At 39.5% G+C, this 60,948-nt stretch overlaps 2 protein-coding genes and 1 long non-coding RNA gene across 6 annotated transcripts; all 3 read left to right on the top strand.

The window, feature by feature from the left end:
* Positions 1-21,947: 21,947 nt before the first annotated feature.
* LOC115981320 (uncharacterized protein At4g02000-like) lies at positions 21,948-22,964 on the top strand. Its single transcript, XM_031103474.1, has one exon. It carries the CDS (start codon positions 21,948-21,950, stop codon positions 22,962-22,964), a length of 1,017 nt encoding a protein of 338 aa, XP_030959334.1.
* Positions 22,965-31,290: 8,326 nt separating this feature from the next.
* On the top strand, positions 31,291-34,519 carry LOC115982166. Of its 4 annotated transcripts, none has more exons than XR_004089525.1 (4): positions 31,291-31,446; positions 32,525-32,641; positions 34,029-34,130; positions 34,237-34,519. It is a non-coding gene; the product is annotated as an uncharacterized LOC115982166 (long non-coding RNA). The 4 variants fall into 4 exon arrangements; XR_004089527.1 differs by having other exon boundaries at positions 34,047-34,130; XR_004089526.1 differs by having other exon boundaries at positions 34,062-34,130.
* A 15,546-nt stretch (positions 34,520-50,065) lies between these two features.
* Positions 50,066-54,463, top strand: LOC115978902. Its single transcript, XM_031100796.1, has 4 exons — positions 50,066-50,283; positions 50,419-50,557; positions 53,108-53,428; positions 54,107-54,463. Exons 1-4 carry the CDS (start codon positions 50,207-50,209, stop codon positions 54,221-54,223), a joined length of 654 nt encoding a protein of 217 aa, XP_030956656.1. The 5' UTR covers positions 50,066-50,206; the 3' UTR covers positions 54,224-54,463.
* The last annotated feature ends 6,485 nt before the right edge of the window (positions 54,464-60,948 follow it).

Consider the following 60,948-nt stretch of genomic DNA (forward strand, 5'->3'; position numbering starts at 1 on the left):
GCTAGGATGGGGATGAAGGGACCACACCCTCTCCAGAAGTATTGGGTTTCCCCGAGACTTAAGATGGCCCGATCAGGGCAAGGGAGACAAAGACTCAAGACATTTCTTCCCCTTGATAAGGCAGGAAAGGAGCCTCTTCTTCCTTCAACCAAAATCCGAAGTAGGTGGAGGTCACATCAGATTTTTGGTGCGACAGCACTGAGGTTTCTCATCGTCAGTACCATCCGCTTTCTCTCGAGTGCTGCTAATATGACACTTGCTTGATGGGAGTCAAAGCTAGTACGGGGATTAGGCATCCCCGCTTCTTCCTCTCTTCCATCACTGGTGCCACCCAGGTGCCTCTGCTTCTTCTTCTCTTCCATCACTGGGGCCATCCTGACATGCTTGGTCGCTTCTAGAGCAGAATTTGAAGGATTTATTGTTCCCCTATATCTTTTTCTTTTTGCTTCTATAGTTAGCTTCTGGTATAGGCTTGTTTAAGCCCCTTATTGTACGCTGTACTATTTCTTTGCCTGATAAAAGATGACTTTATCCCATGTTACGTGTTCCTTCTTTTCTGTAATAATTATTTTGTGAGTGGATATGCCGGTGTCTTTTTCTTTTGAATAATACTTAGGGCCAAAACCCTTGTTAACAAAGAGCTATCACATTGAACTTATTTAAAACTAACGGGCACAATAATGCCGACTTGAAATAGGTTAACCATATAAGATTATCCAAGACAACAGCTGAATGCTCTGTATTGCATATAGGGTGATCATCCGAGGATGAGTAACCTAAAATGAACTATCCGAGAGGTTCGCTGAGCACTAGGGTGCCTCGCCATGTTCCTGACAACATTCATAGCCTTAACCTTTTTTGGCATTCGGTCTGAGGACAGAGGTATGACTGTATCGGGTCTAAACACTCGGTTGCGTTAGTTTCCTTAGAACTGGGGATCCGAGGACAGCGCAGGATTTCCACTCTGTCTAGGACTTAAGCCATTTTCTAGTGACTAGTTTCCTCATAGGTTTGAGTCCGAGGACCATGCAAGACCTTGGTTCCATCCAAAACTTAGATTTTCTTTAAGTAGTTGGTTTCCCCATAGGTTTAAGTCCGAGGACCATGCAAGACCCTGGTTCTGTCCAAAACTTAGATTTTCTTTAAGTAGTTGGTTTCCCCATTGGTTTGAGTTTGAGGACCATGCAAGACCCTGGTTCTGTCCAAAACTTAGATTTTCTTTAAGTAGTTGGTTTCCCCATAGGTTTGAGTCCGAGGACCATGCAAGACCCTGGTTCTGTCCAAAACTTAGATTTTCTTTAAGTAGTTGGTTTCCCCATAGGTTTGAGTCCGAGGACCATGCAAGATCCTGGTTCTGTCCAAACTTATATTTTTTTGATGGTCCGTCGGGGATTAGCCCCTTGACAAAGGTGTGGGGCATTGACTTGATGTTAGAAGCCCCTAGAACTGCTCGTGTCACTGGCACTTCGAAGGGTAGCCTTGAGTGGGAGCTGAGTTAGGACGACAACCCCGTGCTACCGGAAATGATGGAGGAGCTTCCGCAAACCCTTGTTTGACAGAAGTTTGATCCTACCACGACTAACCGCCACTTGTGCCAACGCACAAGCCTTTCCCACAGACGGCGCCAATTGTAAGGACTCAATTTGTAACGACCCCAAATTGGTTTATTTGGTTCGAATGTTTAAGGTCCAAACAATAAATTTGTAGAGAGTGGGCTAAAAGGCTAGGCCTTGGTCACCGGATGGTGATTAATCATGGTGTTCATAGTAATTGCACAAGGGTGAACCTTGCTTGCCCAAGAAGACTTTCTCCTCGATACGGCCTGGGAGGCTCTAGTTCTTTGCCCTCCTCCTAGTCCCCTCTTTTGGATTGCTTCCTTCTCCTTTTTATACTAACATTTACCCTCCCTTCAACGTCCACGTGTAGGTTCAAATTTCTAGGGCTGATACTTGTCCTATCAGCCCATACCCAAAGTAGTTGGAAGTGGTTGTAAAAGCTGAAAAGCATTGCTCTGTCAGGCGCAGAGTACTTAATTGTAGTAATGGTAGCCTTTCCCTTGTCCTTTGTCACCACACTGTTCAGGGGTCCTTTTCCCATCAATGCAGAGGTATTTTAGCTTTTCCATGCACCGCTCTTATATCCTACTCACCCTTTCTTTTAGGAGCGCTTTGGGATGCCGAGGACAAAATCGTCATCGGCTGTATCTTTAGGCCATTTGGACTTTCGTTGTATGTCCTCGGCAATGTCTCTCCTCGGCTCGGGCCTTGGGCCCTAATGTAGAGTGGGCCGGGGTCACAAATTCTCTGACCCCACACATAATATTTAACTAAAGTATACATGAATTTCAATTAATATAACTTTCATGAAAAATATAAAAAATTTGCTAGAGAGCATAGTTATTTATTTATTTAAGTTTCCTATTATGAATTTTAATTAATACAACTTTCATGAAAAATATAAAAAGTTTCCCAGAGAGAACTTTTTGAATGGGTTGCTTTTGGTTTTAAATTTTTTTTTTTTATTTTTTAATTTGTTTGATGTGTATTGTGTAGTAGTAAGGTGTATTTATCAAAAGGATAATCTCAGCTTCATTTCTTGATGGAGGGGAATTGAGTTTTAATTTTCTTAATAAGGAAGAGTATGTCTTTAAGCTAGCAAATTAACCAAGCTTATGATCCCTCACATCTCAAATAAAAATTTCTTTATATCTTCAAATAAAGCTATTTTAAAAAAATTGTTTTTAGTGATTTTTTTTCTCAAATGAGCCTCTAGTAATGAATAAGTATACAAAATAGATCAAGAGCTTTGTAACTTAGTAATATTGACTAGTTTTCCTTAGGTTATAAATGCAAATTGCACTCTCTAAGATTTTTTTATATATATTTCAGTTTTCTAATTTTACTTTCGTTCAATTGAGTCCTCTAAGTTTCAAATTTATTTGATTCACACCTTTTGTCCAATTTGGTTACATATGCAATTAACTAATTAAAAAAGATTTTTTTGAAAAAAGAAATCTCACATATAAGATCTATAAAATATTTTTACTAATTTTTTTTTTTTTGTGTGAGAAAATTATTATTTTTTAATTGAAATTTTTTAACAAAATTGGATGAAGACCTAAATTGAATAAATTTGAAATTTAGAATACTCAATTAAATTAAAGTAAATTTAGAGGACTGAAATGAATTTTAGTCAAACTTAGAGGGTGCGATTTGCATCTTAACTTTTTCATTATGAAGAACTAAAACATATGCTTTGATACTTTGTGACAATGCAATAATAAAGTAGTTGTGTTCGAGTCTATTAATAGTGATGGGGTTGTCATCCACCGCATCACTGGCAAATCTACAACACTACATGTTCTTTTTTCTTTTCTTTTTTCTACTGGGGGTTATTAACTTTTATTTGGGTGGTAATGCACAATTGCATAGGATAACTCTTCACGTGTAGAGAGTTAGGAATTTTTTTTTTTTTTTTTTTTTGAGAGAGTTAGGAAGTTAATCATGAAAGGTACAATAGTTTTTAAAAAAATTATTTTATAGTGCCCCTTTGAGAATTACTTATTCGGATAGTTTATTTGCATATGCAAGACAAAAAAAATAAAATAAAATAAAAACTGACTTATTTCAAAAAAAATTGAAACTTAAATGATTTGAAATAAAGTTGAGATAGAGTAATGTGAGACTCACTAAAAGTACATAAAATAAGTGAAAAGGTCATCCATATATATTATTTAAACAAATCACACAATTCATTAAAATAGTTATATAACTAAAATTATACATGGATAATTTTTTCAATTGCCACATAGTGAGTTTGAGAAAAATTCTTCCAAATCGATTTGGAACAAAACCATTTCCTAAAATAATATCTGCATTAAGGACTAGATTGATTAAGGAAAAGTAACTTATTTGAAAACTATCAATTTAATTTTTAAAGTAATATTTCAAGTGAATTATTTTTTGGAAAAATATCAATGTTATGTATGGGAGGAGATTATTTCAATAGTTAAGTCAAGAGATGTGATAGTATTTTGCAATGCTTTGATTAACGACATTGTATTGAATACAAATTTTATCAATGAAATACTGAAATTTATCCAGCACAATATATGCAAAGAAAATATTGATAATGAATTGTATCAAGATTGCATAGGTTAAAGACTTAAAGGTACATATTAATTTTAGTAATGCACCAAAAAAATGCATTGATTCAAGTTAATTAAGAAAACAAGCCTCTGAGCATGTGCCTGCTCAGAAGTTCTTTTATTTATTTATTTTTTTTGTAAAGGTTAATAATTTGCTTAAATTATAATTTGAAATTACTACATTTTTTAATCATAAAAATACCTAAGGGTGTGATAAGTGTTACACAGCCTTTTAGAAAAATTTTAGGGTTTTAACTTCAAATTGACCCAAAAAAAAAAACCCTACACGTTACTTAAAAAAAAAAAAAAAAATTCCCACACGTTAGTCTTGATTTTGTTCAAAATTCAAAAATTTTCTTTTGGCAAAATTTACAGGAACAAAACACCTCACGGTTACTTTTGTTAAGTCTGTTTTCTTTAAAAAAAAAAAAAAATTATGTAAGCCTGTGTTCTATTTGAACTCAAATTACTTTTTTGTTTATTACTCATCCTTATCTGATCACATACAGTTTTAAAAACTCAGTAAAATAACTGATTATTCTTATCCAAATCAACTTTGAAACCCACTATCAAACTCAAACTTATCTATTAAAGCAACAGTTACAACAATATATATATATATATATATATATATATTTATAGAAAGAATTACACCAACGTGACTCTCTACTCATTTCTTCGGAAGTATTCATTATAAAATTTAAAAAAAAAAAAAAAAAAGTGCTGCCACGTATAAAAAAAAATGGTGCTCCCACTTAAATGAAGATGATTTCCCATGGTTGGCTCCTAAATCCTAAGGAGTTTTGGTAATTTTTTTTTTTTTTTTTTCATTATAACCTTTTTCTTTTCACTTCTTTAATTGTTTTATTAGTTTCATGCAGTATTAGTAATTTAGTATTCACCAAATTTGATGATTTTAGTTTTATAGTTAGCTGATGAGTTTGTTGAAAGATGGCTCTCTTAGCTTGCACCATCAACAAGAATGAAAAAAAAAGTGGAAAGATACTTAGCAATATCTAGAAATGAGGATTGAGAAATGTAGTAGCAGCATGTAAATGGGAAACAAGTTTTGGATCATGGCACATTGATAGTGTGAACTTTTTTTTGTAAATGCAACTTTAGCAAATTTGACTGCTTTTGACTTTTGGGTCCTCTGTCCGGAAATAGAGTCTCCACCTAGTTATATGGTCTAAGAACCATGAATATAGCGTTCTTACGAGGAAGGAACTTTGATTTTACTACCAGAGTTTGGGTTTGGAGTTTAGGTACGTTCTTGAGAAGGTGTTCGGCATCATTGTGTCCTCTGCCTTAACCCTATTAAAAACTATCTAAATACTTGTATTCTAGACTCACACACAAACTAACATGCATCTAACAAACAACATAACATCTTTAACCCTAAACAAACATACTTATCCATCTATCCAAACAAAGGAAACCCAAATCATACATTTAACATATGAAAAACCCTATCTAAAACAAAACATGGCAGCCAACATGTCATCAAACAAAACATATCAAACACGAAATGTTAACATGTTAGAAACCCTAATCATACATCTAAGACCTAACACAAATGCATGAATATTGCTAATACATAACTTACCCTTTACTTACCTCTCAACAACACAACACCTATGGCATCAATGCATAAACATGTGATTGAACGGCATTAAAATGAAGAAACCCTAGACTAAACCCTAATCTAGACATGCGATAACAAATAAGCATTTTAAAAAGGTGAGCAAACATTTTATGAGGCTAAAAAACATGAAAAAGGGGCTGTGTAGACAAATATGTGAAGACAAAATCAAAACAAACAAAAATTAAGGTTTCCAAGATAATGGCATCACGCACGCTAGAACAAGTCTGCATATGCATGAGTTCAGCCTGCATGTGCGGGCTAGATCATGCGTATGCAAATCCTTACCTAGAAACCCTAATCAACACAAAAACAGAGCAGTAATCAAAAACATAAAATCTAGCAACCTAACATGCTTAAAGACATAAAGAAAACCTAAAACTAACCTAGACAAACATATATAAATGTAAACTAAACACAATAAGCAGATTAAAACAAAGATTAAGGCAAAAAAGAAAAATAAAGGTTTTAAAGCATACCTTAAAGCAAAAGCACCTAGGCTTGATTCTTGACCGTTCCCCTCAGTCAAATCTATTACAATTCAATGAAAGAGTGACTAGTAATCTTAAACTCAAAGGATTGGGGCTAGAAAAGGTCCTAATCAAATAAAACAAGACTTGAGGGTGTTTTGTAAAAAACTCCCTTTTGATTCACTATTTTCTAGTGAATCTTAGGCTTTTCTCGTGGGATTTCTGTATGTTTTGAAAATGTACCATGTAAGGCTTTATATAGTGGGAAAAAAATGGGGTTTGGAATGGCTCTCAGACGATGTAGGATTCATTCCAAACCTCAACCATTATTGCATAAAACTTGCCTTTCTTATGCTTCTGAAACCCTAGCTATGCGCGTAGGATTGTGCCTACATACGCATGCCTTAGCTCACATACAAAGCCCAAGACCCACGTATGCAGGCCGAGGGTTACTTTGGTCAATTTATTTCCAAAAATAAATTTTTGCTCATTAAAAAGGTTATATTTTCCATTTTAACACTCCTTAAGTCAATTTAATATCTGATTGGGCTTTAAACTGGCATTGAGCCTTAAAGTTTGAGCATCATTTGGAAATGGGGGCCCGAGTCGTAAATGGTACAAAATGCGGTATCTACACAAACCTCCTAGAGTAGGAGATGATGTATAAATATGTATTGAAAGTTTAAAATATTATGACAAAATTTATGAAATTCTACTTTGAAAAAAAAAATGCACATTTATTGTTTTTAAATTTTCCTCACAATCTTTTACAATGTTCTGTTATGGTTCTTTCAAGGGTTTGAAGATTCCAAAAATAATGGGATGAATGGATTGATTGGCTACCCTAAAAGTATATATAGTGCAATTTGAACCCAACCAGCATATGTGATGCTCATGATTTTTATTTTTTGGTGATATTCATGATAATGTGCAAATTAGGAACAAGGTAAAAGGTTTGGATTAATCACAACTTATTTTTGTTTTTAAGTTATTATAATTTGTTCAATAATATCATTCATATTTATATATTATTATTTTATTTACTGAATTAAAAATGCGCAATATTTCTTAAAAATAAATTTGGATGTAATATTGTATTTCCAATATTTCAATGTGCTTCAAATTTATAGTATCTTTAAGACATAATAATTGTAAGGACTCAATTTGTAACGACCCCAAAATGATATTGGGTTCGCACGTTGAGAGCCCAAACAATATAATTTGTAGAGCGTGGGTTTGAAAGGCAAGGCCTTGGTCACTGAACGGTGGTTAGTCACGGTTTCCATAGTGATTTGCACGAGAATGAACCTTCGTATATAATAATAATCCATTCTGGCACGTTATGGGTGGCTCCAGTTCTTAAATCCCATCCAAGGAGCTTCATCTCCTTATTATTCTCTCCTTTTTTAGGACTCCCTCGTCTAGGAGCCCCCCTTCTTTTGGCACACAAGTTTTTACATTATATAACCCTTCTCGGTTGATCCTGACCCTCCACTTGTTTACCAGGCCGGTTCCTATTCGAATACCTATCCCATCAGCCGCCTCCCCCTACTTTTTGTTAGTTGCATTAACCGAAACCACATTGTTCAGGCGTCTTTTCTCATTAATATGGTTAGGATGTTTGTGGGTGCATTCAATGCGGGGGTGACGTATTTACCTTGAACCACCCCCACTCTGTACCCCCATGTGGGTCCCATTCTACTCGCCTCTTCCTCTAGAGGCGTTTTGGAGGCAGCTTTCGACGAGATGTCGCTTTTCCCTTTGAAGTCTTGGGATGCCGAGGACAGGGTCATCCTCGGCTGGGTCTCTAGGCTATTTGGCCTTTCCCTACTCGTCCTTGGCAACTACCCTCCTCGGCACAGGCCTTGGGCCTTAGTGGAGAGTGGGCCGGGTCGTAAGTTCTCTGGCCCCATAATAATTATAAGAAGTTTGAATCTGAATTAAAATGAGTCTGTGTATGTGGCTAAATTAATTTGGATTCAAATATTACTATATCCTAATGTGATTTTTTTTTTCTTTTTTTAAAGAATATCCAAATGTGATTTGATTGAATTTTTTAAAAATAAGGAAACGTGGGATGTGGATAGTAAAAGTGAAATACTTAACTGGTAAAGGTCTTTTTGTTTGTTTGTATTTATTCTTTCTTCTTTCTAAATACTCTTATAATATTAAACAAAAAATTCACCATTGGCGTAGAATGGTGCTTATTTATATCGTAAGTTTTGATTTCATTAATTTTGTTAAATTTTTTTAAAAAAAGTTAGAACTATATCCTAAGTTTTGATTTCATTAATTTTGTTAAAGAATTTTTAAAAAGTTAGAAATAATTTTGTGAGTGAAATAATTTTTTCATCAAAGCTCTAGATTTTTTGTGATTGAAAAATGTAATAATCGCAAATTATAATGGATCCAAATTATTAAATTTTACCTAAATCAATAGACGAGTCTTTGAGTACGAGTGTGAGTGCGTGCTCAAAGGCTAATGGATAATATTGTATTTTGAATTTTACATTTGTGTGACCTATTTTTAAGGGCAAGGAATGCACCCAGCCATTTTAGAACCCCATTGGCTTTATGATCACCATGATCATGATCATAAAATTCAAGACACAGCAGAGAGATTTTAAAATCCTAAAATTTAGGTTGGGATAGCCATCAAATTAAGAAAGACTTGCCACCAGGGGTGGCTCCACATTGGGTTCAGGGTGGTCATAGAACCACCCTGGTCTGGAAAAAAATTATTATTATTATATGTAAATTTTAAAAAAATTATGATTTTTTTGTCCTTAAAAAATTTTTGTGACCATCCTAAATTTTTTTAGGCCCAACATAATTACACTTTGGACAAATTTTGACAAAAAACTTGATTGTAGATTAAGGTTACAACTCCACTTAATATATTTTTCTTGAATGTAAATTTTGACAAATCCATCATTGAATTACATTTTCTTCTTATATCCTCTATATATACTTGCAAAATTTTAAGAAAATTAAAGATCAATAGCTATGTCATAAATTAAATTTGAAATTTCAAGTTTTTGTGGTTTAAAATTTTACATAAAAAATCAGTTTATGGGTTGAATAGTAAATAACATCTGATAAACATGAAATTTAACATGTGTTTTAAGAATATAAAGAAAATGCAATTTAACAGTTAAATTTTCAAAATATATAGTTGTGGGGCCCGGCCCAAATATGATGGGCTATTCCAGATTCAGGCCCGTCCGAGGAGCGTCCTGTAAAGAAAAACCACGTGTGAAGCGCTGCTCAATCCCAATGACGTCACGGAAACCTGTCCGAGGAGTAACTCATCCTCGGACATCACGAAGCCCAAACAGAAAACTCTCTCCACTCACTCCCGTTCATCCTCCCCACATATAAAATGAATAAAATCCAAAAATATCTGACAAAGGCTACCACCACATTAATTGCGCCCCAACCACCCTCTTGGCCGCATTAATGAGGAAAAGACCCCTGAACAGTACCGCATTGGCCTCTGCAACTCACAAAGGGAGGGATGGGGGCGGCTGATGGGACAGATGCTCAAGTAGATGCTTGGATGATCAACAAGTGTAAGGTGGAGATGATAGGAGAAGAACTATATAATGTAAAAAAGTCCCTCAGAGAAGGGGGGGGGGAAATTGTAGTGAGAGCAAAAAGGAATAGAATCAGGGAGGAGAGTTCATTTCTGGTGCTTCCATTCTCGGTGTCAATATTATCCATGCATTAGACCGAATAGGTTCACTGAGGCCAAGTTCTTAGACCCATTCTCTACAAATACATATTGTGAGTTGTGCTTTGGGCCAAGGCCTAACCAATAGAGTTTGGGCCAGGAAAATTGTGCAACCACAATTGGCGCCGTCTGTGGGAAGAACTAGGGCATCAGCTAGTACGACGGTCAGGCATGGCAGAACCAAGATCGCACCAGGAGAATCCTCACCAGGCTAACTCCCAGCGAACACAACCCATCGAGTCCCAGAGGCAAAATAACCCCGGCAACCCCGGCCACAGGGGAGATTGTGAGGGAAGTGTGAATACTATACGGACAAGCCAGAGTCACACTCAGATAGGAAGTCACGTGTTTCAGAGGCGAAATAGTCACCAGGCCATGCAGCGAGAGATAGATGACCTAAAAAGGGAGTTACGGCGCGTGCGGCGAAGACAATCTCCCTCTGACTCAGGCGAATCTTCTAATGCTGAGGATGTGAGTTACAGACAGAGATCAAGGACCCCCCCAAGTGAAACCTTTACCTACGAAAAGGAACCACGCCCTATGCGGAAGTATGAGAGCACATCTAGCAAGGGGTCGGGAAACGACGCCATGAAGAAGGCGTTGGATCAGGTTTCAAGGTCCCCTTTCACGAATAGAATTGAAGGGGCTAAGCTGCGTCGACGGTTCAACCAACCAGCCTTCGCCATCTATAGCGGTCGATCAAACCCGGTAGAGCATGTGAGCCAATTTAACCAAAAGATGGCGATCTACTCGCAAAACGAAGCCCTCATGTGTAAAATCTTCCCATCCAGCTTGGGGTCAATGGCGATGAGGTGGTTCAACGGCCTGAAGACAAATTTCGTAAGCTCTTACAAGCAGCTCACTCGGGATTTTTGCTCCCGCTTTATCACCAACACCAGAGTCCCCAGGCCCCTCGGTTCACTATTGTCCTTGTCCATGCACGAGGGAGAGACTCTGAAAGCATACTCCGATAGATACTGGGAAGTATATAATGACCTGGATGATAACTATGATGCTGTCGCTATCAGCACATTCAAAAGCGGCCTACCCACCGACCATGGCCTAAGGAAATCCCTCACTGGTAAACCGGTCGCCAACGTTGATCAGTTGAGGGATAGAATAGACAAGTACAAAAGGGTGGAGGAAGATCAGCTGCAAGGGAAGGGAAAGGAGAAGGTTATCCACCCCAAAGCAAATGATTTCAGGTCGGAACGGCACAACCCTGGTCAGCCGAGGAGAGATTTTTCGCGACAGGCCGGGCAGAGTAACCCGCAAATAGTGAATGCCATATTCAGAGAGCCCGTACAACAGGTACTAGAGAAAGTAAGAGATGAGCCCTATTTCAGGTGGCCGGGGAAGATGGCTGGAGACTCTTCCAAACGTAACCAGAACCTGTACTGCCACTATCACCAGGACCATGGGCACACTACTGAGGACTGCAGGAATTTGTGGAATCACCTAGATCAGCTGGTCCGAGAAGGAAAGTTACGTCACCTATTGCACCCATCGAGTGGCTATCCCGGCCAACTAACACAAGAGCCTCGAAAGGACGTGACCTTAAGGCCCCCGACTGGGACGATACACGTCATCCTCGCTACACCGGGAAGAACGGGGCCACCCATCCCTAGGGTGCTGGCTGTTGATCGGCTCCCCTCCGAGGGCAGGCAAAAGGAATACAAAAGGTCAAAAAAGGGAAACTCCTTGATACTGGGATTCTCGGACGAGGATAAGAGAGGAACTATTCAACCTCACGATGATGCCTTGGTAGTCACACTAAGGATTGGGGGTTTCGATGTAAAAAGGGTGCTAGTGGACTCGGGAAGTGCGGTAGAGATAATGTACCCTGATCTATACAAGGGGCTGAACCTGAAGCCAGAAGATTTGGCAGCTTATGATTCCCCTCTTCTCAGCTTTGAGGGAAGAATGGTTACGCCGAAAGGACAAATCCGACTACCCGTGCAAACCGGGGCTGAAGTGGTGGAGGTGAATTTTATCGTGGTCGACGTATATTCACCCTACACCGCGATAGTTGCAAGGCCATGGATCCATGCCCTTGAGGCCGTGACCTCCACACTTCATCAAAAAGTGAAGTACCCATCCAGGGGGCAAGTAGAAGTGATCTGAGGAGATCAGGCCGTATCCAGGCAGTGTATGGTGGCTGCCGTCTTACATCGGCCTCAAGCCGAGCCCTCGGCCCCTGAAAGTTTATAGCAATCAACCGCCTCGGCAGGGCAAGACGATGGACTAGCCGAGGAGATAAGGTGTGAAAGTTTGGACAAGATCGCTGTCAACAGCGACCCGGAGAAGTTTTTTCAGGTCGGCTCTGAGTTATCTTCTCAAGAGAAAGAGGAACTGGTCGGATTTCTCAGAGGGAACATCGATGTGTTTGCGTGGGACGCATACGATGCCCCGGGCGTAGATCCTAGCCTTATTTGCCACCACCTGAACGTCAACCCCTCTGCCACTCCGAAGAAGCAGCCACCCCGACGCCCTTCAAAGGAACACGCCAGCGCCGTAAAAGACGAAGTGGCAAAACTAAAGAGGGCGGGGGCTATTAAAGAAGTCTTTTACCCTGAATGGTTGGCAAACACTGTGGTGGTGAAGAAGAAGACAGGAAAATGGAGGGTCTGCGTGGATTTCACGGACCTAAACAAGGCCTGCCCAAAGGACCCATTCCCCCTGCCTCGAATCGACAGATTGGTGGACGCAACCGCAGGCCACCCCCGAATGAGTTTCCTGGATGCCTTCCAGGGATATCACCAGATACCCCTCACGCAGGAGGACCAGGAGAGGATGGCTTTCATGACACCCATCGGAAATTATCACTATAAGGTAATGCCCTTTGGGCTGAAGAACGCTGGCTCAACCTACCAAAGGATGATGACCCGAATGTTCGAGCCACAGCTGGGCAGGATCATTGAGATTTATATAGACGATATGGTTGTGAAGAGTAAAAGGGTGTCCGAGCACGTGAAAGACCTCGGAATAATCTTCGCTATCCTAAGGGAACACCGGCTGCGGCTGAACGCTTCCAAATGTTCATTCGGGGTCGGGTCTGGGAAATTCCTTGGGTACATGGTCACCCACAGGGGAATAGAAGTCAGTCCCGACCAGATCAAAGCCATTAACAGCCTACAGGCTCCTCGGAATCCGAAGGAAGTGCAGAAGCTCACTGGCATGATTGCGGCACTAAACCGGTTCATATCACGATCGGCGGACCGCTGTCGGCCTTTCTACCTCCTGATAAACAAATGGAAAGGGTTCGAATGGTCGGAAGATTGCGTTCAGGCTTTCCAGCAGCTGAAGGACTACCTGTCCCGACCACCCATCATGTCCAGCCCTGAGGCAGATGAGGTGCTGTTTGCATACATCGCTGTAGCTCCGCATGCCGTAAGCTTGGTACTGATACGTGATGACAATGGGGTGCAACGACCGGTTTACTACGTGAGCAAATCATTACATGAGGCCGAGGTGCGGTACCTACCTTTAGAGAAGGCAATTTTGGCGATAGTGCACGCGACCCGGAAGCTTCCTCACTACTTTCAAGCGCATACGGTCATCGTTTTGACTCAGCTTCCCCTTCGAGCAGTGCTTCGAAGCGTTGACTACACCGGAAGGATCGCCATGTGGAGTGCACTTTTGGGGGCCTTTGATATTAAATACATGCCCCGATCCTCCATCAAAGGACAGGTCCTCACAGACTTGGTGGCGGAGTTTGCCGAGCCCTCTGTAGAAATAACAACTGAGGAGAAAGACACGGATGGAAAATCGGTTGGTGCGATTTCAACAAGGACCATGCACTGGAAGGTCTACGTCGATGGCGCGGCCAACCAAAGAGGGTCCAGAGTTGGGATAGTTTTAATATCCCCAGACGGTGCTGCCATTGAAAAATCACTGAGGCTCGGATTCTCGGCTACCAACAATGAAGCCGAATACGAAGCCTTACTCCAGGGAATGACGATGGTTCAAAGGCTGGGCGGAAAAGTAATAGAAGCATTCTCGGACTCCAGGCTGGTGGTCGGACAAGTGATGGGTGAGCTGGAGGCTCGAGACGCTAGGATGCAGGAGTACCTGGGGCAGGTTAAGAGGCTGCAAGCGAATTTAGAGTCCTTCAATCTGACGCACATTTCCAGGAGTGCAAACACCCATGCGGATTCGCTGGCCACCCTCGCTTCGTCTTCGGCACATAATCTGCCGCGGATGATCCTGGTCGAAGATTTAGCCCAGGCAAGTCCTATTAGCAGAAGCCCGGCCGGAGTCCATCAGATCAGAAAGAGTCACAACTGGATGGACCCCATAAAGAACTTCCTTCAAAACGACGTCCTGCCAGAGGAGAAATTGGAAGCCGAGAAGATACGTAGGAATGCTCCTCGGTTCTGGCTATCAGAAGACCACAAACTATATCGGCGCTCCTACTCTGGACCGTACCTGCTCTGCGTGCATCCAGAAGAGTCCGAATCTCTACTTGAAGAGTTACATGAGGGAATTTGTGGAAGTCACACCGGAGGAAGGTCGTTAGCACACAGGGCACTTACCCAAGGGTATTGGTGGCCGAACATGCAAAGAGAGGCCCAAGAATATGCTAAGAAGTGCGACCAGTGCCAAAGATTCGCCCCGAATATTCACCAACCCGAAGGGGTTCTCAACCCCCTCTCTAGTCCATGGCCGTTCGCGCAATGGGGCCTTGATCTGGTCGGACCCTTCCCCAAAGCCGCGGGGAACAAGCGATACATAATAGTCGGAACTGATTACTTCACTAAATGGGTGGAAGCTGAACCCTTGGCCAATATTAGGGACGTGGACGCCCAAAAATTTATCTGGAAGAACATAATCACTCGCTTCGGGACTCCGCGCATACTCATTTCCGACAATGGTCTGCAGTTCGACAGTAAGAACTTTAGGGAGTATTGCCAGGAGTTCGGAATCATTAACCGCTATTCCACCCCCGCTTACCCTCAAGGAAATGGGCAGGTCGAAGCCGTGAACAAGGTCATAGTGAGCGGACTAAAGAAAAGATTGGATGAGGCCAAGGGGAGATGGGTAGAAGAACTCCCCCACGTCTTATGGACCTATCGGACAACGCCGCGACGATCGACCGGTGAGACTCCCTTCTCGATGACTTATGGGGCTGAGGCCGTGCTCCCAATCGAGAACAACTTTCCCACATTAAGGTCTAAATCGTTTACCCCAAGCAATAACGATAAGTTATTAGAACATAGCCTGGACTTAACCGAAGAAAGAAGGGAAAAAGCTATGATTCATATGGCCTATTATCACCAGAAGCTGAGACAAGGGTATGATGCTAACGTCAAACTGCGGCCCCTGGGTCCAGGTGATCTCGTGATGAGGAAGGTTCTTGGGAGCGCAAAAAACCCCTCTTGGGGCAAGTTGGGACCCAATTGGGAGGGGCCATACCGTGTCACATCTGTGGCCGGAATTGGCGCCTATTACCTAGAAGATTTAGATGAAAAAGCTGTACCTCGACCATGGAATGTAAATAACCTCAGAAGATATTGTTATTAATGAGAATGGTTTGGCATACATTTTCTTTCATGAATGTCCGCTGCTTGCTGTTCTACAAACAATTACTCATAGTTTTAAACAGAACCCAAGTCCTGCATGGCTCCTCGGACCACAGACTTGGGGGAAATTATTACTCATGACGGTTCTTATAAGTTTTAAACAGAACCTAGTTCTGCATGGCTCCACGGACCACAGACTAAGGGGAAATTAATACTTAAAACAACTACTCATAGTTTTAAATAGAACCCAAGTCCTGCATGGCTCCTCGGACCACAGACTTGGGGGAAATTATTACTCATGAAGATTCTTATAAGTTTTAAACAGAACCTAGTTCTGCATGGCTCCACGGACCACAGACTAAGGGGAAATTAATACTTAAAACAACTACTCATAGTTTTAAACAGAACCCAAGTCCTGCATGGTTCCTCGGACCACAGACTTGGGGGAAATTATTACTCATGACGATTCTTATAAGTTTTAAACAGAACCTAGTTCTGCATGGCTCCACGGACCACAGACTAAGGGGAAATTAATACTTAGAACAACTACTCATAGTTTTAAACAGAACCCAAGTCCTGCATGGCTCCTCGGACCACAGACTTGGGAGAAATTATTACTCATGACGATTCTTATAAGTTTTAAACAGAACCTAGTTCTGCATGGCTCCACGGACCACAGACTAAGGGGAAATTAATACTTAAAACAACTACTCATAGTTTTAAACAGAACCCAAGTCCTGCATGGCTCCTCGGACCACAGACTTGGGGGATGACGATTCTTAAAGGAACCTGCACACGGACCAGACTAAGGGGAAATTAATACTTAAAACAACTACTCATAGTCTTAAACAGAACCCAAGTCCTGCATGGCTCCTCGGACCACAGACTTGGGGGAAATTATTACTCATGACGATTCTTATAAGTTTTAAACAGAACCTAGTTCTGCATGGTTCCACGGACCACAGACTAAGGGGAAATTAATACTTAAAACAACTACTCATAGTTTTAAACAGAACCCAAGTCCTGCATGGCTCCTCGGACCACAGACTTGGGGGAAATTATTACTCATGACGATTCTTATAAGTTTTAAACAGAACCTAGTTCTGCATGGCTCCACGGACCACAGACTAAGGGGAAATTAATACTTAAAATAACTACTCATAGTTTTAAACAGAACCCAAGTCCTGCATGGCTCCTCAGACCACAGACTTGGGGGAAATTATTACTCATGACGATTCTTATAAGTTTTAAACAGAACCTAGTTCTGCATGGCTCCACGGACCACAGACTGAGGGGAAATTATTACTCATGACAATTCTTATAAGTTTTAAACAGAACCTAGTTCTGCATGGCTCCACGGACCACAGACTAAGGGGAAATTAATACTTAAAACAACTACTCATAGTCTTAAACAGAACCCAAGTCCTGCGTGGCTCCTCGGACCACAGACTTGGGGGAAATTATTACTCATGATAGGTTGGGTGATAATTAATTAAAGGAAATCATCCTAGCGCGGGCGCGCAGTTTGGCGCCATCGCAACCCACAAGTGCACAGCCCAAAAACCCATTTTTTTTGTTGCCATTTACATATATATGCATCGTTGCAAGTGTTTAAATAACAGCGTTACTGACATACATTTGTAATAAGCAAAACAAGCACTTTATATTAGTATTAGTATTCCGAGTACATCAAAAAGAGAGGTCCTCACAAAAGAATGAAAAATTAGGACGGCTCTCATTTAAAAAAAAAAAGAGGGGGGGCTAAGCCTTAGTAGGGGGATCTTCTGCTTGGTCGAGCTGGGGGGGTGGAACCTCGATGGAAGAGTCCGCGGCAGGATCCTTTGCCATATCAGGCACAGGGGCGGCTTCGGGCTCCATCAGTTCCTGCTCGGAGATCGCTTGGGCACCCTCAAGACGTTCTCGGATCTCTGGAGGATAGAAGATGCTTTCGGGCTGTCTCAACGCCGAATCGGCAGGAACTCCTGCAGCATCAAGGGCGCGCACCCATGAGATGCTGCAATACTCCCGGCATACCTCAGGGATCTCCTCGGATAGCCTGGCCTCCGTCTCTTCGGCACCGAGCTGGCGAGCGGCATTCTTCTCAGCCTCTGTAGCCTCTCGGATCAGCTGGGCCTCCTCCCTGACCCGCCGCAACTCGTCCTCGACTTTTTGCAGAGCGACCTTGAGGTCTTGCACTGCCTGCTTCTCGGTGGCGAGGTTAAGCTGGGTCGTGAACAGCTCCTTGCGTTGGTCCTCTGCCTGGGTCTCAGCACTCTTCAAACCAGACTCTGCAGATTTGCGCCGGTTCTCCGAGTCCTTGAACTTGTTCATGAGCTCAGCATGATCATGCTTGAGAGACCCCAATGCTTTCTCCATCTCCGTCCGAGCTTGGCTCTCGACCTCAACCCGGCTGTTGTTACTGCGACAAAATTCCTCAGCCACAAATACCTGCTGAGTAATCTACAGACGAAACAGGAATGCTTTAATCTAACAAGGTCAAATAAACCAATGAAACAGTGAAAGGATTACTTACCATTGCGAGATCCCTTTTCAGGGATAGGAAGAGCTCGGGCTGAGAGAACCGCCTATAAGCCTCCATATCTCGGGGAAGGAGCAGGGGTTGCTCTAAGGCCTCGGCCACGTACCCTGCCCGGCCTCGGTTGTACTCACGAACCGAGGTATTGTAGGGGATGGCAACCCCATCCAGCTCCAACTTGGGGCTCCATGTACGCGGAGCAGCGCGCACCTCAACGGTGTCCTCCTCGTCCCGCCTCTCCGAGGAACTGCCCCGTCTGCTCCTTGGGGCACGAGTGGTTTTCTGCTGTTTGGTCGGCTGGGCAACCACTTCACCCTCCTCGGGGATGTCAGCCGGCCTCTTCTTCTTCAAGTCCGGATTAACCTTAAGGCCAGGCTCGGAAATGCCCTGAGGGACCACAGGGGGAAGGGTTTTGACTTTCGAGGGGGAGGGCCCTTTCGATGACTGACCTTTCCCTCGGGAGGCCATCAGTTCCTTCAGGGATTTTCCCTTTCCTGCCATGGGCTGTGTCTCTTCGTCCGAAGTATCGTCCGAGCAGATAACAATGGAAGGAACACCTACTGCAGAATGTCGATTCCGCTCTCCTTCAGGATCGGAAAGTTCCACCAAGGAGGTCTGCTGAACTTCCTCCTCAAAGTGAAACTCGTCTATCTCGTCCTCAAGGGAAAGACGAGATGATTCAGCCTCCTCTTCAGCCTGAACAGCAACACCAGGCTCGATCGGCGGAGGTAGCTGCTCGGCCAGGTAGGGATCTCTAACACCGGGCAACACAACTGGTGGCAGATCGTGGTCGGCTAAGAACCCGTCCCGGGACACGTCAATCCTAGCCAACCTCGGACTACCAGCCCTTATGGCGTGACCGATAGCCTGGAAAGCGCTGCTCAGAGGTTGATAGCCCAAAACTAGATGGGCAGCACGCAACTGCCTGTCCTCGGAAACGTAGATCTCCGACCTAAGAAGGTAGTTCAACGCTGGTACGTTCACAAAGTTTATCCGAGGAGCAACGTGAACCTTATCTGCAAACAACCAAGAAAAATAGGGTCAGTTCCCAAAATCTTCCAATAACAGGGAAAGCAAAAAAAAAAAAAATATATATATATATATATATATATATAATAACCCCCCAATACTAAATCCTTCCCCAAACGCCGCACCTGGGTTTCCTGCCCGAGTTGGACAGTGAAAACCGTCAAACCACTCCCCAGAAGCAATAAGGAAGTCATTCTTCACAGTCTTATTGGATATTGGGAGACAAGAAATCAACCTAACGTCCTCGTTCCGGGACTTAAGATAGTACCCATCCTCCCCGATGCGGTGACATTCATACAGATGAACCACATCATGCCAGGTGAGGCCTAGATTCATCCGCTCGTTTAAGACATCTACACAGTCTAGTATCTTGAACATATTCGGGGCACACTGATATGGCGTCAACCTATGGTTGAACAGGTAGTCCCTTGTAATCCTACGCATGGGAAGTGTCATCCCTCCCTCTATGAAAGCAATCATGGGGATAACGACCTCTCCCAGACCTCTATCTGTCAATACTCCTTCAAGAGGACAGTACTGCAGCCCAACCCCCGGGGGAATGTGGTATTTAGCCCTAAAGGCCTCCATGGCGGCTGGAGTTTTTATTAATTTCTGAAATCTACCCATCTGAACTGAACTGAGGAAACGAAAGTAAAGACTGAGAAGAAAAGTAGAGTCCGAGGATGGAATTGAAACGGCAAGATGAACGAAACGTACCGATACCTTCACTAAACGCTCAAGGGATCGCCTGGAAATCTTTTTTGGGGCAAAACGCTTCACAGAAACGGCAAAACGGAGTAACGGACGCAGACGTTCGTGTATCTCTGGGATTCGCTGGAGTTCTCTGGAGTCCTTGGAGGTTTAGGAAACGTAGATAAAAAAGTAACTGAACCCCTCTGACGTCTTATATAGACGAGAGGAGAGAGAAAAGATCACTCCTGCCTAAAAATACGAAAAAAAATGATGGCCGTTCGATCCGCGCCACACCGTTGGATGAAGGGAACATAACGCCTCCAGAAGTTAATGGCCGCGCCTCGTAAATTGTAGCGCGTCAAAAGTAGCGGTTCGCACGCGCGCCTCAACGACTCTCCCTACTTCCATCTTTCCACTGACATCAAAACCCCGCTTTTCTCCTCGGAAGGAGATAAAAACCGGAGTTTTGAGGGGCTATTGTGGGGCCCGGCCCAAATATGATGGGCTATTCCAGATTCAAGCCCGTCCGAGGAGCGTCCTGTCTGAAGAAAAACCATGTGTGAAGCGCTGCTCAATCCCAATGACGTCACGGAAACCTGTCCGAGGAGTAACTCATCCTCGGACATCACGAAGCCCAAACAGAAAACTCTCTCCACTCACTCCCGTTCATCCTCCCCACATATAAAATGAATAAAATCCCAAAATATCTGACAAAGGCTACCACCACATTAATTGCGCCCCAACCACCCTCTTGGCCGCATTAATGAGGAAAAGACCCCTGAACAGTACCGCCTTGGCCTCTGCAACTCACAAAGGGAGGGATGGGGGCGGCTGATGGGACAGATGCTCAAGTAGATGCTTGGATGATCAACAAGTGTAAGGTGGAGATGATAGGAGAAGAACTATATAATGTAAAAAAGTCCCTCAGAGAATGGGACGGGGAAAAATTGTAGTGAGAGCAAAAAGGAATAGAATCAGGGAGGAGAGTTCATTTCTGGTGCTTCCATTCTCGGTGTCAATATTATCCATGCATTAGACCGAATAGGTTCACTGAGGCCAAGTTCTTAGACCCATTCTCTACAAATACATATTGTGGGTTGTGCTTTGGGCCAAGGCCTAACCAATAGAGTTTGGGCCAGGAAAATTGTGCAACCACAATAGTCATGTTAATTTCTTTAGTGATTGTTGTAGTCAAATTTTGTCCTTAAACTTTGATCCATTTAACAATATATTAGGTCCTTACAAATAAAAAGAAAAATTTCAAGAAAAATTTTATTTAACTAAAATTTTGAAAGATACGTAACTTGCAACATTTTGATAATGAAATTATCATGCAATGATTTTAAAAGAAAAAAATTTGTAAAAGGAAATTGTAAGACTTTATATATTTGTGTGCATATTTTTTTTCATGAAATTTTTTTTTAATAAATTTTGTATAATTTAAGTTTTTTAATAATCACTTTAAAAAAAATCCATTGCTTGCCACCGATAATGTGGCTTTCTTGAATCAGTAATTTGTTTCAGCTTACCAATAAGGAACAAACAACAGTGTCCATATTAGATTAAGATTTGCAAATCCATAATAAAAGTCAAAAAAATCACAGTGACTTGCCACCGTTTGGTCACTTTTAGAATCTATATCACAGTTGCCGAGGCTGGTTCACCAGTTAACTAAATGAGGAAATTGCCTGTAATTTTTTCAAAACAGTTAACTGCTGGCATATGTCCATTGGTTGGGAGGAGGTGGAGGACCACATCAGCGGGGATGGTCTCTCCTTAATTTGTCTACGTACGAATTCCAAGTGTGCGGATGGTTTGAATTAAAAATTAAAATTATTTTACTATTTAATTTATTTTTTATTATTAATAGTATTTATTTTATTTTTTGATACTATTTATAAACCTCATTGTATTATTTCATCTAATTTTTACCTTTATTTACAATATTTTCATTAATAATTTTTCAGTTTTAATAAAATAAACGATATCTAAATATACACCAATGCAAGTGCATCGAGAAAAAAATAAAATGTCAAAAAAAAAAAAAAACATAAACAATGAAGTTGGATTTCATTTTTCATTCCACTGAAGAAAAGGAGAAAAAAGTCACAAAGGAAACATAAACAATGAAAAGAAACCTTTATCTTGTGGACGCTAGATATCTATTGAGGTTAGATGGAGAGAGAAAGACTGAAGTGTTCGGACGAGGAAGAAGATACCCTTGCTCGCAGTACCAAGAAGTTCAAAGATAGCCATCGTGCCCATGAAACGAATGAGATTGGAAAAGGAAACAAAGTGGAGAGCTATAAGGATAAATTGGTGGGGGCAATCCCTGGAGCCTTTGCAGAAGCATTTGGTTTTGATTGTTCAATGCAAGAGGACTTGGAATCTGATAATGAAGAAGAAAACGAGCAGGATGGCAACATTAGAATAGGTTTTTCCAAGGAAGAAAAGGTTCGTATGAGAGCTCCATGGCAAAAAGCTCTTATCATCAAAACTTTTGGGAGGAGAATGGCTTTTTCCTTCCTTGTTGAAAGGGTGCGAAAAATGTGGAACCTGAGTGGTGGCATGGATTGCATAGACTTGGGCTATGATTATTATCTTGTAAAATTTGAATTAGTGGAGGATGTGGATTCTATACTCACAAGTGGTCCTTGGTTCATTGGTCAGCATTTTCTTGCCATCAGGCAATGGGAGCCAAGGTTCAAAGCTTCCACAGCAACACTCTCATCGGTTGCTGTTTGGATAAGATTACCAGAGTTACCCATGGAGTTTTATGAGCCTAATGCTCTTAAGAAAATTGGGAGAGCCATTGGCCCAGTTCTTAGGATTGATTATCATACAGCTAATAAGGAACGGGGAAGGTTTGCTAGGCTATGTATTCAAGTTAACTTGGATAAGCCATTGGTAAGGAAAATTTATCTTGGCAAGATTGAACAGTGTGTGCTGTATGAAGGTATAAATGCCCTCTGTTTTTCGTGTGGTAGGATCGGGCATAAAGTTGAAGCTTGCCCGTTTATAGTTAGAGAGCAACATAAGGAGCAGAGTTCGGAGTGGAATGAAGGGCAAACGGAGACGCAAAGAACTCAAGGGGAAGATGGGATGAAGGAAAAGGAAAAATCCCAAGAAGATTATGGTGAATGGATGGTTGTTAGTAGGAAAAAAGTGCACAGCAAAACAAAGCCTGTGTAGCGCACTCCAGAGAAGAAGCTAACGGAAGAGGAACCACTGACATAGATGTCATTAGCTTCCACAGCTAAGCCTAATGTGGCAGGACAGAATAGTAAGAGTGGAAAAGGGAAAGCCCTGCACACACAAAGTGTTGTGTCACAGAGGGAGACCAATGTGATGGCTATGTCAAGTCTCAGCAAATCAAAACTTGGGAAGAGTGCGAAGGACAAGGGCGTGCGCGCCAAATTGAACCAGAAAACAACTAGTTTAGTTGGCTTGCAATCTAATGAGGTGGGCCCGAGCTTTAAGGATGGGTTTTTTGTCTTTGGGGCTGAAACACAACAAGGCCCACTCGGCCTTTCAAGCTCATTTAGTTCAAAAATACAACCAAAAGAGACACCCATCTCAACGGAGAAAGATAGCTCTGTAGCTGAGCATTCTAGCAGCAACGATGGAAGGCAGAGAAAAGTGGGCGATTTGCTACAAAGGAAAGGTGATTTCGGTGAGCGAAGAAACAATACGGTGGATAAAACAAGATCCAACGGATGTGTAGGGCTGGTTCGAGACCGATCTGATGGTGGCGTGGAAAAATCTGTTCCCGTTAACGGAGAGAAGCAAGCAATTGGGTTATTTATCGATGAAAGACGACGCTTGGATCATGACTCCGAACCCGTGGTGGAGGTTCTTAACGGACTGTCCACCGGTTCCGGTGCCTCTGGAGACAAGCTCAAGACCATTAGCCACAGAATTTGTAATGCGGAACTCGGAAAAATTCTTATCAGAGGCGGAAGCGAAGTTGAAGGAACCAAGGATCACAGTAAGGAAGGTTTTGCAATCCAAGCCAGTGGAATGCTCGTTGATGGGCAATTTGCACAGAGTGAAGATGATTCAATTTGTCGAGCCAGAGACGAATGGCACGATTCTAATCAAGGCATCACAGGAAGAGTTGGGGATAATCAAGCATTCGGTGACTCTATTCCGAGGGAGATGGGAGTCGAGGAAGGAGTTGTTGGAGGCATGGAGGTTGAGAGACACTGAAGATTCTTCTTCTCTGTCTGGTTTCAACGCTTTCTCTACTTCGTATAAAATTATGAATATATTGATTTGGAATTGCAGGGGTGCCATGAAACCCCAATTCAGAAAGACGGTTATGGACTTGGTCGATTGGCATTCTCCGATTCTCATGGTGATTACGGAGACTAGATTGAGTGGTGTAAGAGCTGATGAAATTATTGAAGCTCTCCCGTTTGATGGGTATGCGGTGGCGAATACAATTGGGTTTGTAGGAGGAATCTGGATGCTCTGGATATCAAATTTAGTTCATGTTGATGTCCTGGCAGCTACGGAGCAGGAGATTCATGCGATGATTCAGGTAAGATCTCAGTCTTTTACCTGGTTAATTAGTGCTATTTATGCAATTCCTAGATTTGAGGAACGATGCATGTTGTGGAATAACCTTAGGATGCTAGCTAATATGCATGATCTGCCTTGGGCCCTCATGGGCGATTTTAATGAAGTTCTATCTGCTGATGAGAAGTATGGGGGGAATCCTATTTGCCAAAGAAGGGTTAGAGCTATTAAAGAGTGTATGGATGATTGCAGTATGATGGATCTTGGGTTTACAGGTCCAAAATATACTTGGACTAATAAGAGGGAGCTGGGTAATTTAATCCAATGTAGACTTGATAGATGCTGGGTTAATCCGGGGTGGAAAGAATTGTATCCGGAAGCCAATGTAACCCATTTAGCTAGAATCAACTCAGACCATTGCCCCCTGTTATTGAACTTGTATCCTTTTTTGGGTTCTAATACTGACAGGCCATTTAGATTTCAGACTATTTGGCTGAGCCATAGTGATTTTCCGGTAGTGGTGAGAGATGCTTGGGCTAGAAGGGAGGGTAATCTAGCTGAGGCTATTTCTGACTTCAAGAACAAGGCCCAAATATGGAATAGAGAAGTCTTTGGAAATGTTTTCTTAAGAAAGAAGAAGATTTTGGCTAGGATGCTGGGTGCTCAAAGAGCATTAGCTGTATGCCCAAACAGTTTTTTGATCAATCTCCAAATTGAAGAAGAGTTGTGGGCTATGAAATCCAGAACTAATTGGATTATTGCAGGGGAGAGAAACACTTCGTTCTTTCATATCTCTGCCCTCAAAAGGAGAAGCAAGAATAGGATCACATGTGTTCAAAATAATAAGGGCGAATGGTGTCACAATGTTGAGGAAGTTAAGGAGATTTTTAACTCAAGCTTCAAGAAGCTGTATAAGACAGAGCAAATCTTTTGCCCTGCTACCCCTCAATGGAGTTCGGATTGGTGTGCTAAGCTTAGTCTTGAGGAAGCTGGTAGCATGATCAATATTCCATCTGATGGGGAAATTTGGAATGCCCTCAAATCTATGAAACCTTACAAAGCTCCTGGTGTTGACGGGCTAAATGCTGGTTTTTTCCAAAGATTTTGGCTAGTGGTGGGTGATTCGGTAAAGAGGGAGATCAAGGAGGTGTTTCTTAGTCTAAAGGTTCCAAAGTACCTTAATCAAACCCTTATTGCCCTTATCCCTAAACAACCCGACCCTGAAACTGTTAGTCATTATAGGCCCATAAGTTTATGCAACACGATTTACAAGATTATCTCAAAAATCATTGTTTTGAGGCTTCGTCATTTGCTGCCTTCTTTAATTTCCCCTATGCAGACAGCTTTCCTTGAAGGGAGAAGGGGCACAGATAATGTCATAATCGCCCAAGAGCTTATTTACTCCCTTAAGAAGAGGAAGGGGAGAACAGGGGTTATGGTTATAAAAGTTGACCTTGAAAAGGCATACGATCGCTTAGAGTGGTCTTTTATCAAAATGGTGCTTAAGCATTTTGGGTTTCCGGAGAGTATGGTAAAGTTGATCATGAGCTGCGTGTCTACCACTAACACAGCCCTATTGTTCAATGGAAGTAAGCTGGATTCTTTCCAACCCTCAAGAGGAATAAGACAGGGAGATCCTATATCTCCCTATTTATTTCTTCTGTGCATGGAATTCCTTGGAGCCCATATCACTAGTATGTGTGAAGTTAGGAGATGGGACAAGGTTAGGGCATCTAGAAGTGGGCCAAGCTTTTCCCATGTGTTTTTTGCAGACGACTTGATGCTTTTTGCTAAGGCAGACAGAAAAAACTGTGAAGCTATTATCGAAGTTTTGGATAATTTCTGCAACCTTGCTGGGCAGAAAGTTAATCTTGCCAAATTGAAGATTCTGTTTTCTCCTAATGTAACTGGCGGGAAGAGGAGAGGCATTTGTAGAAGATTGGGGATTACCGAAACCAACAACTTAGGTAAGTACCTTGGCTTTCCCATCATTCACCAAGGTAGAGTGGGGAATGCTTACAACTTTGTGATTAATAAAATACAAAGTAAGTTGGCTGGTTGGAGATCAAAATTATTGTCGAAGGCTGGTAGATTGGTGCTTGTTAAAACTGCTGCGGCCCCTATGGCAGAATACTATATGCAGTGCCAATCTTTTCCTGCTAAGGTTTGTGACCAAGTGGATAAACTAATAAGGGATTTTTTATGGGGTTCAACTGAAGAAAAAAGGAGGCTGCATTTAGTTGGATGGGATAAGGTGACGCTTCCTAAAGAACTTGGTGGATTGGGGCTGCATAAAATGAAGGACAGAAACAATGCGTTGTTAGCTAAGCTGTGTTGGAGGCTAGCGTGTGAAAAAGAAGCTCCTTGGGCAAAAATGCTCACAGCCAAGTACCTTTCCCCCAGGAGAATGACTGAAGAAGGAAAAAAACTCCCCTATTCTAGTTGTTGGGCAGCGTGTAAGAAGGGAGGCCCAATTTATGTTAAGGGGCTTAAATGGTCGGTGAAAAATGGAGAGTCAGTGAAGGTTTGGGCTGATTTTTGGCTTCCAATGGGCATGTTGAGATCTCTTATTGAAGGGCCTTTGAACCGTAATGAAGATTCTATTATTGTGAAGCAATGTTTTGATCATAACTATGAATGGCAAGGCCATTGCCTATCCTTTGTTCCGCCTGACCATATTCTAATGCCATTAAAGCTACACCGATGTCTTGCAATCAGGAGGCAGAGGATACTCTTCAATGGGCTTTCTCCAAGAATGGTTTTTTCTCTTTGAAATCTGCCTATCTTTTGGCAAGGGGTTTAAACCCTTTGAACCTTGATTCTGTTTCGGTAGCTTGGGTGTGGAAGGTTGAAACTTTTCCTGAGGTTCAATTTTTCCTTTGGCTGTGTCTGCATAACAGTGTGCCTACCGGGGATGTTTTGGGTTCAAGGGGTTTAAGTCTTGATCCCATTTGTAGTTTATGTAATAAAAGCTTTGAAACAATTGACCATTTATTAAGGGGCTGTGAGTATGCTCAGTTTTTTTGGTAGCAACTTCATTTCCCGTTTAGTCTGAGGGAAACCTTTGACTTGCCGGTTAGTGAGTAGCTTGAAGCCAGCTGCAAATCTGATATCAAATCCAGGTGGATGGGCATTCCGTGGAAGATTTTGTTTCCCATGGGAGTGTGGAACTTATGGCTTCATAGAAATAATGTTATCTTTAGGACAGGCAAGGTGGATCGGTCATGCTTCAAGAAAAGCATTAAAGATGGTGCTGAATATTTCTCTGTTGGGTTGAATGTTAAGATGCCTAAAGCTAAAGCTCTCATTGCAGTAGGTTGGGAGAAACCTCCAATGGGATGGGCTAAGCTTAACTCAGATGGGTTTGCTATTGGTTCCTCTGGGCGTGCAGGTGGTGGCAGCATTATTAGGGACCATGATGGGCATTGGTTGAAAGGCTATGCAAGGCCTCTTGGGTGTACCAATAGTTGCATGGCAGAGCTGTGGGCTTTAAGGGATGGCCTTCTAATAGCTAAGGAGATGGGGTTAAATAACCTCATCATTGAGTTAGATGCTTTAAGTATTGTTGTACTTATGAATAACAATACCGCCAATTTGTTAATGGAGCCATTGCTTATCGATTGCAGGAACCTGGTGAGAAAGATTCCCAACAAGCAGATAGTTCACATCTATAGGGAAGCCAACCAATGTGCTGATGCGTTGGCCAAACTTGGTGCTAGTAGCTTAGACTCTTTTGTTATTTTTTTGCACCCGCCACCTGTGGTGGATAGTTTTTTAGCGGCTGATAAAGCTTGCTTACGTTGTAATAGACTTATAAATTCCTAAGTTTAATGATATTCCTTTGTTGACCAAAAAAAAAAAAAAAAAAAAGAAACCTTTATCTTCCGAACCAGTCGGTAACTCTTCGTTGATTATATTTTATTCAGTACAAAAGACCCGTGGTGAAAGGTCCCCTTAAAAGGTTCCGACAGTTCAAATGCTGAGTTGGTAACATACGCTGTCTACCTAAAAACATTCGTTTCCACTAGTAGTGTCTCACAATTCGTTACTCTTTTTTTATCTATATTTTATTCAGTAAAAAAAAAAACCCCTTATATAACTTTGGTCAGATTGATGTTCCCTGTCATCTAAAAACATAGTAGAGACTAGAGAGAAAATTTGTTCATTTCAAGTGCTCCATATTTTCCAAAAAAAAAAAAAAAAAGGCCAAGACAGTAGATGCTTGTATTTGTCTGTTGATCGTGGTATTGGATGTCATAGCTGGGATCCGAGGCCTTGAAGCCGAAATTGAACAAAACAGGGTATGCCATTTTATTTCCTAAGCAAAAAACTTTGTATTTTATTAAGGTCTCTTTTTGTTCCAAGCAACTTAAAAATTTTGCCATTTCTTTATCAACAGGTCATGAAGCAGCTAAGGGTATGGATATTTGAGTGTAGAGACCCAAGTGAAAAGGCTTTCAAGCTAGGTTTAGCTGCAGCAAAACTTCTGGTTCTAGCTCATGTCATAGCCAACATGCTTGGTGTGTGTAACTGCATTTGTTCTCAAGAAGAGCTCAGAAGGGCTTCCCTAAGTAGGAAACTCTCAGTGGCCCTCCTCATTTTCACTTGGTATGTAGTCTTAATTATGCCTGGACTTGATTATGATTACATACTGAATAGTAGTACGCACTTAGGCTTGATTTTTGTTTTTGTTTTTGTGTTTTTGTGATTGATCAGGATTGTATTTGCTGTGGGATTGTCTATGCTGGCGATAGGAACTTCATCAAACCAAAAATCAAAGGCTTCCTGTGGTTTCTCAAGCCATCATTTTCTGTCCCTTGGAGGGAATTTGTGTTTTGTGCATGGCCTATTTTCTTTGTCATATTACGTTTCTACCACTGCCACCCTTAGCTAATAAGAAATGTATGGAGGTCATAATCATAAACATCTACTTTGCTTGTACTTCTCTTTACATTAGCTGCCAGTATATCTTGTCCGAATAAATCCGCTTGTAATGGTTCGAGTATAGCATTAATCAATAGTTACATCGAATGATTCGAATCATACTACTATTTGATTAACCCTATTTTATTGGGAGAGACCTCTTTTTATTGGTAAAAGCAGAGGGAATGAAAAACAATGAATTGCTTGCCTCGAATAGGACACTTGAATTGAACTTTTGACTATTTTCTTCAAATTAAGCAAAAACTATTAAACTTGTAAATAGAAGTATAAAATTGAAGGAAAGTACGATTATCTGATCAAAATAAGTTAACATTAAAAAACTGGAGGGTTTGGATAAAATTAAATCATGTGATTTCATATTTTTCTTTAAAAAAATTGTTGACTTTTCCTAGTTTAAATTCTTTTTTTTTTTTTTTTAGGTTCGATATGTCTTTTATACCGCCTAGAATTTTGTATGATTTATAGATTTGACGGTTCAATTACCAGTACGATAGAATTTTGACGGTTATTATAAGAGTATAAGTAGAATTCTAATAGTTAAAATGGGAGTAACTTTCTATTGACGCTGTAGCCCCATTATGAGCTGTCTTAACTTGGATGCAAACAAGCTAATACTATGAGTTGTGTCAAGTTGTTGATTGATGCATAGAAATTTGAGATTTAAATCACATATTAGGTATCACAAATGGTGTCACTCTCATTAAGTTATCACTTAAATCATATTAATTAATATTAAATTAACACAAGTAATAGTGAAGTTCATCCTCTTCCAAAGAGAAAAATAATGAACTTTATCAATGGTTACAAATTCAAATTAGTAAATTGCCAAAAAAAATTAAATTAGTAATTTAACAATTTCTAGAGGAAAAAAATTGGAGTATAATTTTATAAGGTGAATTATGTACATGATATGAAATTTGAGATGTCAATCGAAGAAAAAAAAATGTAATATACTATTTTGGTTCCTAAATTTTTACCAAAAATTCATTTTGTCTCTAAACTTTAAAATGTATTATTTTTCCTTAGATTTTGTAAAGAGTTTTTATTAATACTTTAGAGACAAAAAATTGAGATAAGAAAAAGAACTTTAAAAAAAAATTTATTATGTAACACCTCCTTTAGCTATTATGGAGGTCTTAAACTTTGATAAGTCTACTGCTTTTGTAACTCATTTTCATTGAGGAAGATTTATTAATGATACATATGACCCATATTTGATTATAAAATAAATATATATATTTATTTGACCCATATTTAACCCAAAAAAAAATTCATAATTATGCTAAAATGACATTTACATGCAAAGGTCGGCAGTTTTCAGTCAGAAAGGGAGAGTGAGTGCACGTCCTTTTGGTGCAAATGGTGGAGGGTTTAATCTGAGTTCGAATGTACGATAGAGAGATAGTGAATAAGAGCATCTCCAGCAGCTTCTCCAAATTTTTGTACTGTTTGGAGAATGAACAGTGACATTTAACTTTTACTTACCCACTTTTTCAAATACACTTTCCAACAGATTCTCTATTCCATTCTCTATTTCATTTAAATATTATTTCTTCATTCATTCTTTATTTTTTTTTATCATCATTTATTCTTTCTATATTCATTCCCAACAATTATATTTTTCAATAGAAAGTGTTATATTCACAACATTTTTCACAATACTTTCATAAGAATCACATCAAAATCTTATGCGAAAAATTGTTACTAGTTTTAATTTAAACCCACTGTTGAAATTATATTTTTACTTACCAATATTAACTAATAACAATATATTATTTAAAATTTATTGTGAAAATATTGTGGTAGAATTTCTAAATTATCATTTCTTTTTTTTTTTTAATATTATTTTTCATTTCTTTCTTTCTACTCTATCATCCATACGTTTCTCTCTTTTTTTTTTCTTTTTTCTCCACCACACATGTATACCCATATATCCCATCCCCTCCCTTTTTGTTTTCTCTACTTTCCACTTTCCAGAACGTCCCTCTGGCTTTCTTTCTTTCTCTAGTTCTCTTTCTCAACTTTTTTTTTTTTTTTTTCATCTTCTTTCTCCGGTTCTCTTTCTCAACTTTTTTTTTTTCATTGTAATAAGAATCAGAGAAATAAGTAAAGAGAGAAAGAACAGATGGGTTAGATGGCTCCGTTCTGCCGCCGCCGCTCGTCGTCCTCTGCCGCTGCCGCTCATCTTCCTCCCAACACAGCCCAGATGGTAGATAGCTTGTGTCTTTTTTTTTTTTTTTCTTTTTTCTTTTTTTCTTTTTTTAGCTTTTATTGTTATGGTTTGATTAATTTTAAGATTATATTTTTGAGTTGTATTTTGATTATGCTTGAGTTTTTAGAGATGTTTGAGAGGAAGAATTGTTATGAAATTTTTTTTTTTTCCATATTTGCTCGTTCTGATTCAATTTTATTTTCAGAATTGGATTTTGTTTTGTGTTTTGTGTTTTGTGTTTTGTGTTTGGATTCTTTGAGAAACGGAGAGAATGAGAGAAAAAAAAAATTCCGGAGGAGAGAGAAAGAATTGATATAATAGTAATTGAGATAATATTTTAAGCAGAAAAATAGGTTTGGAGTTGCTACAGTACTCTCTAAATTAAGAGCATCTCCAGTAGCTTCTCCAAATTTTTGTACTGTTTGGAGAATGAACAGTGACATTTAACTTTTACCTACCCACTTTTTCAAATACACTTTCCAACAGATTCTCTATTTCATTCTCTATTTCATTTAAATATTATTTCTTCATTCTTTCTTTATTTTTTTTTATCATCATTTATTCTTTTTATATTCATTCCCAACAATTATATTTTTCAATAGAAAGTGTTATATTCACAACATTTTTCACAATACTTTCATAAGAATCACATCAAAATCTTATGCGAAAAATTGTTACTAGTTTTAATTTAAACCCACTGTTGAAATTATATTTTTACTTACCAATATTAACTAATAACAATATATTATTTAAAATTTATTGTGAAAATATTGTGGTAGAATTTCTAAATTATCATTTCTTTTTCTTTTTTAATATTATTTTTCATTTCTTTCTTTCTACTCTATCATCCATACGTTTCTCTCTTTTTTTTTTCTTTTTTTTTTCTTTTTTCTCCACCACACATGTATACCCATATATCTCATCCCCTCCCTTTTTGTTTTCTCTACTTTCCACTTTCCAGAACGTCCCTCTGGCTTTCTTTCTTTCTCTAGTTCTCTTTCTCAACTTTTTTTTTTTTTTTTCATCTTCTTTCTCCGGTTCTCTTTCTCAACTTTTTTTTTTTCATTGTAATAAGAATCAGAGAAATAAGTAAAGAGAGAAAGAACAGATGGGTTAGATGGCTCCGTTCTGCCGCCGCCGCTCGTCGTCCTCTGCCGCTGCCGCTCATCTTCCTCCCAACACAGCCCAGATGGTAGATAGCTTGTGTCTTTTTTTTTTTTTTTTTTTTTCTTTTTTTCTTTTTTTAGCTTTTATTGTTATGGTTTGATTAATTTTAAGATTATATTTTTGAGTTGTATTTTGATTATGCTTGAGTTTTTAGAGATGTTTGAGAGGAAGAATTGTTATGAATTTTTTTTTTCCATATTTGCTCGTTCTGATTCAATTTTATTTTCAGAATTGGATTTTGTTTTGTGTTTTGTGTTTTGTGTTTTGTGTTTTGTGTTTGGATTCTTTGAGAAACGGAGAGAATGAGAGAAAAAAAAAATTCCGGAGGAGAGAGAAAGAATTGATATAATAGTAATTGAGATAATATTTTAAGCAGAAAAATAGGTTTGGAGTTGCTACAGTGCTCTCTAAATTAAGAGAATTACTGTAGCAACTTCAAAAATAAATTTGGAGAATTTGGATGTTTGGAGAATCTGCTGGAGCATGAACAGTGCTGTTTGGTGGTCCAAATTTGGCTTTACATTAGCTGTTGGAGATGCTCTAAGGATGCACCTCCGTTTGGTTGTGTTTACTGTTCAGTAGAGCGTGGCTTCAAAATATTATTAATTTCATATATTTCCATGTATTTAAGAAGTTTATCCTGTTTGAATTAGATATTTTTTTTTGTTCTAAAATATCTTTACAGTCTACGTTTAAGTAGGGACAAAACTTGAGAATAACATGGTGGAAATACATCTCTAACTTTCATCTAAAACATTTTCTCCAAAATAAAATCACTCTCCTACTAACTCACTTTTTCAAAGCAACTATACGTTTACATTTTTTTTTTTTTTTTAAGAAAAAATAGAAAACACATTAAAAAAAAAAAAAAAAAAAAAAAAAATTTGAACAACCCCACGTTTGAAACATCCTCACCTTTATCTTCCTATTAAAAAAAAATCCTCACATTTATCCCCCCCACACTCCAAAAAAATAAAATAAAATAAAAAATAAATAAATAGAAAAAGTTAAACAACCATACGTTGAAACATCCATACGCTTATCTTCCTTTCAAAATTTATTTTATATAAAAAAAAAATCCTCTCGTTTATCCAAAAAAAAACTAAATAAATATATACCCGTTTGATTACAATTTAAACTACTTTTAACTTCTTTTTAATTAAAAAATTGTTCTTAACTTCTTATACTTATCTTTATTTATTTACACGCACTCAACTTAAATTAACAATTTCAAATCCTTTGTTGTTCATAATTCTATCTCTATAGGTTGGAAGTCTTGAATCCAAGAGGTTTAATGTGATTTTTTTTTTTTTATTTAATCATTAATGTTGTTTTGAAAGTCATACGCCTGATTTTAGGTTCACCACTAATGCATTATGTTGTTATTTACTTATTTTTATTCTTTTGTGTAGATAAATTTCTTGGTTAAGATTTTTGCCTTGCAGATTGTGTTGGGACCTCAACTATAAGATCTCTTTAAAGTTTCAGGTTTATTGTTTCAAATTAAAAACAAGGTCAAAATTTAATCTTGATTTAGATAAGCCTTCATGTTTGTCATGTTCTATCTTTCTTTAGTTTTTGATCTCTCACATTCTGTCCTTTTTTCACCCGCAAGTTAAGGTTGGAGATGTGTTCTAGTCTGGCAATACTGATGCGGCAGTAAGGATGAATGGAGGACTGCAGCGAAAAGCGAGAAGAGAGAGAGACAAAGGGAGCATAGACTATGGAGGAACCACAACTAAAGCATATGCTTTGATATTTTATGACAACGCAATAATAAAATAGTTGTGCTCAAGTCTATTAGTAGTGTTGGGGTTGTCATCCACAGCTTCACTGGTTGATCTACAACACTATATGTTCTTTTTTCTTTTTCTTTTTTTCTACTGGGGGTTATTAACTTTGATTTGGGTGGTGATGCACAATTGCATAGGATAAGTCTTCACATGTAGAGAGTTAGGAAGTTTTTTATTTCTTATTTTTTGAGAGAGTTAGGAAGTTAATCATGAAAGGTACAATAGTTTTTTTAAAAAAATTTATTTTATAGTGCCCATTTGAGAATTACTTACTCGGATAGTTTATTTGCATATGTAAGACAAAAATTAAAAATTAAAATTAATAACTGACTTATTTCCAAAAAATTGAAACTTAAATGATTTTTTTTTTATACAAAAACTTAAATGATTCGAAATGAAGTAACGTGAGACTCAGGCTGTGTTTGGTTGCTGTAAAACGTTTTCCGGAAAATACATATTTTCCGGAAATGCTAATTTCCGGAAAAAGAAAATGTTTTCATGGTGTTTGGTTGCACTTCAAAAAATTTTCCAGAAAATATTTTCTGGTGTTTGGAAAAGAAGAAGGAAAACACAAATTCAGAAAAACACAAGCCACAGCCCACGACAAATTCAGTCCGACGACCGCGCCGTCGATCGCGATCGACGACGCGATCGCGATCTTGGAGCGCGATCGCGTCGTCGATCACGATCTCGCCTTCTTCGCGAGATCGCGATCCACGGCGCGATCGCGATCGCGATCTCGACGACCGCGCCGTCGATTGCGATCGACGACGCGATCGCGATCTCGGAGCGCGATCACGTCGTCGATCGCGATCTCGCCTTCTTCGCGAGATCGCGATCCACGGCGCGATCGCGATCCGAGATCGCGATCCACAGCGCGATCGCGATTCGAGATCGCGATCTCGCTGCGTCGATCGCAATCGCGATTCGAGATCGCGATCGACGCTTAGCAATCGGCGGCGCGGACTGGAGCTCGACTGGGTTCGCCGGCAATCATCAGACTGGACTGGAGCTCGCCTTCCTCACGCGCGCTCGCTCTCTCCCTTTTTCCGAAATTCATTTGAAGTGAATTTAGGAACAGAAATTCATTTCCGTGGTCAAAGTGCGTTTTTTTCAGTCAACGGATTTCAATTTCCGGAAAATAGAATTTTTCGGACCAACCAAACACACCTATTTTCCGGAAAATCATTTCCAGAATCAGTTTGAAGTCGATTCAAACGCAGCCTCACTAAAAGTACATAAAATAAGTGAAAAGACCATTCATATATATTATTTAAACAAATCACACAATTCATTAAAATAGTCATATAACTAAAATTATACATGGATAATTTTTTCAATTGTCACATAGTGAATTTGAGAAAAATTCTTCCAAATTGATTTGGAACAAAACCGATCCTAAAATAATATCTGCATTAAGGACTAGATTGATATTAAGGAAAAGTAACTTATTTGAAAACTAAAAATTTAATTTTTAAAGAAATATTCCCAGTGAATTATATTTTGGAAAAATATCAATGTTATGTATGAGAGGAGATTTTTCAATAGCTAAGTCAAGGGATGTGATAGTATTTTGTAATGCTTTGATTAACAAAATTCTATTGAATACAAAATTTTATCAATGAAATATTGAAATTTATCCGGCATAACTATGCAAAGTAAATATTGATAATGAATTGTATCAAGATTGCACGGGTTAAAGACTTAAAGGTACATATTAATTTTATTAATTCACCAAAAAAATGCATTGATTCAAGTTAATTAAGAAAACAAGCCTCTGATTCTCAAAAAAGAAAAAGAAAACAAGCCTCTAAGCTTGCACATGCTCAGAAGCTCTTTTATTTTTTTTTTTTTTTTTGTAAAGCTTAATATTTTGCATCCATTATAATTTGGAATTACTACATTTTCCAATTACAAAAATATCTAGGGGTGTGATGAGTGTTATGCGCTTTGGATGAAATAATTTTTTCATCACACTTCTAGGTTTTTTTGTAATTGAAAATGTAGTAATTCTAAATTATAATGAATGCAAATTATTAATTTTTAAAAATAAAAAAATAGAAGAGCCTCTTAAAAAATTTCCCCATTATCATTCAGAAAGTTAGTTTCTTCTACCTTTACTTACTAAAATACCCTTAATACCTCATATTATCATTACACTTAAAAATAAAAATGGGGCATATAAGGAAATTCAATAGCTAAATTAAAAAAAAAAAAATTAAAATCTCATATAAAACCCCGCTACCAAGTAGTTACACAACCTTTTAGAAATTTTTTTTAGGGTTTTAATTTTAAATTGACAAAAAAAAAATTAATAATAAACCTTCCGAATAAAAACTCCCACTAAATAGTAGATAGATACAAAGATACTATTAAATAAATAAAAAATTCCTATACGTTACTTTAAAAAAAAAAAAAAAAAATCCCACACGTTAGTTTTGATTTTGTTCAAAATTCAAAAATTTTCCTTCGGCAAAATTTACAGGAACAAAACACCTCACGGTTACTTTTGTTAAGCATGTGTTCTTTTTTTTTTTTTTTTTTTTAAAAAAAATGTATAAGCCTGTTTGGAATCAAATTACCTTTTTTTTTTTGTTTATTACTCATCCTTATTTGTGTAAGCCTGTGTTCTATTGTGATGACATGTTACATGCAATCTATGGATGATATTAAGGCGAAAAACACATTTTAGTCCCTACATTTTTAGGCGATTCCCATTTTAGTCCCTAAATTTTATTTTTACCGCTTTTAGTCCCTATCCTGAAAAACGCTTCTCATTTTTGTCCTTGCCGTTACATCAGAGATGGAAAATACACATGTGGCAAACGGCAGAATTAAAAAATATTAAAAATATTTTATTTTATTTTAAAATAAAATAAAATTTTAGTTATTAATAATTTTTAAATAAAATTATTAAAAATTTTAGTTAAAAATATTTGTTCTTCATGTTCTTCCCCAAGAACATAATTGCCCAGAAATTTAAGAACATAATTTAACAATCAACTAACAACGATCTGAAAAAAAGAAAAGAAAAAAAGGAAGAACAACTGACAACGCCATCAACCAAATGCATATCAATATTGCTCAACGAAAAAAAAAAATTTAGCTTCCAAAATCCACACCATAAACCCCCAAATCACTTCACACTAAACCATGAACACAAAAAATTCCAGAAACCCAATTCATTTGAATGACACAAGCCTCCTTCTATATCACCCACCCACCAAACTCAAAAACCCAATTTCCTTTTGGTTTACTGACATTTCCTGAGCTTTCTCGGCAACCAAACACCCAATAATGAACATAAAGAAAAATGAAAGAAGACCCACAAAAGAAAATTCAAAGGGGAATTTGATGAAAGCTTGAGAACCTTGAAGAATTTGCCAGAGCAGTGATGGATATGAAATCTCTTCCATGCCATTGAATCTTCTTCTTTTGTCGTCATTGCTCTTGTTGTTGTTTGTGAAGAGGGAATTGTTGAAGATTCATAAGGGAGGAAGTGGTAGCGAAACGATGGGTCGTTTTCGACCTCTGCTCTGAGTTCATCCCATTCGAAGTCCTTGGAGAAGTACTCTGCCTCTGCTGCCTCCATTTTTTTTCTACTTCTCCCCTTGTTTTTCACAAAGCTACCCCTTTTTATATTCTCATTAAGTTAGTATTATTTAGTTTAAAATTTTATTTTTCCAAAAATATAAATTAAGGACAAATGTTTGAAATTTTTTTTTTGGATAGTTGTTAGTTGATTGTGTCAGGATTTAAGTTTGATCATAGTTTTGTATATGTTTTTGCTTGTTTGGATGATAAGAAAATGAAATAAAAGGGAAAAAATCTTGAATTTCTGGGCAATTATGTTCTTGGGGGAAGAACATGAAGAACAAATATTTTTAACAAAAATTTTTAATATTTTTATTTAAAAATTATTAATAACTAAAATTTTATTTTATTTTAAAATAAAATAAAATATTTTTAATATTTTTTAATTCTGCCGTTTGTCAAATGTGCATTTTCTGTCTCTGATGTAACGGCAAGGACAAAAATAAGAAGCATTTTTCAAGATAGGAACTAAAAGCGGTAAAAATAAAATTTAGGGACTAAAATGGGAATCGCCTAAAAATGTAGGGACTAAAATGTGTTTTTCGCCTGATATTAATATTCCAAATGTCAAACTCTTGAAGAAAAATACTAAGAAGTTTCATGAAAATTTGAGCAAGTTTATTTGTGGAAATGATGATTTGATTGCTAAGATCTATCATAAACTGATTTTTTATGTATAATTTTAAAGCACAAAAACTTGAAATTTAAAATTTAATTTATGACATAGTTATTGATCTCTAATTTTCTTAAAATTTTGCAAGTATATATGGAGAATATAAGAAGAAAATGTAATTCAATGATGAATTTTTCAAAATTTACATCCAAAAAATATATATTGAGTGGAGTTGTAGCCTTAATCTACAATCAAGTCTGTTGTCAAAATTTGTTCAAAGTATAATTATGTTGGGCCTTCATCTACATGACTTGCACATAATTTTTGCTTAGGTGGAACAAAATTAAAAGACAAAAATGCCCATCTTCACAATCAATTAAAACAAAAAATTTTCCTTATTTTTTCCATCTCTCTCTCTCTCTCTCTCTCTCTCTCTCTCTCTCTCTCTCTCTCTCTCTCTCTCTCTCTCTCTCTCTCTCTCTCTCTCTCTCTCTCTCTCTCATTGATGGAAATCAAGGACCTCCATTTCAAAACCTGCATGAGCATTTGGACATCAATGACAATATGACCCAATCTAGATACATGAGACTCATAATCAGTAATGGTCTTCATAACATTAGCATTCTCTCCTTTAATGACCAGATCTGTAAAGGTAGTGGCGAAGCCACACACAAGGGTGGGGGGGCGTGGGGGGTGTCAAGGCCCCCCAAAATTTAAAAAAAATAAAAATAAAAAAATAAAAAATTTATAGTACGTATATTATTTACATTTAAAAAATGTAGCATGTAAAAATTGAAGTTGCCCCCCCAAATTTGAGTCATTTCAATGGTTCTCTTAAAAGAAAGAGAAATTATATTAAAATCATATAATTTAAGAGGTTTAACAAATTAAACTATGTAGAAAATGATAAATTTTTGTACATGTCTAATAGAAGAAATACATGACTTTTATATACTCATTAAAATTTAGAAGATGATAAATTCTCTTAGTAAATTAATTTATATGTATGTGTGTGTGTGTGTGTGTGTGTGTGTGTGTGTGTGTAAAAGTTTGTCTTAACTAATATATTAGCATCACAACTTGGCTCTCCCAAACCAAAATTTATGGCTTCACCCCTAATAAAGCCAACTTCCATGGCAAATTCAATGGCCTTGCAACAAGTTAAAATCCCCACCTCATCACTATTAGCCACTAAGGGACCTTTAGCAGATATGGCACCTCATCGCTATTGTTCCTTTTAAAATGAAAAATCACATGCTAAATATACTATTACTATGTAGGGCATGTTTGGTAGACTGTAATAGGCGCTGTAATGTAATAGTTATTCTTATGGTTTAATTATTCTTTAGTTTGGTTATATTTTTGTAAGGACACAATTCTCTGGCGGCCCAATAAGGATGTTGGGCTCGCGTACGAAAGATCACTCACAATATGATTTGTAGAGAGTGGGCTTGAAAAGCTAGCCGCTGGTCACGGGGCGATGTCCGATCCTGGCTTTAGAGGAATTCAGGTGGAAAAAAGGGATTGGGCTTGAACATTTAAGCCCTTAGACGTCGCACCCTATGGGATGGGACTCCTCGGAGTAGATCCGAGGACCATTGAGGCCTTACCCCGGTTATCCAACGACGGACTTTCTTCAATGAAGTCCGGTGTTGTTGAGATGTTCTCCCCCCATGTGATATTTCTTTTTTGGAGGTGGGATGGATCTCCCTCAGATTCACTTACTTTCTTATTTTATACTAACTTGCATTCGCTGTCCTTCGTCCACGTGTAGGGTCAATCTTTACAAAAACTGATATTTGTCCCATCAGTCCAATCCCGGAATTGTTGGGGATGGTTTGATAAAGCTGCAAGGTACGGCTCTGTCAGGCGCTGGGTCTTATCTGGATGGGTAGTAAGGATAACTTCTCCAAGATATTTTGGATCTCCTTACAAATTCGTTCCTATACCAGTTCTACCCCTTTATTCCGGTGGGGTTCTGGATCTGCCGAGGACCAAGCCGTCCTCGGCTGCCTTCCAAAAACTGTTCTGTGCTCTGTATTGTAGAGCTTGGGTCACAGCTCTCCTCGGATTGGGCCTTCGGATTTCCCAGGAGCGATTGGGCTTGGCCCTTAAATTATTGGGCCCCACAATAGCCCCTCAAAACCCTTCTATCCGACTTCCGGGTTGGAAAGGAGGGTTTTGGCAAACCCGGGCCCTTAATATGGCTTGTTTAGTTCAACCCCGCATTTATGTGAGCGGTTTTCCACCTATCCAAGAAGTTAGCCGGTTTTCATGGGATTCCGTTTAATCTGCTCGTGATCTACTCCTGCCGCTTGGCTGTCCCAGACGCGCCCTAAATGAATCCTCTTTACGAGGCTCATTTATGTCCGGCGGCTTATCTGATAAGGTGGGGGAATGGAACGGACGCCTCTTTTTTCTTCAGATTCCTTTGGGAAACTTGAATGCATTTAATACCCTCCGTTTTGCCCTTCCTATAAGAAGGCAAGCAGGAGGCCATCACTTTCGTGCAGACTCCTCTCCTTCCCTCTGAGATCTGAAACCCGTAGCCTCATTTAGCGCCTGCTTAGCCCATTTGTTATACACCATATCAGTACACGCCTACCATAACGAACGATGAAGGAACCATGCCCCTCCTCAAAACACCATGTTCCGATAAAGCTTGAAATGGCTCGATCGGGGCAAGGATGGCGCAGACTTAAGATCTGTCCCGCCTCTCTTTCAGTCAAAATCTGAAGCAGCACCCAATATCAGCACCACTCGGCTCCTCACGAGCGTACCTAACATGGCACCAGTGTGTTAGGAGTCAGGGCTGAGGCAGGGGCGAAGTGCTTCTGCTTCTCCCTCTCTTTGCTCACTGGTGCCCTCCTCCGTCTTCCTCTTATAGTCTTCCCAGCACCAGTTCCGCCCTGGTGCTGTCCTTCTCCCTCTTTTGCTCCTCTCTTTGTCTTTTCATTTCTCCCACTCTTCTTCTCCTCCTTCTCTTACTCATGTCCTCCATCTTCTTCATTCATCTCCTCCATCTTCTTCATTGATTTCTTCCTTACTATTTCCTTCTTCTTCGTTCTTTTTTTCTTTGAAGTGAGTTCTTCTCTTAGTATGAGCAACAATGAGGCAGAGATTGGAGAGACTTTGAAGACAAGTTTAAAAGGCGCTTGACCGTTTGCTTATCTGTACTGTGGATGTTAGTACTGCTTCGGCAGCCCCTCTTTTGTATAGGCTTGTTGAAGCCTCTTTTTGTACATTGTAATAATTTTTCATATTAATAAAACTTGTTTCTATTTCACTTTGCATGTTCTGTCTCTTTGTTTTTATAAATTTGTAAGCGCCGCTCGGAACAATCATATAGCATCTAAATCAATGACGACTAAGACCAAAATACTTAATAATAAAAAGATGTTGCCATAACTTTAATGGAAGTGCTTGGCATAATAAGGCAGACCAATAAAAAGTAATACTTACCCCCTTGGCTTGGGCCCGAGGACCATGCAAGGCCTTGGTTCTGTCCAAAACTTGTAATGATAATAATTTTTTGTACTTGGTTTCCCCATAGGCTTGAGTCCGAGGACCATACAAGGCCTTGGTTCTGTCCAAAACTTGTAATAATAATAATTTTTTGTACTTGGTTTCCCCATAGGCTTGAGTCCGAGGACCATACAAGGCCTTGGTTCTGTCCAAAACTTGTAATAATAATAATTTTTTGTACTTGGTTTCCCCATAGGCTTGAGTCCGAGGACCATACAAGGCCTTGGTTCTGTCCAAAGCTTTATGCTCTTTCCTCAGGTGTCTCATAGTCTGCCGAGCAGGTAGTTGTCCTCGGCAATGGTTATTCCTTGGTGTGGGCCATAGTCCGTGGGCTTCCCTGCAGAACGGGCCTGGGCCGCGAATTTATTGGGCCCACAGATTTAGAGGCATTTCCGTAGTCTTTGGTCACGCGGTACTTTTTGGCGTCCCAGTATTCGAGGTGCGCCTTCACGAGGCTCCTTTAATCTCAGGGTTGCAGATGGCATTGGAAATCGAGCCGGAGACATTTTGTCTGTAGCGTTCCTTGGGACGCTGCGTGAATTAAATGCCATCACCTCACCTTTTAAATAAATAGGAGAGAAAGTTGCTTTACCTTCGCACGAATTCTTCAGTCTCCTCTCTTAGTACATCATGTTTGAGGCGAGGATTGGGGCAAAGGAGCTCTCTCCGCCACAAAAGCGCCGTGTCTTCCTGAGACTTCAGATAGTGAGGTACGGGCCAAGGAGGCGTAGACTCAAGAGAATATTTCAGTTCGAGAGAGGGGGAAGGATGTTTCTCCCTCTTTTAGTCAAAATCTGAAGCAGGTTCTGGTCATGCCAGATTTTTGGTATGTCAGAAGAAGGAATTTCCGCCATCAGCGCCGTCTGCCTTGTAGCAGGCAAATTTTTGCGGGGGCTCCCCAACTTCCGGTTCCCTGCACCTTTTCTGTAGATGGTGTTAGCCTGAGGTCAGGTTCTTTGGCTGCCTGAGTTATGGGCATGTAGAAGCGTCAAGGAATAGTTTCCTTAGACGACATCTTGGAACAGTAGCCAACCTCTCTTCTGTGCTACCTCCTCGGCTTTTCTTCATTCTATTGTATCTTTTTTTTTCTTTTCACTTGAATAATTAGTTGTAATGTAAGCTTATTTTAGCTTTTTACTGTACACTGTACTGTTCCTTTGTCTTAATAAAAGATGAGTTTGCTTCTTTCTAAATACTTTTCCCTTCGGCAGCAATTACTTTATGAACGAATATGAAATATATGCCTGCCCCTAATGATACTTAGAGCAGAAAAATGCCTTAAAACAAATTCCTATTATTTTAAATTTATTGACATTATCAAGTACAACAATGGTAATTCTCAATAAATTAAACTCTTGGAACTAACCGGGATAACAACCGAGCGCTGTGTGATGCATGCTAGATAAATGCCCGAGAACGATAAACTCCAAATAATTCATCCAAGAGAGTAGCCGAGCAGTGAGGGACTTCGATTGTGTTTTTAGTAGCATATTGTTCCATATTACATCAATCCCTTTGGTACTGAGAATCCGAGAGTAGATTGAGGAGTCCATGCAGTTTAGGGATTAACCCCTGTCAATGGGGAGTTCCCCTCGGATAAATTCTAAGGTCCACGTAACGTAGTTTTTCTTTCTTGTACTTGGTTTCCCCATAGGCTTGAGTCCGAGGACCACGCAAGGCCTTGGTTCTGTCCAAAACTTATGATCTTTTTATGTACTTGGTTTCCCCATAGGCTTGAGTCCGTGGACCATGCAAGGCCTTGGTTCTGTCCAAAACTTATGATTTTATGTACTTGGTTTCCCCATAGGCTTGAGTCCGAGGACCATGCAAGGCCTTGGTTCTGTCCAAAACTTATGATCTTTTTATGTACTTGGTTTCCCCATAGGCTTGAGTCCGAGGACCATGCAAGGCCTTGGTTCTGTCCAAAACTTATGATCTTTTTTATGTACTTGGTTTCCCCATAGGCTTGAGTCCGTGGACCATGCAAGGCCTTGGTTCTGTCCAAATACTTATGCAAGGCCTTGGTTCTGTCCAAAACTTAATGTACTTGGTTTCCCCATAGGCTTGAGTCCGAGGACCATGCAAGGCCTTGGTTCTGTCCAAAAATGGTACCTTTCCGTCATGCAAGGCCTTGTTCTGTCCAAAACTTATGATCTTTTTATGTACGTTTCCCCATAGGCTTGAGTCCGAGGACCATGCAAGGCCTTGGTTCTGTCCAAAACTTATGATCTTTTATGTACTTGGTTTCCCCATAGGCTTGAGTCCGTGGACCATGCAAGGCCTTGGTTCTGTCCAAAACTTATGATCTTTTTATGTACTTGGTTTCCCCATAGGCTTGAGTCCGAGGACCATGCAAGGCCTTGGTTCTGTCCAAAACTTATGATCTTTTTATGTACTTGGTTTCCCCATCTGTGGACCATGCAAGGCCTTGGTTCTGTCCAAAACTTATGAGATATTCTTTTTTTTTTTTTTTTTTTTTACTTGATTTATTTTTTCGGCCATAAGCCCTACACCAGGGCGGGGAAAGTTGACTCGAGGCTGGGAGCCCCTAGAGATGCCCGCGCCCTTAGTACTGCGAGGCGTAGCCCCTAGCAGAAGCTTTCGTCGGAGCGACAACTATATGTCGCCGGAGACGGAGGAGATCCCAGAAATTTCTGCTTGCCAATGAGTTGATTCCACCGCCACCTGCGCCAACGCGCAAGCTTTCCCACAGACGGTGCCAATTGTAAGGACACAATTCTCTGGCGGCCCAATAAGGATGTTGGGCTCGCGTACGAAAGATCCCTCACAATATGATTTGTAGAGAGTGGGCTTGAAAAGCTAGCCGCTGGTCACGGGGCGATGTCCGATCCTGGCTTTAGAGGAATTCAGGTGGAAAAAAGGGATTGGGCTTGAACATTTAAGCCCTTAGACGTCGCACCCTATGGGATGGGACTCCTCGGAGTAGATCCGAGGACCATTGAGGCCTTACCCCGGTTATCCAATGACGGACTTTCTTCAGTGAAGTCCGGTGTTGTTGAGATGTTCTCCCCCCATGTGATATTTCTTTTTTGGAGGTGGGATGAATCTCCCTCAGATTCACTTACTTTCTTATTTTATACTAACTTGCATTCGCTGTCCTTCGTCCACGTGTAGGGTCAATCTTTACAAAAACTGACATTTGTCCCATCAGTCCAATCCCGGAATTGTTGGGGATGGTTTGATAAAGCTGCAAGGTACGGCTCTGTCAGGCGCTGGGTCTTATCTGGATGGGTAGTAAGGATAACTTCTCCAAGATATTTTGGATCTCCTTACAAATTCGTTCCTATACCAGTTTTACCCCTTTATTCCGGTGGGGTTCTGGATCTGCCGAGGACCAAGCCGTCCTCGGCTGCCTTCCAAAAACTGTTCTGTGCTCTGTATTGTAGAGCTTGGGCCACAGCTCTCCTCAGATTGGGCCTTCGGATTTCCCAGGAGCGATTGGGCTTGGCCCTTAAATTATTGGGCCCCACAATTTTTATTACAAGGAATAATCATTCCTTATGAATAGCTATTCTTCAAAATGAGGAATAACTATTCCTCTTTAAAAGATTGTATTAACTATTCCTTAGTAAGTGCAATAATTTCAAAACTTAATATATTTTCAAGTAAACAAATTTTTCATATACATCTAATAATTATAAAAATAAAAAATCATAAAAAATAACACATATCTCTCTTAAATTTAAAAATAACAATTTTTAAGGAAATATAATTGTATGAGTAAGAAATTTCCTAAAATAAATGTTAAGTTTCATTCTAATGTTATGACTTACAACCAAACTAATGAATAGGTTTAGTTATTACATTACAACACATTTTATTTCTAGTAATAAAGATTACAATTCCTATCGTAATCCCCATTCAGTGTACCAAACGTACCCATAGTATATATTTGGTTCAGCGGAAGTCATTGGATTTGTACCTATATTGCAATGAAATAAGCTTTTGTTTTTAATTGTTTGTGAAGAGGGTGTTTTTGTCTTTAAGCAGTGTGACACCTAAGCAAAAATCATATACAAGTCATGTGCTATTAATTTTTGTTTAAATTAACGGTAAAATTAACATTGGGGTGCAAAGTGTAATAAGTGTAATAGTTTTAAAGTGCCAGATGTGCATTCAAATAGTTTAGGGTGCAACCTGGAGTTCTAAATAAAAGAGCAGAAGATTATTTAGATGAATTCTGGCATGCTCAACTCTGTTTAGTCACAAGATCGCCAAGCTTATTCTCGATCAGCTGGAGACCACCACCTTTGAACCGGTTTAAACTAAATTTTGATGCGGCGATATTCAAAGATGAAGACGCTTCAGGCCTTGGAGCTATTATTCGGAATGATCGAGGAGAGGTTATGGCTGCTCTGTCAAGCAGGGGACCACCGGTGTCATGCAGTGAGGAAGCTGAAATCCTCGCTTGTAGGCGTGCAGTGGAGTTTGCGTTGGAATGTGGTTTTAGGGAAATGGTGGTTGAAGGAGACAATCAAACGGTCATGAACGCATTAGAGAGGAAGAGAAGTTTATCATCCCGTTTTCGCCATATTCTGCAGGATGTGCTCTGCTTGATTAACGGGTTTGGATGGTCACAAGTTCAGTTTGCTAAAAGGAGTGCCAACACGGTAGCACACTTACTAGCTAGGCATGCAAAGTTTGAGTCACATGATGTAATCTGGATGGAGGAATCCCCTCCACCTGTTGAGCAAGCTGTGTATCTTGACTCCACTTATGTTAATGAAATATGAGGACATTTCCCTCTTCAAAAAAAAAAAAAAAATAGTTTAGGGTGCAAAATATAATATACTGTATAGTTTAGGGTGATAAAGTGTAATTTGCCCTAAAATTTATCTAAATATAAGTTTAATGTTTTATTTATTCTTTAAATTTTTTTTTTTAAGAAGAATAAAAATAGGACACTTGAATTGAATTTTTGACTATTTTCTTCAAATTTAAAAGAAAAAACTTATAAACTTGTAAATAAAAGTGTTAAATTGAAGGAAAGTATGATTATCTTATCAAAATAACTTAACATTAAAAAACTGGAAGGTTTGGATAAAATCATGCGATTTAGTATTTTTCTAAAAAAATTGTTGACTTTTCCTAGTTTAAATTCTCTTCTTTTTTTTCTTTTTTTTTTTTTAGATCTGATATTTCTTTTATACCGAGCTAGAATTTTCTATGATTCATTAATTTGATGGTTCAATTGCCAATTCGGTAGAATTTTGACGGTTATTATGAGAGTATGAGTAGAATTCTGATAGTTAAAATGGGAGTGCGGGTAACTTTCAATTGACGTTGTTTCCCCCATTCTTAGCCATGCCTTAGCTTGGGTGCAACCAAGCTAATACTATGGGTTGTGTCAGGTTGTTGATTGATGCATAGAAATTTGAGATTTAAATCACACACATTAGGTATCACAAATGGTGTCACTGCCACTAAGTTATCACTTAAATTATATTAATTGAAATTAAATTAACACAAGTAATAGTAAAGTTCATTCTCTTCCAAAGAGAACAATAGTGAACTTTATCAATGGTTACAAATTCAAATGAGTAAATTGTCAAAAAAAAAAATTAAATTAGTAATTTAACAATTTCTAGAGAAAAAATTTGGAGTATAATTGTATAAGGTGAATTATGTGAGTTATATGAAATTTGAGATGTCAATCAAAGAAAAAAAAAAGGTAATATACTATTTTGGTCCCTAAATTTTTACCAAAAATTTGTTTTATCCGTAAACTTTAAAAAGTTTTTTTTTTTTTTTCATCCTTAAACTTAGTAAAGAGTTTTTTTAATAGTTTAAAGACAAAAAATTGAAATAAAAAAGAACTTTTTAAATATTTTTGGGACAAAAATAAATTTTTAATAAAGTTTAAAGTCAAAAAGTAAAACATTTTCAATAATTTATAGATGAAATATAAATTTTTTAATAATTTAACAGTGAAAAACGAATTGTTTGTTTGTAGAGTTTAAAAACTGACTAGTAAGTGCATTTCCATTCAATCTTTGCAAATGTGAGTTTTTAGTCTCTCATTTAGCCTTGATTTCCACAACCATTTCCAATCAAGTTAGTTTAGCATACTCTTCTGCATTCTATGAGACCCAAATGGTTGCCATAAACTAATCAAGGTCCTTGCAAAAGGGATTTAATTTATTATAATCAAAACTTTAGGGCGTTCCATTTTTTATGGAGAAATCAGTCGGGGGTTTTTTGCGGTTTTCCTTTGTTTTTTGTTTTTTATATTATTCTATCTGCAATTAATTTTCCTGTTAGTCTATGGGTTTGTAAGTGCTCTGCTTCTATGTTGTCAGACAGTATGAGGATAGGTTTGTTCAATGTGTCACATATACTTTATTGGATTTCAATAACAAGTGGCTTAAAACAGCGGTTAAGGTTGAGTTTTTTTTTTATAAAAATAAAAAATAAAATTGATTAATTTTTTAGGTGTAGTCGCATATGGATTAGTTAAAAAAATTATTTGTTTATTTGCTTTTGTTGCTTCCTAATGCAATAAGATCTAATAAACCCCTCTTTAGCAAAGCACGATTGTAAAGTAAAGCCTACTTTATTTTGATTTTAACTTTGATCTAATACTTCATATATATGGGTTAAGCATTTAGTGGAGAAATTATTACATCCTTCAGGGAAAATCCTTCCCCCTCACGTGGGGTGGGCATTTGTGTGAGATCCATGAATAAGGCCACATCCCTTGTGAGGAGAGGGGGGAGGAGGGAAGGATTCCACCCAGAGAACCTAATAATTTCTCCATTTCAGTGAATGTGTATGGCTTGGTAGGTGAGGGGAGTGGTGTGGTGTGTAAGACAAGAGTGGGTAATTTAATGAGATGGATTGGCAGGGAAAGTGTGGTTATTGTATATAACGCATAGGGTGTGGGTGGTTTTGTGAGTTAATGACAGAGGAGGTGGAAAGATAAGATGGTTGTGGAGTGATGAAGCAGCAGCTAGGCTACCGCGTAACACTGCATGATTGCAGTTTGAGAATAAGGCCTTCTCAAATAAACGAAATTAACCAATGTTAGCAACACGTACAATAAAAAAATGACAAGACAAACCTATAACTCAAGGCCACTGGCCACGTGCAAGTTTACAATATAACCAAAATTTTGAACCAATGCGCTAAAAAGAATAGTTATATTTTGCAACTCAATAAGTAAGCATCACATAATTAATTGCGAGCGAAATGCCTTAGTTACTTAGGAGTCAAAGCAAAGAGTTGTAGGTTTATAGTTAGTCCAGGCACTCTCCCTTACCGCTGAAGCGCATTCCAATCTTATCTGAGCGCAAAGTGAACTCTAGATCACAATATAATTCGGATTCACACGATAATATATATATATATATATATATATATATTTTTTTTTTTTTTTTTTTTTTTGGTTAATCACACGATAATATATAGGGAAGCATGATATCACTTATGCATAGTATAGTATTGTACTAATTATATTTATTTTCAATAATGCACCATTGCACCCACTTCTTAGTTTACTGTTCTAGACTACAGTTTTACATCATATAGCTCAGAGTAAAATAAAAGAGACAAAATATATTCAGAACAACAAAAATTACGAGTAAAACTAAAAACAAAATTAAGTTTAATTAACTAATTTTATCTAAAATAAATAACCTTACCTTTTAAAAAAAATTCTACACAAAAATAATTTTGTTCTTACCTACAAAAAAAAAAAATTTGTTTAATAACAAAATCAATGATTGAAATCTCAACAATAAAACTGATCCCTTAACTCAAAGTTCTGAGTCCGTTAGAAGTAGAAATAATATTTTACCAGGGAAAAGGGAGAGAAGTGTGTCTTCAGAAAAAGTCAGGTGCTTAGAAAAAATAATTAAAAAAAGCAGGTGGAAAGTATAAATGTATAGTATAAAAAAATAGCTCGAATGGAATAATAGTATAATAATACAATTCCATGAAAAGTTTGGGGGAAAAAAAAAGACAAGCATAGTCTTCGAATTGAAAATCCAGAAAATTAAGTAAAGCCCAGAACCAGAAGATGCAGAAGCAGAACCCATAACAAAAAATGACTCCAAGTCCACCACTTTCTCTCCTCTTCTTCTTCTTCCTTTCAATCACTGTGCAAACCCAATTGTTCCAAACGTAAATTAATCATCAAAACAGTTATATATATTATTGGTGTTGATCTGTATTGTTTATTTGATCCAGTGCAATTGAAGTTCCAAATTTTATATTTTGAATTTGATTTTTTTTTTTTTTTTTTTTTTTTGTGTGCAGAGTTTGTGGAAGAGAAGAAATAGAGAAAGGAATTGGGCGCAGAGGTCTGCTGAGTTTCATAGAAACCCCTAAAGGAAGCAACGTTTCCTTTGAATGCTCTCCTTCTGGTCCTTGTATTTCCTGCCTTTATTCAGAAAAGGTTTGATTTTTTGGCTTTTTCAACAAATTTGAAATATTGGGTGTTCATTAATTATCGTAATTATTGATATATGTGGTGCATATTTGTTGGTTTTAATCAAATTTATGCTTATTTAAGGAATACCCAGTTTAGAATGGTGCCAGATTTGATGAAATTTTTTTATATATCTGGGATTAATTGGGGTTTTGCTTATGGGATCTTTTGGCAAACTAAGAACGATTGAGTGGTATGGTGAGTGTAGTTGCAGTTGGGAATTTTTTTGAAGTGGGATTGTAGTGAAATGGCTAAGAATAATGGAACTACTGGATTGGATACCCCTATGAAAATTGAGCCACTTTCTGTTACTTCGTTTTTGATGAAATGAAACATTTTTTTCTATATGCTTGATTGTAACATTCGATTCTATACCCACAATAGCGATGCAAGACAAAACTAGGATCAAAACATGGCTCTAATACCAAATTTGTTGTAGGGCAAAACAAAAACAATTCAAAAACAACAACACAGAAGAACAAAACACTAGAGGATATATAAGCTAGAAGTTGGTACCTAAGCTTGCTTGAAGTCGGCACCAAGCAAGAGAGAACCTCTAGGAAAATAAAACTACTAGTAAACCTATGTAACTACTAATACCTAAAATAAAATTCAATTTACTCCAATATTAAATAAGACAATTAAAATTAATATTTTCATGTGCTTCCTGCATCACACACTCCCAACTCTAGTAGGATTCGGGTTATATAGCAATTCACAAGATGCAAATATTTATTTTCATACTCACCCAAAAGTAGGCCCTATGACCTTACTACCACTACTACCAGGATGTGGAGGAGAGATGTACGGTATGTTCGTTAGTGTGCTTTGGGTTCCCTCTATGGAGAATGATCTGTTTCTCAATGGCTTTATCTTGTTTCCAACTTTCTATTACTACTTCAGAACTGATGTTGCCTGGTAAGATGAAACTAAAGGATGCATTAAATAAGAAAACGGTAGATCATGCTCACAACAGTCAATATTACCCCAATTGCTTCCACATCAGCCACCATTCCTTTTTTTTTTTTTTATAAGTAAGAAGAAAATATTATTAATCGAGGAAAAGCAAGAAAAATACAAAGAGTTCACAGTAGTTAACAAAAACAAATAGACACAAGCAGCCACTAAGCTATTCTAATAGACGAAAGAAAATCCATAAGGGTAGAACAATCCGAGAAACCCCAACACCGAGACCAATCAAAGAGGATCCGTTGGCATAAATCTAATAACTGAACCACAGTTTCCCCTCATCCTCAAAAGACCGCCGATTCCGTTCAGTCCAAATAGTCCACATTAAACAGCCTTGGACCAAATTCCAAATATCAGAACTACGTTTCCCAAGCCAATGATACCGACAAAATAATAAGTCCACAACTGAACCTAGCATTACCCAGTCAATCCCAAACAACCGAAGTATATACGTCCACAAAGAATGAGCTATCGGACAAAAAAGTAACAGGTGATCCAGAGATTCCGCATTACAATAGCACATACAACAACAATTCGCCAAAGGACAACCACGAAGCATGAGGTTATCCAAAGTTAGAATTTGACCATGAATTGCTGTCCACATAAAGAATGCCACCTTTTTAGGAACCTTAACTTTCCAAATGCCCTTCCAAGGGAAAGTAGAAGGAGTTGCATTTCAAATCTTATGATAAAAAGACCGAATATCAAACTCCCCACTTCCCTTAAGGTCCCAACAAAGCCTATCACACCCTCCACCCCTAGGAATTCGGGTTTAGATGAAATGAAGTAGGGAGTAGGAAGCCGCTAACGCCCAATCATTGAAAGCTTTATAAAATCTTAAACTCCACATTCTGTCATTATCACCCACTAGAGGGCTTAACACTTCAGAAATACAAGCTTCTTTATTGGCTGAACACATAAATAACTGAGGATAGAGAATTTTAAGAGGAACATCCCCAGTCTACTTATCATGCCAAAAAAAAATACGAGAACCATCCCCCACCACAAAAGACAAATGCTTAGCAAAACTTTCCCACCCTTCAATAATACTCCTCCATAAACCACAACCATGAGCCCTTCTACAAACTCTAGTGCACCAACCCCATTTTCCCTCCCCATATTTCATTGCTATGACCACATCAGCCACCATTCCTAATGGCAGCAACCATGTATTGGCTCTCAATTTGTATAATATTAACTATGCACAACCTGGTGTTTCCAATGAAGACATCTAGGGTTCAAATCCCCTCTACCCTTTGTAATTATCAAATTATTAAAAAAGAAAAAGAAAAAAGGGAGGCTCAATTCCTGTTATTGCCCATGTATAATTTTAAAGAGCCTTGTGGTTTATCTGACACTCCTTTATTTCCAATGGAGACATCTAGGGTTCAAATCCCCCCTCCCCCAACCATTGAACTATCAAAAAAAAATTGTATATTCGCTGCTCAGCACTCCACTTTCCTTGTATTTTGTATGTTGTCCACATGTTGCTCCTTTGATCTCTGTGAAATGCCTTGGCATTTATCTTATATATTTATTTTTATGCAGACTGATGAGAAATATCGATGCAGTGAGACTGGCTATCGTATCCCTTTGAAATGTGTAGAAATTAAAGATAATTCAAAGAACAGAAATGGGAATGGGAAAGGGAAAAATTCTCGGAACAGTCGATCTACTCTGGAAATCTCTCACGGCAATGAAATATTACTTGCAGAATCTCTTGATGCTGGAGAACTCACTACTTCAATGAAACATAGAAGTTTACTGGAGGATCCATCAACACCAGAGAGTGGACCGCAAGCCTATATTACTTATAGAAGCTGTTTACCACCAGTTAATGAAGAGAAGATGTCAGTGCTTGAGTTTGAGGTATGTGTCATTATCTTTTATCATCCCTCTTTTCTTGTAGTATTTTATTAGTTGATTAGTTCATACGCTTGATTACTTTTAACAAGAATAAAAGCATATAATATAGGAAGTAGGGGATTTTTCTTTTATTTTGAACTAAATTTGGACAGCTTAAAGGGTAGTGTCCTATTGGAATGTGACCAATTTGACGATGCTATTGGTCTATTTGGTTGTGGCCTACTAGTATCAATCTTTTGATTTCAAACAGAATGCGCACTTTATAATCCCATGCTCTTTTGTTTTAGCCTTTGAGGCATTGATTAGTATTATTTTTCTTTACTTTGAACTTGTATGCATCATGAGCATCTGAATTGTGATTCATGTTTTTATTATAGCCGTGATTGTTTTGATCAAATAAGTTACTTAAGCAAAGAGTGTTGACTATCAAAAGGCAAACATAGAAAGACATGAAAGTTCTTGACTTCTTATGAGAAGTCATGTAAGGTCAGCATAATCTATTGGACGAGATATCTAGGGCTTCTTGAATACCATAAGTTAACATTTTAAACAGCGCATTTCATGTGTTGAGTTCAAATACAAGCTCAGTTAACTTTATATGTGTTTTTACTTGCATTGTTAAAAAGGGAAGAACATGATTATTTGTGTGTTGTCTCGTATTTTCTGTGCCACTCTGGACAGGGGATTGTGTTGTGTTTGTTGCTCGTTAGCAGTTCAATTATATACTTCAGAAGAAAGCGGACCATTTCCATGACTACTTTTGGAGCAGGGAGGATCCAGACCAACTCTAGGTTTTGATTCAGAAACCTGTGGGTATGAAGAGTTGCTCCGTTTGAAGCCAATTTGTAACAGTAACTGAGTGATGTTAGGCTATTGATTTTAGAAAGAATCAAACCAAGTGTTCACTATATGCTGCCCACAGTTTGTTCCTCTTTATTTTTTTCCCAATTTCCTATACCTAAATGATAATTTTTCCTTTGATTTTTTCTTCTGTAATATATAAAGCCATATTTACACGAGGTCCACATGCATCTTTAATTTTGCTGTTCAAGTCAAAATTTTCAATCCTGATCTTCTGGGCAGTGACGGATATGTTGATTGGCCTCTCTTCTCATGTGTTTATGGCTTCCGAGTGTGTAGATGCTATCCAAATACGTATTATAATGTGCAATGTTTGGGGTATCTGAAAAAAATCCATTTGGGAACTAGTTTGATGGATGCGAATTTTGCAAAAACAAGAGTAAGCGCAGGAGCAGATCGTTGTGGTAGACTCAGGCCCTCGTAGAACAATGTGTAAAATGACCCCAAGTTGGCCATCCATAGGTCATATGATTTAGGATATGAAGGAAGAGGCCAGAGTTTAGGAGTGGAGTTTAATAATAAAATACAAAATCTCTGATCTCATCCCGACTCTAACACTAGAATCCCCAATTCCTTAAACAAGAGCTTCAAGTTCAAGACCCACAAAATCCATTCGACCAACCCCCAATCCAAGATGACTCAGAAACAATCTCGGTTCTCTCTCCCCAAACTACTGACTCTCACTTGTCCTCTTGCCAAGCTCCAAAGCGCAGCAAGAACAACTCACATAAGAGAAGCTTTTGAGGCAGCACTGTTTGTGCAAATCAGATGATTTTAAGAAGAGTTGGAGATTGGAATGAAGGGGATGGAGGTGGAGGTGGAGGGTTTCACCGACAGAGAGGGAAAGTGAGTGGTGAAGCGGCAGTGACGGTTGTTTGAGAATTTAGTTGGAGAGTGAGATTGCAAATGGGTGTGTTCAAAATTAAAGCTTTGTTTGATTTCAAAGGAAATCCATCAATCAAAGGAACTCGATTGATGGTGAGAGTTGGAGATTTGGGGTGGTGTTTAAAATGCAATCATATATTGTAAATGGGCGTTATTCAAAATTGAAAATTTTAGTGATTTTGTAAGGGAGTCAGATCACTAGCGGGGCCAAGTGTTAATGAGGGTGGTCACAGGACCACCCTGAATTTTTTTTTTTTTTTTTTTTTTTTAATATAACTTAAAAGATTTTGAGTTTTAAATTAATATGGGTCTTTTGACCACTCTAGAAGAAAAATTTGATCAATCTAAAAAGAACACTTGAACACCCTTAATAACAATTGAACCCATTAAAAAAAAATTCAACCTCTCCAAAAATTTTGTCCGTTGAATGTTGAAAAAAAAATTGTAAGATATGTTATGTTCACAACATTTTCATAATATTTTTGTAACAAATCTTATATAACAGGTTGTTCTTAATGAATAGAAAATAATTTCAATGGTAAGTTTAAATTAGAACCAATAAAAACTTATAACCTATGTTTTGTTGTGAAAGTATTGCAAAAATTCTGTGAACATAACTGTGGGGACCGGCCCAGAATAACAAGTTGGCTGGGCCTTGGGCCCGTCCGAGGACAATCCTGTCCGAAGAGACGCGCGGCCCGTAGATCCCTGCCCAAGCCAACTGGGCAAAGAAAACACGTCCGAGGGGTAATTCCTCCTCGGACATCCCAAAGTCCAGATCAATGATGCACTCCCGTTACTGTAGCCCTCACTCCAAACACATAAAAAGAAAGAAGGCTCAAAATATCCTAGCAAAGGTTGTCACCACCACATTAAATGCACCACAACTACTCTCCTGACCGCATTAATGAGGAGAAGACCCCTGAACAGTGTTACCTTGGTCACTGCAACTTACAAAGAACTGGTAAGGGCGTCTGATGGGACAGATGCTCAAGTGGATGTTTGGATGATCAACAAGAGTAGGGCCCAGATGATAGGGGAGAGCCTATATTATATGTAAGAGTCCCCCAGAAAAAAAAAAAAAAAAAAAAAAAAAAAAAAAAAAAAAAAGGAGGATGGTGAGAACGAGACGCTCCTCGAACTAAGTCCGAGGAGCCAAACCTCTTAAACCCCATCCGTGTAAGGCTTAGCCATACAGGCCAAACCCACCTTCGTATGGGCTTCCATGAAAATCATGACTAAACCACCGTCCAACGACCAAGGTCCAGCCTTTCCAAACCCACTCTCTACAAATCACATTGTCTGGACCCTTTACATACGAGCCCAACGTCATCCTTGGGTCGTGAAAAATCGTGTCCCTACAATTGGCGCCGTCTGTGGGAAGGTTTGCGCGTTGGCGCGGCTGGCGGTGGAGTCAAGTCTATATCGAGCAGAGGTCCGCGAAGTTTCTTCCATTTCTAGCAACATGCAGTTGTTACTCCAACGTAAACTCCCACTGGGGGCTACGTCTCGCAGTACCAATGGCACGGGCAGCTCTAGGGGCTTCCAACCTCAAGCTAACTCTCCCCACCTTGGTCGAGGGGCTAACCTTCGAAAAAACTACAAGTTTTGGACAGAACCAAAGCCTTGCATAGTCCTCGGACTCAAGCCTATGGGGGAAACCAACTACTTAAAAGCAAAACTTTAAGTTTTGGACAGAACCAAGACCTTGCATGGTCCTCGGACTCAAGCCTATGGGGAAACCAACTACTTAAAAGCAAAACTACGAGTTTTGGACAGAACCAAGGCCTTGCATGGTCCTCGGACTCAAGCCTATGGGGAAACCAACTACTTAAAAGCAAAAATACAAGTTTTCGACAGAACCAAGGCCTTGCATGGTCCTCGGACTCAAGCCTATGGGGAAACCAACTCCTTGAAAGCAAAACTTCAAGTTTTGGACAGAACCAAGGCCTTGCATGGTCCTCGGACTCAAGCCTATGGAGAAACCAACTACTTAAAAGCAAAACTGCGAGTTTTGGACAGAACCAATGCCTTGCATGGTCCTCGGACTCAAGCCTATGGGGAAACCAACTACTTAAAAGCAAAACTACGAGTTTTGGACAGAACCAAGGCCTTGCATGGTCCTCGGACTCAAGCCTATGGGGAAACCAACTACTTAAAAGCAAAACTACGAGTTTTGGACAGAATCAAGGTCTTGCATGGTCCTCGGACTCAAGCCTATGGGGAAACCAACTACTTAAAACCAAAATTACGAGTTTTGGACAGAACCAAGACCTTACATGGTCCTCGGACTCAAGCCTATGGGGAAACCAACTACTTAAAAGCAAAATTACGAGTTTTGGACAGAACCAAGTCCTGCATGGCTCCTCGGACCACAGACTTAGGGGAAATTATTACTTATGGCCACTATTCATAGTTTTAAACAGAACCTAAGTTCTGCATGGCTCCTCGGACCACAGACTTAGGGGAAATTATTACTTAAGGGAAATCATTTCGAGGTGTGCGCGCGGCCCAGCACTATTGCAACCCATATTCAAGTTCGCCGCACGGCATCCTTTTTATCTCAATCATTTATATTTATATACACCATTGCAAACGTTAAATAAAGGGATGGTACCAGCATACATCCATAGAAAACAAAGAGAACATTCTACATTAATATTCCGAGGTCAATACAAAGAGAGGTCCTTACAAAAGAACACAAAAACAGGGCTACTCTCATTCAAAAAAAAAAGAGGGGAAGCACAAAAATTAAAAGCCTAAGAGCTAAGCCTTAGCAGGAGGGTCCTTCTTCTGCTCTGGCTGAGGAGGAGGAGCCTCGGAGATAGAGTCCATGGCGGGATCCTTCGCTTTATCAGGCACGGGGGCGGCATCAGGCACCTCCAAGTCCTGCTCAAAAGCTGCTTGGACGCCATCAGGATTCTCTCGGATCTCCTGAGGGTAAAAGACGTTCTCAGGCAGTCTCAGCGCTGAATCCGCAGGAATTCCTGCAGCATCAAGGGCATGAGCCCATGAAATGCTGCAGTATTCCCTACACACCTCGGGGATCTCCTCGGATAGCCTGGCCTTCGTTTCTTGGACCCCGAGCTGATGATGAGCTTTCTTTTCAACCTCTGCAGCCTCTCGGATCAGCTGGGCCTCTTCTTTAACCCGCCTCATCTCATCCTGAGCTTCCTGCAGAGCGGCCTTGAGATCCAATACATTTTGTTGCTCAGTAGCGAGACTGGTTTCAGTTACGTACAATTTTTGGCGCTGATCCTCTGCTTGCGTTTCAGCATTCTTCAGGCCAGCCTCCGCCCTCTTGCGCTGTTTCTCTAATTCTTTGAACTTCTCCGTTAGTTCAAAGATTTCTTGCTTGAGAGACCCCACGGTCTTCTCCACCTCAGCCCGAGATTGAACCTCAGCTTCAACCAAACTGCGGTTGCTACGGCAAAACTCCTCAGCCACAAACACCTACTGGGTGATCTACCAACAAAATAAAACCAGGATTAGGACAGAATGCAACAATGTTGATGGCTTGATAAAAGGGTGCAAGAATGGCTTACCATCGCAAGGTCCCTCTTAAGGGACAGAAAAAGCTCGGGCTGGGAGAACCGCCTGTAAGCCTCCATATCCCGAGGAAGGAGCACTGGCTGCTCCAGGGCCTCAGCTATGTAGCCTGTTCTGCCCCTGTTATACTCGCGAACAGAGGCAGTATAGGGGATAGCAACCCCGTCTAGCTCCATCTTTGGACTCCATGCGCGGGGATTGACGCGCATCTCAGCCCGATTCTCCTCATCCCGGCTCTTCGTGGAGTTAGCCCTCTTGCTCCTTTGTCCCCAAGTGGCCTTTTGCTGCTTGGCCAGGCGGGGGGCCACTTCACCCTCCTCAGGAATGTCAGCCGGCCTCTTCTTTTTTAGGTCAGGGTTAACCTTGAGGCCAGAGTCAGAAGGAACCTGAGGGGCGATTGGAGGAGGGTCCTGGGTTTGTACCTTGGCAGGCGCCTTTGAGGACTGACCCTTTCCTCGGCTGGACATTAGTTCTCGCAAAGACTTTCCCCTACCAGCCATATCGCTTGCTTCCTCGTCTGAAGAATCGTCCGAGCGAGTTATAATGAATGGACCACCAGCCACGGAGTTGCGATCTTGCTCTCCTTCAAGGTCCGAGAGCTCAACTACGGGGGCTTTGTTAACCTCCTCCTCAAAATAAAACTCGTCTATTTCCTCCTCAAGGGAAAGACGAGATGATTCGGCCTCTTCCTCGGCTGGCGCGGCGACTTCAAAATCTTCTGGAGGCGGTTGCACGACCGGTGGAGGATCCCGAACTCCAGGTAGCACGACTGGTTTAAGATCTACTCGGGCCAAACACCCAGGCTTGGACACGTCAATCCTAGCTAACCGGGGGCTACCAGCTCTAATGGCGTGGCCAACGGGTTGGAAAGCACGGTTTAGTGGTTGATAGCCCAAAACCAAATGACACGCACGCAGCTGCCCGTCCTCGTGGACGTAGATTTCTGACCTTAAGAGATAATTTAGGGCTGGAACGTTCACATGGCTAAGCTTGGGAGCAACCAAAGCTTTATCTGCAATACAGCCGAGAAGAAAATTAGAATTAAACTAAAAGATTTATGATAAGCGGAAAAGAGAGTAAGTCCGAGGAGCTAAGCCCCTCCCCTAAAGGATTGGGCCTAAAGGCGCCACACCTGGGGTTCCTGCCTGAGTAGGACAATGAAGACCATCACTCCATTCTCCTGAGGCAATGAGGAAATCATCCTTCATAGTCTTATTGGATATGGGAAGACAGGAGATTAGCCTAACCATCTCAGATCGAGATTTAAGGTAATACCCTCCATTCTCGACGTAGTGGCACTCGTACATGCGTACCACATCATGCCAAGTCAGACCTAGACCCATTCGCTTGTTCAAGACGTCTATGCAACCTAATACCCTAAACATGTTTGGAGCGCACTGGTGTGACATCAACCTATGGTGGAACAAGTAGTCTCGAGTAATCCTACGCATGGGGAGCGTCATTCCCCCTTGAATAAAGGCAATAATGGGAATGACTACTTCACCCACTCCTCTATCTAACAGTACTCCTTCTGGGGGACAGTACCGCAGAACCACCCCCGGCGGGATATGGTATTTTGCCCTAAAGGCCTCCATGGCAGCCGGAGTGTCTACTAGTTTTTTGAATCTACCCATCTTAGCTGAACTGGAGGAATGGAAATAAAGACCGAGGAGAAAAACTAATCCGAGGAGGAAATCGAAGCGACAAAGCGAATGGAACTTACAGATATCTTCTTAAATGACCGGTGAGGTGATCGGAAATCTTTTCTATGGAGGGCACTTCGCAGAAACGATTCTGAAGATTTGAAGGAAGGAGGTGCTCAAGGATTTCTGGGCGCTGGAGTTCTCTAGAGCTCTCTGTTCTGATGTGCGGATAAAAAAGAAAAAAGGAGCCTCTCAGGCGCTTTATATAGCAGGAGGGAGAGAGAAAAAACCCTTCCCACTCACGAATTCAAGGAGCAATGCTGGCTGTTTGATCCACATCTCGCCGTTGGATGAAGGAGACATAAACCTATTTGGAGTAAATGGTCGCGCCTCGTAACTTGTGGCGCGTCAAAAGTAACTGCCCATGCGCGCAGACCAAGAGGTCATCCGTTCCATCCTTCATAAATGTCAAAACCCTGCTTTTTTCCTCGGAGGGAGATCAAAGCCGGAGTTTTGAGGGGCTATTGTGGAGACCGGCCCAGAATAACAAGTTGGCTGGGCCTTGGGCCCGTCCGAGGACGATCC

Source organism: Quercus lobata, chromosome 3 (assembly GCF_001633185.2).
Source record: "Quercus lobata isolate SW786 chromosome 3, ValleyOak3.0 Primary Assembly, whole genome shotgun sequence".
NCBI lineage: Eukaryota > Viridiplantae > Streptophyta > Magnoliopsida > Fagales > Fagaceae > Quercus > Quercus lobata.

Excerpts from the sequence above, each read along its gene's own strand:
- LOC115981320 (XM_031103474.1), top strand. The coding sequence starts at position 21,948 with ATGGAGAGAGAAAGACTGAAGTGTTCGGACGAGGAAGAAGATACCCTT.
- LOC115978902 (XM_031100796.1), top strand. The coding sequence starts at position 50,207 with ATGACTCCAAGTCCACCACTTTCTCTCCTCTTCTTCTTCTTCCTTTCA. Across the intron at positions 50,284-50,418 it reads CAAACCCAATTGTTCCAAAC|AGTTTGTGGAAGAGAAGAAA; the intron begins GTAAATTAATCA and ends TTTTGTGTGCAG. Across the intron at positions 50,558-53,107 it reads CCTGCCTTTATTCAGAAAAG|ACTGATGAGAAATATCGATG; the intron begins GTTTGATTTTTT and ends ATTTTTATGCAG.